This window comes from Hemibagrus wyckioides, unplaced genomic scaffold (genome assembly GCF_019097595.1).
Source record: "Hemibagrus wyckioides isolate EC202008001 unplaced genomic scaffold, SWU_Hwy_1.0 Contig24, whole genome shotgun sequence".
NCBI lineage: Eukaryota > Metazoa > Chordata > Actinopteri > Siluriformes > Bagridae > Hemibagrus > Hemibagrus wyckioides.
This window is the reverse complement of record NW_026690785.1, coordinates 156,749-228,837: the sequence shown is the minus strand read 5'-3', so window position 1 is coordinate 228,837 and position 72,089 is coordinate 156,749. Positions and strand designations below refer to the sequence as shown.

The 72,089-nt window shown below is 38.9% G+C and overlaps 12 non-coding genes across 12 annotated transcripts; 4 read left to right on the top strand and 8 right to left on the bottom strand.

The window, feature by feature from the left end:
- Positions 1-418: 418 nt before the first annotated feature.
- Positions 419-491, bottom strand: trnav-aac (transfer RNA valine (anticodon AAC)). The gene has a single exon. It is a non-coding gene; the product is annotated as a tRNA-Val (tRNA).
- A 254-nt stretch (positions 492-745) lies between these two features.
- On the bottom strand, positions 746-818 carry trnav-cac (transfer RNA valine (anticodon CAC)). Its single transcript has one exon. It is a non-coding gene; the product is annotated as a tRNA-Val (tRNA).
- Positions 819-939: 121 nt separating this feature from the next.
- Positions 940-1,011, top strand: trnag-ucc (transfer RNA glycine (anticodon UCC)). Its single transcript has one exon. It is a non-coding gene; the product is annotated as a tRNA-Gly (tRNA).
- Positions 1,012-1,667: 656 nt separating this feature from the next.
- On the bottom strand, positions 1,668-1,740 carry trnav-aac (transfer RNA valine (anticodon AAC)). The gene has a single exon. It is a non-coding gene; the product is annotated as a tRNA-Val (tRNA).
- A 741-nt stretch (positions 1,741-2,481) lies between these two features.
- trnal-caa (transfer RNA leucine (anticodon CAA)) lies at positions 2,482-2,595 on the bottom strand. The gene is made up of 2 exons: positions 2,558-2,595; positions 2,482-2,527 (listed from the first exon to the last, which is right to left on the bottom strand). It is a non-coding gene; the product is annotated as a tRNA-Leu (tRNA).
- A 31,735-nt stretch (positions 2,596-34,330) lies between these two features.
- On the top strand, positions 34,331-34,402 carry trnap-cgg (transfer RNA proline (anticodon CGG)). Its single transcript has one exon. It is a non-coding gene; the product is annotated as a tRNA-Pro (tRNA).
- Positions 34,403-37,744: 3,342 nt separating this feature from the next.
- trnas-gcu (transfer RNA serine (anticodon GCU)) lies at positions 37,745-37,826 on the bottom strand. The gene has a single exon. It is a non-coding gene; the product is annotated as a tRNA-Ser (tRNA).
- Positions 37,827-38,148: 322 nt separating this feature from the next.
- trnal-uag (transfer RNA leucine (anticodon UAG)) lies at positions 38,149-38,230 on the bottom strand. The gene has a single exon. It is a non-coding gene; the product is annotated as a tRNA-Leu (tRNA).
- Positions 38,231-50,820: 12,590 nt separating this feature from the next.
- Positions 50,821-50,892, top strand: trnap-ugg (transfer RNA proline (anticodon UGG)). Its single transcript has one exon. It is a non-coding gene; the product is annotated as a tRNA-Pro (tRNA).
- Positions 50,893-54,233: 3,341 nt separating this feature from the next.
- Positions 54,234-54,315, bottom strand: trnas-gcu (transfer RNA serine (anticodon GCU)). The gene has a single exon. It is a non-coding gene; the product is annotated as a tRNA-Ser (tRNA).
- A 606-nt stretch (positions 54,316-54,921) lies between these two features.
- trnal-uag (transfer RNA leucine (anticodon UAG)) lies at positions 54,922-55,003 on the bottom strand. The gene has a single exon. It is a non-coding gene; the product is annotated as a tRNA-Leu (tRNA).
- Positions 55,004-65,727: 10,724 nt separating this feature from the next.
- Positions 65,728-65,799, top strand: trnac-gca (transfer RNA cysteine (anticodon GCA)). The gene has a single exon. It is a non-coding gene; the product is annotated as a tRNA-Cys (tRNA).
- The last annotated feature ends 6,290 nt before the right edge of the window (positions 65,800-72,089 follow it).

The window sequence follows — 72,089 nt, the reverse complement described above, 5'->3', positions numbered from 1 at the left end:
CTTAGATATGAATGAACACATGTTTTTTAAAAAGTAGCAAATTGTGAGTATGTCACCTTCAGGGTCCTGATTAGGACAAGTGGGCTCTTACTGGAGCAAAGCTCAAGGCTTGTTTCTGCCCGGTCTCGAAAGTCTAAACGGAACAGCAATGTCCACCAGTTGCATTTGACAGGCTTTGGCCAGAGTTCTTTGGTGAGAGCTCTTTCCGATTTCCAATTGCGGTGTAAGTGATGGCTTGCGGCCTGCAGCAAAAGCCCCTAAGCCCTGCTTGATTTGAAGTATACACTTGTTCATTTTCTATGCACTAAAGCACATTTCAAACTAGGCATCACATTGTGGAGAAACTGCTCCAGTCGCCTTCAGGGTGCCGATTAGGACGAGTGGACGCATACTAAAGCAAAGCTCAAAAGCCTTGGGTTGTTTCTGCCCGGTTTCGAACCGGGGGCCTTTCGCGTGTTAGGCGAACGTGATAACCACTACACTACAGAAACTACAAAGAAACTGTTCGGGCTCTCATCTTCAAAATAAATCAATTAAACCAAAATAGAAAACAAAAAAAAGACAATATCAAGACTTTTGTTCGCCAGCGCAAATGAGCAGAAAACGTGAAAACAGTCACGCTACAGAAACTATGTGGGAGTGGGGCCGGATCTCAGTTTCTGCTTGTTCCCAAGGCACGGGTGCTACAGAGCGCAATACTCGAGTCTTATTCGACGCAAAGCACAAGCCCCTGACCACCAAAAGATGTTTCTGCCCAGTTTCGAACCGGGGACCTTTCGCGTGTGAGGCGAACGTGATAACCACTACACTACAGAAACAGAAGCGAAGGAACGCGTTTCCTTTCGGCGGGGGAACCGCAAAGTAAGTAAATAAATAAATAATCGATCAACGCAAAGGCGTAAGCGTTCCTTCAACCGAGTAATGAGTACGCAACCACAGGCGTTGGTGGTATAGTGGCGAGCATAGCTGCCTTCCAAGCAGTTGACCCGGGTTCGATTCCCGGCCAACGCACGACCTTTAAACCGCATGTTGGAGCGTGGCAAATGTACGAGGGCCGCCCTTAAAAAGGCGAACAGGACAGTCCTCCAGCTGAATTTAGCAGGCTTTGGCAAGAGTGTGACGAAGGCTTCTCTGCTTGTGAGAGGTCTTTCCACAAGTGATTTCCACTTTTGTTCTAAGTGGTTGCTTGCTGCCTGAGGCCAAAAAAAAAACAGCCCTACTTGTTGCTCGACTCGAACAAGCAAACACTTGTTCATGCACTAAAGCCCATTTGAAGCTAGGCACCACATAGTGGAGAAACTGCTCTAGTCTTGTCCTGATTAGGACAAGTGGGCTCTTACTGGAGCAAAGCTCAAGGCTTGTTTCTGCCTGGTCTCGAAAGTCAAAACGGAACGGCAAAGTCCACCAGTTGCATTTGACAGGCTTTGGCCAGAGTTCTTTGGTGAGAGCTCTTTCCGATTTCCAATTGCGGTGTAAGTGATGGCTTGCGGCCTGCAGCAAAAGCCCCTAAGCGCTGCTTGATTTGAAGTAGACACTTGTTCATTTTCTAAGCACTAAAGCGCATTTCAAACTAGGCATCACATTGTGGAGAAACTGCTCCAGTCACCTTCAGGGTGCCGATTAGGACGAGTGGACGCATACTGAAGCAAAGCTCAAAAGCCTTGGGTTGTTTCTGCCCGGTTTTGAACCGGGGGCCTTTCGCGTGTTAGGCAAACGTGATAACCACTACACTACAGAAAATATAAAGAAGCAGCTCGGGCTCTCATCTTCAAAATAAATCAATTATTACAGCTGGCATTATTGATATTAGAGAAATACGCTGACCAGCTGCTGTTCAGAGCAGTTCTGTATCTAAGCAGGTGTTCAGTGTAATCTATAGAGTGTACAGATTTGCTGGGTTTCCTTTATAATTGCTAAAATGGTCACTCTGACATCTCTTGGTGGGGACATGTTTTTTAAAATGGCAAGGTTATAGCTAGGTAGAACCTAGGGAAAGTTTAGTAGACTCAAGAATATAAAAAGCATAAATCCAGCTGCACTGTACAAAAATTTTGACAGTTCTGTTATATTGAAAGTTTTACTGAATTGAAGATACATGTTTTAAGGTTTTTCTTCTTGATAAAAAAACCTGAACAGACTGTGCTGGTTCAGCACCATCAATGTTTTGGATAGCAGAGGAGCACATGGCTGCCGTGTGGAGCAGCCATGTGAAGGAGTGAAGCGGTGTGAAGGAGTGAAGCATGGCAAAGCTGTTGGAGACCGAAGAAATGAAATGAAAATGCCTTTATTTGTCACATATACATTACAGCACAGTGAAATTCTTTCTTCGCATTTCCCATCCTTGGAGGCTGGGGTCAGAGCACAGGGCACCCCTGGAGCAGAGAGGGCCTTGCTCAAGGGCCCAACAGTGGCAACTTGGCAGTGCTGGTGCTTGAACCCCTGATCTTAACCACCTGAGCCACCACTGCCCCTAAAGGATCATGTCAGAAGTGGGATTCGAACCCACGCCTCCATTCGGAGACCAGAAGCCTCCTTACATCAGGGGGAAGGTTTGAACCTTGAGTCTGGCGCCTTAGACCGCTCGGCCATCCTGACACTTAGGCAAGACATCCCTAAGCCATTGCACTCGTCACTGCTCCACCGTACCTGGACCCCTTTCAGCCCCTTTCAGCCATCAACCATGGCTGTGTAACCATGTTTTCCCTATTTTGCTCCTTTTTCTATTTTCACTGAATTTTGTACTCAAAGATTCTTTTTTTCCCTATGTGCACCAAATAAATACACTGTGAATTTTAACCTTCGCTGTCTCATGTATGTCTGTTAAGCCCTCACTGCCTGAGTAGCTACAACCTGTATTCTCTAATGAGTTAAAGTCATAAAGTTTCTTCCTCATGTCATCTCAAAGGTTTCCTCCATGTAACTGTTTCCTTTCGGTTACTCATGATTGATTTAAATCTACAATTGCAAAGTATTTCATTAAATTAAAGTTTCTGACTCTGTTCACGTTCATTACATTAAAGTATCTATAATTATTTAATGAACCTGTTTACCCAAATAAGTAGCTAAAAAAATTTAACAACCATGAAACCAGGACAACAGAGAAACTAGTTTCACCAAGAAAAGATAACATGGGACATGCCAAAGAAATGAACAAGTGGGCCAGAAATAAAACCAGATTAGTGACCAAAAAACACATTTCCTCTTGAATCCGTTCATTTATCAGCATCTACATACTATATTCTGATTGTACACATGGATATATCGCCAACATACTGCATAATCTATTGAAAGACATACTGCAAAGAAATATACATTTTTAAGTGCTTATATATTTTTTTCACATTTTGTACTGTTACAACCTGGACCTGAAATGAACTTAACTGGGATTACACAGTATATCATGATTATATATATAATACTGTATATAAAAAAATGTTTGTTGACTTATTTTGCCACCTATTGGGATAATAGAGATAAGATAGTGTTTTTCCCCCTGAATGTTTTCATTCAATTACTTTCAGAAATGATCATGATTTATAACAAAATTAATTTTTGTGGGCCATATTAGCTAATATCAAGCTATGAACATGGACTTCGAGCAGTGACAGACTGTAAAATTAAATTCTAACAGCAACATACTGTTTTTCCAAACAGTACGATACAGTAACATACTTGTAAAATCTTAAGCAGGTTACCATAGAATTTAACAGTAATATACAGTATTTTCTTTTTGTGGTATAGACCAGTCAAACACATGCACTGTAAAAAGTAATTGTTGAATCTACTCAAGAAAAACTTGTAAATTTAACTGACTTTAGAAAATTTGTTGATTTAAATTGATTAGACTGTGTAGTGTGAACTAAACTTAAGAGTACTTAAGAGTATTTATTTATTTATTTATAGGTTCTGGGTCTTTTTCCCCTTTGCGCTATAAAATAACCTGGAAACCAGTAAGATTTAAGCTTATTGCCAATCAGCTGCTGCTACATCACAATCCACCATATTTGTATGAACAGAGCTTGATATATTTACTGGCCTTTGGTTAAGTTTCAGCATAGGACGAAACAATTACTATTACAATTATTATTACTATCACAATTAGAATTACTCTTCTAATTTCTTAAACACGCTTTTGTCTCATGCATGCGCAATGTGACAGAACACAGGTGTTTGGAGAAGACATTGACGAAGAAGAACTCAAAGAACAGCACGTTTTAGGGATGTAGTAGAATGACTAGGTATGCTCACAATGATCTGTTTATAAACATCAGTGTCTCTTACAACTTAAATACAATTTTATTTGCTAGTTGTGTGGAAAGAGGAAAAGACATAAAAAGGCACACTGAAGTAGTTTTATGTCAAATGCGACCAGTGCTACGTTGCAAAAATCGACTTTTACTGAACACTTGTTTTATTACATTTCTAAGCTATTTTAATCGGTTGTAAGTTCATGGTTTATCATTAATGATATGTAAAAACCTGTGCGGCCTTTATGAACATTCTTTCTAGAACGTTTGATCCGCACGTGTGGTTCACATGGAAATGAACAACATGATGCCTGAATTAAGATAGCTTAATTAACAAGCATGTACCATATTTTGTGTTTTTTATTTAGTGTGTGCTTATTTTGGGGACTTAAATTCATGCAGTGGAAGTGTAGGTTTTGCTTGTTTTCGTGTGAAAAGTGGGCTCAGCTGTTGAAACACTACAGAATAAAACATGGAAGCTACACTAGAAGTACTCCAATTCCATGTCTCTACACAGATTGTCTGTGCTCATTCAAATCATTTAATGCAATAAGTGTACACTTAACAAAACATCATTCACATCAGGCACATGGTAGCCTATCCAGTCCATGTGATAACATCCCTTTGATATTTCACTGCCCACTTTGCAGTTTTGAGGAGCCCTGCACAGAGTCTATTTTTTTTCTCATTTGCGGCAGCATCTCAAAAATCATAGAACTGTGCAGTTTCCCTACAACAATTGCAATTTTGAGAGCAATATCTACTCTACATTTAATTCCCATAAATGTAGAGAGCATGGAGCATTTGATCAGAGGCAGTTAAAATACGTTCTCTTGTATGTTGCTACACACAGTGTAGATAATGTGCAACAAGAATAGCCCTTGAGCGCTGATCCTGTAGATGAACTTTTGGAGATAAATGATATAGAGATTGAAAACTTTGATGAATTGCGTCCTCAGTTGGAGCCTCACTCTTTCTCAAATTATAGCCTCACTCTCTCAAAATGCAGGTGATTTTGCATGTTTCTGATTTGGCTGCACAGGAAATAATTCAACATATAAATCAAATTTTACTTCTTTCATCTTGACAATGAAAGATGGTGAGCCTCTTTCCACAATAAGCAGAGGAGCATCATATTTTCAGAGTGAATTTCTGATTGCCATGCCAGTTGAATACAAGCTTGATTCAGAGTCAGTCTCTTATGTGCCAGTTCTGCAAATGTTGCAGAAAATGCTAAACTGGGCTGACATTCTATATAGGGTTCTTTGCAATGATCGATTAGTTAATGAATTTAAGACTTACAGAGATGGCACTCAAGATTCAAGATTCAAGAAGCTTTATTGTCATTTCAACCACATATAGCTGACGCAGTACATAGTGAAATGAAATAACGTTTCACCAGGACCTGGTGCTACAGAAACATACAACATAAAGATCAAACACAAAAAAAACACAGAGCTAGGACAGAAGTTTGTCTTAGCCACATAAAGTGCACAGTGTGCAGCTAGGTGCAAACAGATCGAAGACAAGACAGTGCAAAAATAATAAATACAAACAAAAGGCAACACAAAAACACAGGACACTTAGTGCCGAAAAGAAAGAAAAGAACATGTGTAATGGAATATAAGTGAAATAAAATAAGATAAAAAGAAATGATGTAAAAAATATTGTGCAAAATAAATTCAACAGCAGCAGTTGAGGTAGTGCAAATAAACATAAGTATAACTATAGCAGCGTATGACAGGTAGTGGTAGTGCCACAAGTAATGAACAATTTAAATTATGTGTGTGTGTGTGTGTGTGTGTGAGTGTATCCATCCAGGTGAGAGAGAGAGAGAGAGAGAGAGAGAGAGAGAGAGAGTGTGTGTGTGTGTGTATGTGTGTGAGACAGACAGAGAGTTTTGTACAGTTCAGTCTTGAGTGTGTGTGTGTGTTTATGTGTGTGTGAGAGAGAGTTGTTCTACAGTTCAGTCCTGGGTGTTGAGGAGGCTGATGGCTTGAGGAAAGAAACTGTTCAACAGTCTGGTTGTGAGGGCCCGAATGCTCCGGTACCTCTTTCCAGATGGCAGGAGGGTGAAGAGTGTGTGTGAGGGGTGTGTGGGGTCATCCACAATGCAGTTAGCTTTGCAGATGCAGCGTGTGGTGTAAATGTCCGTGATAGAGGGGAGAGAGATTCCGATGATCTTCTCAGCTGTCCTTACTATCCGCTGAAGGGTCTTGTGATCCGAGACGGTGCAGTTCCCAAACCAGGCAGTGATGCAGCTGCTCAGGATGCTCTCGATGGTCCCTCTGTAGAACACAGTCAGGATGAGGGGAGGGAGATGGGCTTTCCTCAGCCTCCTCAGGAAGTAGAGGCGCTGCTGGGCTTTCTTGGTGATGGAGCTGGTGTTGAGTGACCAGGTGAAGTTCTCTGCCAGATGAACACCAAGGAATTTGGTGCTCTTGACGATCTCCACCGAGGATCCATCGATGAACAGCGAAGAATGGTCACTCTGTGCTCTCCTGAAGTCAACCACCATCTCTTTAGTCTTGTCAACGTTCAGGGAGAGGTTATTGGCTCTGCACCAGGCTGTTAGATGTTGCACCTCCTCTCTGTAAGCTGACTCATTGCTCTTACTGATGAGACCCACCACAGTTGTGTCATCGGCGAACTTGACAGTGTGGTTGGATCTGTGCATTGCTGCACAGTCGTGAGTCAGCAGAGTGAACAGCAGTGGACTGAGCACACAGCCCTGAGGAGCTCCAGTGCTCAGTGTGGTGGTGCTGGAGATGCTGTTCCTGATCCGGACAGACTGAGGTCTCCCAGTCAGGAAATCCAGGATCCAGTTGCAGAGAGAGGTGTTCAGGCCCAGCAGGCTCAGCTTCTCAATCAGCCACTGAGGGATGATTGTGTTGAATGCTGAACTGAAATCTATGAACAGCATTCGAACGTAGGAGTCTTTACAGTCCAGGTGTGTGAGGGCAAGATGGAGGGTTGTGGTGATGGTGTCATCCGTGGAGCGGTTAGGACGATACGCAAACTGCAAGGGGTCCAGTGAGGGTGGTAGCTGTGACTTGATGTGCCTCAGGACGAACCTCTCGAAGCATTTCATCACAATTGGTGTGAGTGCAACGGGATGATAGTCATTGAGGCAGGAAACCGTAGACTTCTTAGGCACAGGGACGATGGTCGTTGTCTTGAGGCACATTGGGATGATGGAGCTGCTCAGCAGGATGTTGAATATGTCAGTGAAGACATATGCCAGCTGCTCCTCACACTCCCTCAGCACTCTGCCAGGAATGTTGTCTGGTCCAGCAGACTTCCGTGGGTTAACTCTGCATAGAGTTCTCTTCACATCAGCTGTGGTGAGACAGAGCACCTGGTCGTTTGGAGAAGGGATGGTCTTCCTCGCTGTTGTGTTGTTCTGTGCCTCAAACCGTGCGTAGAAGTCGTTCAGCGCATCTGGAAGGGAGTCGTCACTGTCACAGGCAGGTGGTGATGTTCTGTAGTTGGTGATCGCCTGGATGCCCTGCCACATGTGCCGGGAGTCTCCGCTGTTCTGGAAGTGGCCATGGATTCTCTCAGTATCAAGAAAATGACTTTTTCAACACTGAGACCTTCAGGATTGTCCTAGGTCTTTATTTTGATGAATTTGAGCTTGCCAATCCCCTTGGCACTTCTCAAAAGAAACATAAAATATTTGCTCTCTATTGGGTTCTAGCCAACCTTTCCTCAAAAGATCTTTCATCACTTCAGTCAATTCAGCTAGCATTTTTATGCAGAGCTAGTGCAATTTAACATCATGGTTACAAAGACATCTTGCACCCACTTGTTAGGGACCTTGAAACTCTTGAAAAGCATGGTGTATATATTGAACAGTTAGGAGACTGTTTGAAAGGAAGTTTGCTTTTTGTTTCATCTGATAATCTGGGTGCACATTCTTTTGCAGGACTACAGGAGAGTTTCAGTGTTGAGCACCCATGTCGGTTCTGCTTTGCAAAGAGGAGTGAAATCCAGGAGAAGGAGGTCTGGTCGGGAACATGGTGTGAAAGGTGGCTGTGTGTTAAGTGAAAGGTTGGAACATTTTCACACAGTTGGTGGTTTTCCACCTGACATAATGCACAACCTTATGGAGGGTGTCATCCCTATTGAAATGTCCTTGTGCATTAATGGTTTTGTATCAAGGAAATTAATATCTCTTGAATCCCTGACTCAAGCTATCAAGCAGTTACCTTACAAATTCTCAGACAAAGTTTATCAGCCTCAGATCATCCCAGGCACATTTGCCTCATAAGGTACCACTGGGGGTAATGCCCATGAGAATTGGGCATTTATTAGACTTCTGCCCCTCATGGTGGCCCTTGATATCCTGTCCTCACAGCATCATCTGTGAGCATTGATGGAATCAAGTATAATCCAGATATGGTTGTATCTGTTGGTACTTTTCCAGGCCTGTCTGATTTCAGACAGTTTTTTCAAAATTCTTGTCATCAACAGTGCTGTTCTGTTTGTGTGTAAAGATCTGACATGTTGGTACATTCAGCACCTGCGTTCTTTTGAACTTTGCTGTCATGTGCTATCACTGACAATCACCAAACTCTCAGAACTCTTATAAACTTCGGGGAAGGACCTGTGTTACACTCAAACATTATATCATATGCTGAATGAATGATAATTCAAGCTTAAAGAGACTTGAAATTATTGAAAAATTATTTACTCTCATTCTTACTTGGAAGACAAAAAGGCTTATTTTTGAAATGATTTCTGATTGCTGATGTCTGACTACTATGTAAGAAGATAACAAGCATTGCTTCTCAAACTTCAGGAGGACACAAAAGCATCATATAATTTCATTCAACTTCAAGTGTTTGAATAGTATCAATGGGTTTATTAAGAAACAAACTGAAATGTAATTCATTTTCTTTAAATGGTCATATCCTGCATGCACTCCTGAGAGAGCAGCAGTTAAATGCTATTCTATGTGAAGGGTTGATCCAGTGAAATGGATTATATATTGAAGTTGATTTCTCAGCAAACCAATTTATTTGCCTTAAATGCTTGGACTGTATGGCAGATGTCACATTAAATTATTAATTATTTTGTGTACTTTTTAAAGTACATTTAAACAAGGATGAGTGAAACTTTTCAAATCATTTTTTTCAAAGGATGGGTTTAGAATTATGCAATTGGACAACTGTTTTTCGGTTGAAGCTATTACTTTAATTTAAGAAAACCAACCCAATTCTTTAACCTTTGTAGAGAGAATAAATATGGAGACAAGGACTGTACTCTGAGTTACAGTTTGTGAAAATGACATCAGAAAAATCATACTTCCTGCGAAACCACAGACAGTTGAATCCCTGATGGAGCAACTTGAAGAAAAGCTTCAGTATGAAGATCCAGAATTCAGCAATTCCCTTGTGAATCTTACCTACATTGCTGACTTGCCAGATAAGCCCACATGGAACTGTGATGACAACAACCCCTAACACAGCTGACACTGAAGTCCTGTCTGTGGCTTCTGATGATCATTCATCTCATAGTCTATGGACTGCATGGCCAGAATATTTTGAGATCCCTACTTTTCCTGTTGACGTTGAATACAGATTACATCAGGGAAATCTACAATACATGCGAGATAAAACATATCTACAAGTGTCAGGAGAGCTCATCTAAGGGGCGGAATAGGTGGTATGATAGCCTCAGATGGAAAATGGGTAACTACCACTCAAAACTGCATCAAGCTGGATGTTTGGAGATATCCATAAATGGTTGGAAAAGAAGGGGACAGCAGCCTCAGAGAAACATCAAAAGTCTCAAGAGGTTTGAAATCAACTTTCTACTGAACTTCCCTGATGGTGAAGATGAAGCCAGCATGGAGTCTAAAAGGAAGGAGATGGTGGAAGACATGAAGAAACGTCATGTTAATTCTGCACTAGCCCAGAACATGACTTCTACATTTGCCTTGTGTAGAAAGGAACTGATAGAGAAGGAACCTGCAGTGAAGAATACAGTGGAAAGGTGGCCAGCCCTTTTCACACAGAGTCAGGTGAATAAATATTCTTGGTTTTATGGATCATTAAAGAAATAGTTCACCCAAAATTAAAACTGTCATTTACTCAGATAGTTTCAAACCTGTATAAATGTTTTAGTTCTGCTGAACACAAAAGAACGTATTTGTAAGAATTTCAGTAACCAAACAGATCTCATCCCCCATTTACTTCCATAGTATTTATTTTTCCTATTATGGTAGTAAATGGGGGATGAGATCTGTTTGGTTACTGACATTCTCACAAACATCTTCCTTTGCGTTCGGCTGGACAAAGACATTTATACAGGTTTGGAAAAACCAGAGGGCAAGTGAATGATGACAGAATTTTATCCAAACTTAAGAAGATTTTGCACCAGATTAAAAATGATGTAAGCTCCTCACACACATCACAATTTTTTTTTATATTAAAACAACTGTTGCTTTTGCTGTTGTTCTTTGCTTTGTGTTGTGTTAGTGCCATGAGCGCTATTAAATAATAATTTTCATAACTTTGCAGAAATCCAACATCAACGTGAGACGAACAGCCGTTCTCTGTGGATTACCATTCCTTCTTGGAGAGGACCCCACCGATTTTTACAAGACCTGTTTTGTAAGTAGTTTCGACAGGCAAACTGCTCTTTAAACAGTTTTGAGATCTAAACAGTACGGAAACTGAAACACAGAAGGGGTAGAGCAGGGGTAGGTCCTAGAGAGCCGCAATCCTGCAGAGTTCAGCTCCAACCCTAATCAAACACATCTGAACAAGCTAATCAAGGTTTTCAGGATTACTAAGGCTACAGGCAAGCAAATCTTTTTTTCAGGGTTGGAGCTGAAATCTGCAGGACTGCTCTCTAGGACCGAACTTGCCTACACCTGGGGTAGAGAAAAGAAAGTAAAGATAAATTAAGAAAAAAAGACAGTAAGAAGACATTTTATAATACATAAAGAAAAGAAAGAAAAACAATAGTAAGAAGGACAATAAACAGGAGGTTGGAAATTTAGACAGGTAGGAAGAATAAAGGACAGATGCAACAGAGATGAAGTCAGTAAAAGAGGTAAGAAAGTACAGTAAAATAAATATAAAATACAGAAAGGAGATTAGATTGAAAGAAAGAAAAAAATTTTAAAAATTCAGTCAATTCTCCTCCATAATTATGTATTTTGATAACTTTTCAAATATCAAATTGTGAGTTTTAGAATAGGTTTTAGTTTATATAGCTGGCCTTCCGTTTGATTTATTGTCTTTTCATGCAGTGGTTTGAATGTCTGTATTCGTTCCTGCATCCACTGCTGTGTCCTGATTGAAAAGGCCTGTACATTTAGACATATTGTAGTGTTATTAATTTTGTTTCACATTTTACTGTGAGTATATGCTCTTAAAAGATGTTTTGTGTCTTACTTTGACCTTATTTTTGCTATATGCCCTGTTTTTAGGACTGTGATGACAATGAAGAAATGTCCGAAATTGCAATTGGAATTTTGACTGGTGATTCCCGAGCACTCTGCAACTGCAACACTACCCTACTCCCTGCATCTTGATGCCAAAACATCAGCTATCATTTTGGAAGGTACCATGGTTGTGGATGATGTGGAAAATCTTCCACAAGCAATGTGTCTGCTCTTTGGACTGATTTATGATCTAAACTTAGAGTATCCTGCAGCTCTGAAGAGCACATTTGATTTCATACAGAGAGTGATTTTGTCTCTTGGCCACAAGTCACTCAAACCTAAAATCCAATCACTAAAAAATCGCCTGATGCAGTAATAGTAAAATCATTGCTATGATGTGATTTTTCCCCCATGGTAAACCATTCCTGAGTTGAGCTAGAGTAAATAGAGCTGTCTTTAAGAGAACTCTAAAGGAAATTTTTCAGTACTACATTGATAGTTCAGTGATTTCCAATTGTTGAAAAAGAAAAATATCTATAAGGATGTTTTGAACAATGTCAAGTTTACCTAATGTTAAATTGGTCTTAGAATAGTTTTATTAGAAGACAATTTTAAAGAGAACTGAATTAGGAAAGCTGTACTAAACTTACAGACAATGTTCAGTGTTTGCAAGCTCTGCTTTTGACCACTTTGTAAAGAATTTTATTGTCCTTTATTTTATGAGTGCAGTATGTGCTTTTATTGTCTAAAATGTTTTAACTATGTGAGATATTAAACAATATAAAAACAAAAGGGAATGCTGTTATATCAGCACCCTGAGATCTGGTCGGAGGTAATCACAGCCGATATGTGTTTTGAGCAGAGTTGTGGTAAAAAAATCTTGGTTTTAAATGTTTGATTTTATAGTGGAAAATTTATGGGAAGTAGCTAAGTAGAGTTTGGTCACATTATACCATTATACTCCCAAAGCAACTGCACTGTAAAAAATACAACGTTGACTCAACTTAAAATTTTAAGGCAACTTGCTGCACAGCATTTTTGAGTTAACTCAACTTTTAACCCAAGTAGTTGACTTACTCAATTTACTAAGTAAGGTCACAGGTCTCCTAACTAATATTCTTTTGTTAAGTTGATAGAGTTTTGATAGTTTAAAAGGTTTAGTAATTTAATAAATGTGAACTTATGTTTTTTGACATCCCTGATTTAAAAAATGTATTTGGATTTACTGAAGCAGGTACTTTGTTTTTAATTAACATTTAACATAAGGTTATGAAAAAAGCTATAACTGCATGCTTGAAAATTTGAAAATTTCAGCTCAGTGGCTAGCTAAGACCTGAAGCAACAGATTTGATCAGATTCACCAGTTTTAGCATGATTAACTGTATACATTAAAAAATGCTGGGTTATTTTTTCTACCCAAATGCTGGGTTGCCTCTGTTGGGTCATTTTTCTGGGTTATTTACAGAGAATTGGGTACTTTTTGTGTAACCCAGCCGCTGGGTTTGGGTTGGGTTAGCTAGTGACTGCTGACACATCACAGACAAGACCGCCCCTCCCCCAAAGTTCAGCGGTGTATTCAACAGCTGTGTCAACTTCGTGTCTTCTCTTTTGGGCTCCAACACCGCTGACGGTTCATCTCCCTCATGCATTTAAGCGAAAATAACGCTAAATACAAGGTCTGTATACACATTTTCTCCCACTTAAGTCACATATGACAGAAAAAATTATCATTGTGTTTGTAACATTTATTACTGTTACCGTGTTAACGTTACACTCGAACTTTCAGCCTGGTCTGAGCTATATAGCTTGATAGTTTAGCTGACTCTAGCTGACAATAGCTATTAACGTTACCCTCTCCCCATTTACTCCGTGATCAAAATTCTCCCGCATTTCTCCCGAGTTATGACAATATTATTATAACTATTCTTCTTATTATTATTATAACTAGCTTCCATGATTTTAATGTTGACAAGATGTCTTTGTGTTCTGTGTCATTTTGTCTTTCAGATCAGGCAATAGATGAAGAAAGCTTTCTGCTTTTAGATGAGGGGACCATTAACTGCATAATCCCAAAAATTGGCCCAAGGCTAAAGTTCATGAAATACTTCAGAGAATTTGTAAGTAGTTACAGTCACTGCAGATGGAAAGGGCTTAATTTTCCCCACTTTTTGCACTATTATTTTAGCAGATCATTTTTTAAACGTTCCCAAGGCATATGTTTGCTTTTGGTGTAAAAGGCAAATTCCTGGGGATGTCAGGAGTATCTTTAAACATTTACAAGCAGTACACCATATAAACAGTTCATCAACATATTTCCAATGTAGTGAAAATGGTTGTGGCAGAACTTTTTCTTACATCAGGTCTTACAGAAGACACCTAGTGAGCAGCATGAAAACCAAGTTGAACAGATTCTTGATGAGTCTCTCGAACAGCTGGCCCAGCCTGATGATGAACTTAATGCCGAAGAGGAGTTAGGACAGGAAGTTGAGGATGAATGGGATGAACTACAGCAAGAGGACATTATCGAATGGGTGACCCTTTTTTTTTTTAGCAAATCTGAAGTCTAGATCTGCCCAGACATTTTCTAACTTAAACTTTGTGGTACAACAGACCTCTAGTTTAATCTTCGATATTGTGAGCAGACTACAATTGCAGACTATGTCGTTATTTAGTCAGTTTGGTCTTGATCAAAGCCCAAAAGTAGAAGAGCTCATGCTCTTGCAGCTGAGCCTTTCAGAGAACTGGAAACAGACTATAAACAGATGCAGTATTTTGCTAAATCAGGAAACTTTATTCAGCCAGTTGAGGAGTTTTTGCCTGGGGTTTCCTATGTACAGCAATGGGATTCCACCACTGGCACTGTCCGACAAGTTGCAGTTCCTGATTCCTATCAGCGTATTCCACTACAGTGCCTTCTTGTCAAGCTACTTGAAATTCCTGGTATTTTGAAGGCCATGATAGAATGGCAGCAGAGAGAGGGTGATGCACTTCAGGATGTCTTTGATGGGGAGTTTTGTAAAACGTATCCACTATTCTTGAGGTTTCAGTTCTGCTACTGCTGTATAGTGATGACTGTGAAACTGTCAATCCTCTTGGATCGAAGACTGGGATTCACAAGTTAGGATTTATATATTTCATCATGAAGAGCTTGCCACCAGACCTGCTATCAAGTTTACGGTCACACTTCCTTCTAGCAGTTTTCAAATCAGATAATGCAATTCAACCTATGGTCTTGATGCAGTGCTGTGCCCTATTGTTGAAGAGATCAGGTGTATTGAGAGGGATGGCATCACTGTTGATACCCCCGAATTTCATGGTGTTGTTAAGTTCACAGTTGTCCAGGTAGTGGGAGACAATCTGGGCTTGAATGCCATTCTTGGCTAAACTGAAAGCTTCCAGGTATGGGGGTGCAAATCACCTAGGATCTTTTCTGGGCCAGAAAATCCCAAAAGCGATTCAATTTCCTGCAGAGACAGAACAACAGACATCTCCCTCAGTCTCTGAGTCCCAGAGTCTCAGAGCACAAGTACCTACAGCAGAACAAAAAAAAAACACTAGAAACATCAGGGTCTCTCTGACGTTTAAGATAAATATCGTAATGAGTAAAGCAAACCTTTTAACCGGTAAACAAACCTTTCCTTTATTTTACTCAAGCTGTTTTTACTGTAAGGAACGTGACAGAATGTTAGATGTGTTATTATGAAACTGCGATGAGAAGAAGCACTTATGATGGGGCGGCAGGAGGAAATGTACAGTACATCATCTTTTTTGGAGAACAGGACATGTTTAGGCTTACATCCTGCTTCGTGTTAAGGTGTAAATTAAGTAGCCATCTAGAACACCATAAGTGAATTACAGAGATTTTTTTGTTTTCTTTACGTTTTAACAAGATGCAGTTGGCGTACAGCTGGCCTTCGTGGCTCCGATTCGGTTCCTTGAAAGATTCGTTCATTTTGAATGAATCCGTAATATGACTCGGTAGAGATTCATTTTTTATTGACCGCGCATGCGCAAGATCCTACCTGGTTCTGTGCGGGGAAACTTGCTCGTCACGTGACAGCCTCATAGACTTCGGCTCTGCAGTCAGTACCGTCTTCGGGTCTGGTTCGTTCGTTCGTTCATCACGTGACCACTTTTGGCTCAGTATCTGACAGTCAATATTACTAATGTAATGTTGAATGATATTTAGGAATGATCATAAAATTATCAAAACTTCCGCGGATTTCTGCAGGACTTGAAGAGCTGGACACTGGGTGAGATCGCCTGTGCTGCGGGTCTGTCAGTGTGTGTGTGTGTGTGTGTGTGTAAATAGTGCCCTTTGCACTTACCCATTTGTTTTGGGTTTTCTGTTTGTTAATGTATTAGTTATCACAGTATGCATTTGGGGCTGCTATTTTATTTTATTTTATTTTTAAATGGACGGGTTTTAAGCTGTAGCTGGGCTGGAAATCTTAGGTCCAATCCGGAAATCACTGGTTACTATGGTTACCGCGTCCTGCGGTCTTCACTGGTGTCCTCAACCGTTTAATAGCAAAGTAAAATAGAAATTAGGCTAGAGTATTTCACACCTCACAAGGAATAGTCAATTTTATTATAGTCTGCCTTGAAAATGCATGTGTAAGGATGTCTGCCACCAAATCGATTTCTTCTCCTCTGTCAGTCATTGTGAGTTAAAATAATTTTATTTAGTTTGTGTGGTTCTCTGCCTCTGACTACTCCAATTGTCCAATCAAAGGACGGGAAATTGCTGACGTAATCGTATGCCTGCTAGATGGCGCCAATGACGCCAACTCGAAATCTGATTGGTTAATGTAACAATTTTAATTGCCACTTATAATAAGCTACGGGCGCCTGCACTATTCATTCTGAAGGCCTTAAGACAGATTTCTTTCACTCTGGCAACACATGATGTCAGCCACTGGCTGAAATATGATTAGATAAATATTCTTATCATTACTGGAAGCAGCGCAACCAAGAGCAAAGCTAGGAAATGTAGAGAATAGACTACTGGGAATAATTTAATACACACGCATGGAAAAATATATTAAAATGCAAATCTGTGATTCAGATCACTGCTGTTTAGGCCAGCAGAGAAGGCCTTGCTGGCACTGATGGCCCACCACTGGTTTAGATACTTTAGAAACTATTTTGGATTGGAATATTCCAGATGTAGATGCAGACACCACTGATTACTTTTTAACATTTTATTTCTGTACCACTTATCTGATCTATTCTCAGGTCAAAGGGAGCCTGTGCCTATCTCAGGCATCATCGGGCATCAAGGCAGGATACACCCTGGACAGAGTGCCAATTCATCGCAGGGTGCACACACACACTCATTTACACACTACAGAACTCCAATCAGCCTAGAAGCATGTCTTTGGGAGGAAACTGTAGCACCCGCAGGAAACCCACCAAGCAACATGCAAACTCTACACACACACACACAGTGAGCAGGAGCAAGACTCGAACCCAGGACACATGGAGATGGACGCGTGGAAGTGTGAGGTGAACATGCTAACCACTAAGCTGCCTGATTGCAAACATATAATGTGTAATTAATTTAAAACTTGTTTAATTTTTATATTATGGTTTAACAATTGTATAATTATCATTAGAATAATTACATTTGTTTAATTATATTGTTGCTATTATCTGTATATTACAAATAGTTCCTGCTTTGGGTTTGCTTAAAATATATATAGGTCCTTTAACTACAGTTGAATGTAAATCCTGGATTTATCTGTAAGAATCAACAATCTGTCAGCAACATTGGTGACACTGTCATGTGATGCTGTGGGTGGAGCTTCATAAAATGAACATATTATAGTACAGAAAGAATATTTCCATTCAGCTAAGACCATTCATGGTATAAAAAACGCTAATAAACTAAGGTGCACAAAATCACAGAAAATAATGAATCTGATTATGATTTACTGATGTAAAGTTTTGTTATTTATTTTATATGGTGTTTATTTAGATTTTTTTGTTTGTTTATTTTAAATCCTAAACTTTTACACATGCAACCATCAATTGGCTTGCACTTCACCTAGCATTATCCTGTCATCATGCATTATCAGTGTCATCAGATTTTATAAACACTACAGTTGACTAGAACTGGATCATTCATTACTGCATTGGTTTGTTTTGTTATTCAGTGTGAGAACATTTGAAGAAAAGACTAAGAATCATTTCATAAAAGTATGTTGGTTTAAAATATTATGTTGAGATTCATAATCAAGCATCTAAGTAAATTTATCTAAAGGCAGTTGTGTGTGTTTAATCCCCTGATAGGACAGAAAGTATATCATGTGAATATAAAGCATTTCTCAGTGGCCAATTTAGTTTAGTTGTTGAGTTTTACAACCGTGTTCAACATCTGTTTCCTTTTAGTTTTCCCTTATTATTTATTTTTTCTGCTTTGTATTAAGTAATGTAAAGAAAATATAAAAAAACAAAGATACAGTGACAAACCCAGCAGTATTTGAGAGAGAAATTGATGACACCCCAAACTGTAAATACAATTTAAATATAAGGTCTAATAAAAATTAAAAATCCAATATATGTGTGGCTGTATGACCTTTTTGCAGGGCTTTATTTATTAGTGTGTTAAGGTTTTTCTCTTCAGTGAACACAAGATGGCGCAGTCACTTATCTTATTGTGGGTTAAGTACTAGAGACACTACCACACAACCTGCTCACATTCTCTGAGATGATGGAAGCTACTTTTCACAGTAAAACCTTTGTGACATAGAGTATACTTGTTCTTCTATCATACATACTGCTGATATAATATCCTAACCCCTGTCCTGGTTACTCTTAGTGCCTAAGATAATTTCAGAGATACCATTCTGATTAAACAACACAACTGTCCACTTAACACTAAACTGTCATAAGAATAAATACTCATCTAATGTCATTTCTGTGACAAGCAAAAGCACCTGCTGTGTCAGAAACACTGAAAACTGGAAACTTATCTGTAAATCTGCATTTATTCTTCTTTCTTTTCTTCTGATGCTATCATGAGTACAGGAAAGTTTTATTTTTCAGATTTACAACAAAAACTTGGTTTCCTGCTTTCAGTATGTGTTTACTTAAATGTCCTCTGGACAGGTTTCCCATATGAGGCTGAATGTAAAGCCAGGATGTTTCAGTACGAATCAACAATCTGACAACAACATTGGTGACACTGTCATGTGATGCTGTGGGGTGGAGCAATTTTGAAGCTTTATGGTGTTAACATATTAGATTACAGAAAGATCTCCACTATTTTCACTGAGCTAAGACCAGTCATCATGTTCACTGTTATATTCATGTATCTGTGGCTTTCACTAGGTGAGTTAACATTGACTTTTTGTTATTGCAGAAATATTAACTATATTATATTAAATATTAGTCTGTGTGGTGATGCAGTGTGAAAATGCAGAGTGTGGGTCTGACTTAAGTATTTCCTGTTGATTATTTAAAGGTTAAAAGCATTATGTTCTCTTCTCTATGACAGGTGACTCCATGGCAGATTCAATAGAGCCACTTCTCCCTCATAAACCTGTAGATGTAGGTGATGATGTTACTCTGTCCTGCAAATATGAAACAAGTGTTACAGCCTTCTACCTGCACTGGTACAGACAATATCCAAAATCTAAACCTGAGTTCCTTCTTATTGTTAACCAAAAAGGAAATCTAATTTCCAACACTGACCCAAGAATGACTGCTAACGTTAAAGATAAACAAGTGGATCTGATCATCTCCTCTGCTGCTGTATCAGACTCTGCTCTATACTACTGTGCTCTGGCGCCCACAGTGACAGGAAATCCAGCTGCACTGTACAAAAACTTTCACACAGTTTTGTTATATTGAAAGCAGTTCTGCTGATGATGTTGAGCTGCTATTTACATGCTATTTTTGGCAAATTCTGTCTCTCTTGCAATTTATAAAGGGTTCATAAATATATTATAGTTTGACAAATGTTGGATTATTAGGAGATAGCTAATGGTTTTTTTAAGCTTCATTAACCACTTTATCCTGTTCAGAGATCTATAGCTTTTCTTGGCAACACTGGAAATGAGGGAAACCTGAGCTCAATCTCGAACTGGGGACCATGGAACTGTGAGGCAGCAATACTATCTGATGTCTTTGTCTGACAGTTCATCAGTGCCTGAAAAGTAAAGATTAGTTAAATATTTTGCATTCATTAATGGTATAATATTTGGTTTAGAGAGGGATTATTAATATAACTTTTAAAAGTAGCTTTTCCTTATTTTGGTATTCAATCTTCTTGGGGATTTCTTTAGATGCTCTGATGAGTCTACATGCAGAAAGATGAAGAAGAGGCTTAAAGCCATGTAAAAGCAACAATCCACAGGTTAAAAAATACATGACTGTTGGCATCACAGTGATGACAGTTTTTATGGTGCATCACATAGAATCTTATCTGAGCCAGAAAATCCCAGAAGTGTCTCAATTTCATGTAGAGATAGGAGAGCAGACCCCTCTCTCCCATCCTCATCATTACATTCAGGGAAATATTGATAGCATCATGTGAAACTATTCAGCTGTTTAATATTAAACTGCACTCCGTGTCAGAGCAGAAGACTCTATGGAAGATAATGAAAACCACTAGAAAGATGATTAGGGTCTATCTATCCACCATTGAGGATCCTTACCAGAAAATATATACAACTTTGGGATGTTGCCTCCAAGCCTCTTCCAGACACTTTACTCAGATAGTCAGGTATACATCTTTATACACTGATGATACTATTCCATATTCCTTGATAACCTGGAAATAAAAAGTAAAAGCTTGGTTCAATCATCACAGCAGAATTTTACAATATACAATATACCAACACTATATCATGGAAGGCAGCACTGAATCTTTTGAGTTTGTTGCAGTGAACAACAGCAAGTTCACCACCACTGCCTTGAAGAGGCAAAAACTAACACATAATGTATTAAAGTATTACAGAGAAAAAATCCTTTATAAATAACTGCTTTTTTCTACTGTTTTACACAGTGTTCAGTGTGGGAAAGATAAAAAAAACAACAACTAAGAATTATTTCTTAAATGTATTTTGGTTTCAAATATTATCTTGTGATTAATAATCAAGTATTTAAGTAAATTTAAGGTAATTTTGTGTCTTTACTTCCCTGTTAGGACATGATGTAGGACAGGACTTTCTTAATGGCCAATTCAGTGGAGTTGAGTTTTATAGCTGCTTTCAAACATGAAAATGACAAATTCAGCAGTATTTAAAGAGAAATATATGGGGGTTATGAAGACATACACTATATTGCCAAAAGTATTCGCTCACCCATCCAAATAATCAGAATCAGGTGTTCCAATCACTTCCATGGCAACACGTGTATAAAATCAAGCACCTAGGCATGCAGACTGCTTTTACAAACATTTGTGAAAGAATGGGTCGCTCTCAGGAGCTCAGTGAATTCCAGTGTGAAACTGTGATAGGATGCCACCTGTGCAACAAATCCAGTCGTGAAATTTCCTCACTCCTAAATATTCCACAGTCAACTGTCAGCTGTATTATAAGAACGTGGAAGTGTTTGGGAACGACAGCAACTCAGCTACGAAGTGGTAGGCCACGTAAACTGACGGAGCGGGGTCAGCGGATGCTGAGGCACATAGTGCGAAGAGGTCGCCAACTTTCTGCAGAGTCAATCGTTACAGACCTCCAAACTTCATGTGGCCTTCAGATTAGCTCAAGAACAGTGCGCAGAGAGCTTCATGGAATGGGTTTCCATGGCCGAGCAGCTGCATCCAAGCCATACATCACCAAGTGCAATGCAAAGCGTTGGATGCAGTGGTGTAAAGCATGCCGCCACTGGACTCTAGAGCAGTGGAGACGCGTTCTCTGGAGTGACGAATCGAGCTTCTCCATCTGGCAATCTGATGGACGAGTCTGGGTTTGGCGGTTGCCAGGAGAACGGTACTTGTCTGACTGCATTGTGCCAAGTGTAAAGTTTGGTGGAGGGGGGATTATGGTGTGGGGTTGTTTTTCAGGAGCTGGGCTTGGGCCCTTAGTCCCAGTGAAAGGAACTCTGAATGCTTCAGCATACCAAGACATTTTGGACAATTCCATGCTCCCAACTTTGTGGGAACAGTTTGGAGCTGGCCCCTTCCTCTTCCAACATGACTGTGCACCAGTGCACAAAGCAAGGTCCATAAAGACATGGATGACAGAGTCTGGTGTGGATGAACTTGACTGGCCTGCACAGAGTCCTGACCTCAACCCGATAGAACACCTTTGGGATGAATTAGAGCGGAGACTGAGAGCCAGGCCTTCTCGTCCAACATCAGTGTGTGACCTCACAAATGCGCTTCTGGAAGAATGGTCAAAAATTCCCATAAACACACTCCTAAACCTTGTGGACAGCCTTCCCAGAAGAGTTGAAGCTGTTATAGCTGCAAAGGGTGGACCGACGTCATATTGAACCCTATGGATTAGGAATGGGATGTCACTTAAGTTCATATGCGAGTCAAGGCAGGTGAGTGAATACTTTTGGCAATATAGTGTACTTTTGTATGAATATTTCTTCTGTATTCTCAAATAAACCTTATTCTTTTAATGGTTCTAACAATAAGCCACCTTCTGCTGCACAAATGACACACAGAGGAAGGTAAATAAACAAAACAGATTTCTACACACAAAACCAATAAATACCACTGCTAAGTAGATTTAATCCAGTAAAACTGTCTTAGATAGAATTTCACAGAACAATGAGGCAATAGAACAATCTGTAAAATTACAAATGGAACACTATGCCAAAGACACTGTGATAACCGTGTGACCCAGTGATGGGTTTAGTTTACACACCAACAAAATCAGTGTCACACAGTGCAGTCACAAACACCAACTACTAAAGAAAGGACTTTATTACATATTATAACAATTCCTGAATGTCCATCCATTAAAAGATTCTTATTTTATTTATTAGAGAGAGAGAGAGACCAAAAAACAAGTGATGTAACTAACAATGTCAAAATATCACAGGAGTAAATGAGTAAATGGTACGAGTGAATCCATGGCTTAGGACCACATTGTTTATTAATACAAAAACATTTCTATAGATTTATATAAACAGTATACAGCATAGTACAGTTATCATGAATATACATAAATACAAGTAGGTGGAGCTAGAGGTGGAGATGTACATCAAATAGTAACACTGACATTCATTTCTAAAGCTAGAGGTTTGAACTAAACACTCAGGAAAACAATGTTGTTCCTCTTCGTGGTGTTTTTCACTCTTGCTGATGTTGGTAAGTCATATACACTGCACACAAAATATTATTTTTTCTAATTAAGAAGACACAATTTTCCATGTGAAATGTGTCATTTATGATTAAAATATCACAATATTGTTGTAATGTTTTTATAGCAGAGGCTGCTGACAATAACATTAAACCAGATCAAACCAATGTATTTTCAATGGAAGGCAGCAACATCTCACTGTCCTGCACATATACTGGATCAGTTTACAGTCTCCACTGGTATCGACAAAAACCTGGATCAAGACCTGAGTTTCTGCTGCTAATTAGTGAAAGCACTGAAACTGTCATTGAGGCTCAACCACCTCATCCAGGATTGTCCATAAAACTTAAAAAAGAGCAAGATAAAACGAATAAGAAAGTGGATCTGATCATCTCCTCTGCTGCTGTATCAGACTCTGCACTATACTACTGTGCTCTGGAGCCCACAGTGACAGGAAATCCAGCTGCACTGTACAAAAACCTTCACACAGTTTTGTTATATTGAAAGCAGCTCTTCCAATGCTTTGGAGAAAGTTACATGTCCTTTTGGGGGATTCTATCTTTTTCTCTATTGGTCAGGGTCATAGTAGATACAGAGTCTGTCCCAGACATGAGGTGGGAAAACACCCTGAATGGGATGTCAGTCCTTTGCACTCCACAAACCCTTTCACACACTCATTCACACAGAAGTGCAATTTCTCCTAGCACATTTTCCTACTGTCATATTTTTTTGGAACTGACACTAACCTAAACTCCTGCTAAAATCCTTCCCAAGAAAAGTATTTTCTTGCAGTATGGAGTAATTTTTATAATAAAGAAAGATTTCTACCCTCATGGTACAATTCCATATTGACTGATAACAAGTGCACTAAAGACAAGGCTCAGGTCAATCCTCATAGCAGAATTCCACAATGCCAGTGGACTCATGATCCTCTCTGTTCTGTCTGGAGTAATTACACTGCAGATGAAGGGCATTTTATTGTCTAAGTGTCGTAACTTCACATATATAATAGTCAAACTAATCAGTTATAGCCCAATGTTCAACAAGTTCAACCTCAACAGAAGGAGATCATCTTCAAAACTAAGGATTATCTTATTATCAGCAAACCATAATAAGATGTGTGTGTGTGTGTGTGTGTGTGTATGTGTTTAATCCCCTGATAGGAAAGGAAGTATGTCATGTGAACATAAAGTATTTCTCAATGGCCAGTTCAGTTTAGTTGTTGAGATTTACAACTGTTTTCAACATCTGTTTCTTTTTAGTTTTCTATTATTATTTCTTTTTGTGCTTTACATTAAATAACGTAACCTGGTGTTGTAAATACAATTTAATTGTAAGTTCTAATATATAATTACTAATCCACAGTATGAATATATATGTATGGCTGTATGAACTGTTTACAGGTTTTTATTTTGTCCAAGTTAAGGTTTTTCTCTTCAGTGAACACAAGATGGCGCAGTCACTTATCTTATTGTGGGTTAAGTTCTAGAGACACTACCACACAACCTGCTCACATTCTCTGAGATGATGGAAGTTACTTTTCACAGTAAAACCTTTGTGACATAGAGTATACTTGTTCTTCTATCATACATACTGCTGATATAATATCCTAACCCCTGCCCTGGTTACTCTTAGTGCCTAAGATAATTTCAGAGATATCATTCTGATTAAACAACACAACTGTCCACTTAACACTAAACTGTCATAAGAATAAATAATCATCTAATGTCATTTCTCTGACAAGCAAAAGCACCTTCTGTGTCAGAAACACTGAAAACTGGAAACTTATCTGTAAATCTGCCTTTACTCTTCTTTCTCTTCTTCTGATGCTATTGTGAGTTTAAACCTTAATTATCAAGTAAAAAAATATTCCTTATTCTCAATTAAACCTTATTCTCTTCCACTTAGTGTTTCTAACATTAATCTGCCTGCTGGTGTTTATACAATAATTCTCTAATTTAGAGACATCACTAACATATATAATTAAAATACTGACAATGTAATTATTAGATTAGATTTTTACTAGATTAAATTGATCATTTTTACATAAATACATTAATTTCCTGCTTTCATAGTGAACTATGCAGTTCACTTCCTGCATAGTTTTATGATTGAGTAAAAAATAAATAAATAACTAAGTTCAAACAGAAAAGACCTTGGTGTGTTAAAGTCTCTTTCCTTTCACCACAAGATGGTGGAGGCTGTTATCTTATTGTTGGACAAGTACTAGGATTCTGCTTACATCCCCCAGAGATGCTGACATTATGATTATGAATACTTTACACAATTATAAAGACTACAGCTATTCTTCAGCCTTACATAGATAATACTTTTATATATAAAAAAGTCTAGAACCAATCAGAATGTTTTAATAATCTCTGCTTGTACAATCAAGCTAATTAGTGTCATTTTCAACACATCATCAAGCCTTGGAAGGAGTTTGCTTGAATCCAGAAAGGAAACTGTACTTGTAGTAGGGCTATACATGCAATTTCTGTAAAAATGAAATGTACATGTTCACTTGCAATGGGATGTTTGTCATGAGATAATATAAATACTACACTCTTTATTTGTACACAGTTTCATGCTTAAATGAAAAATAATGATATAAAAATCCATCAATACAGATGATATTGATAAAAAATGATAGATTAGAGAAAGAAAAGAGGCTGGTTTGTTCCTCACCACAGTAAAATACTCCTCAACTGTTTGTAATCCTATTTAATAAACAGGTCATTAGGTCTACACACACCTAAATTTCCATTTCCCATCCTGCATTGTACCAGACTCCACTTCCCACAATGCACACTCACTTCCACATTCATTAGTTCATTTATTTTATTGAAGTATTTTTCATGCTATCAGTTTGTGTTTGTTTACCATGTGCTCAGGAAAATTTATCCATGTGGTGCTGAATGTAAAGCCAGAAAGCTTCAGTAAGAATCAACAATCTGTCAGTAACATTAGTGACACTGTCATGTGATGCTGGGGGGTGGAGCTTCATGAATGTTTATAATGTTAATACATCAGACTGCAGAAATTTTATTTTCATTTATAAGCTCATCCATCATGTTCACTGTTATATTCATGTGTCTGTGGCTTTCACTCGGTGAGTTAACATTGATTTTTGTAGATTCAGAAATTGTTTTTAATTAGATTTAATTAGTCTTATTAGTTATGTAGTATATCTGCGTAATTTAACACTGCAATGTGTGTACTTTCATTCGTTTGTGTTAAAGCTTGACACAGGAAACCTGCTCTCCACATAGCAATATCTCTACAGATGGTATAACCACTACAGAACAATTCTGGGGTTTTTAAGCAGTGACTATAACTGCCTTATTTATTAGTGCATCATTTGTTTTCTGCTCTTGTGCACAGTATTCACAGTAAAATAAAGTCAATTCAGTTTAAGTTTAACAATGGATACTGCTACAAACAAGGAGACCACTCGCGTGCGGTGCTGCGTGTGCCGCTGTCAAACCTTTATATCCTTTTATTTAGGAATAAATATTTTACAATGATAAAATAGCATGTCTGATGCAATGGTTTGTGAAGTAACAGTGTTTTTGTTCTGTGTTGTACTGGTTACTCAGTTCACTCTCACTGATATTGTTAAGTAATAATCTGTAAAAAGTTATACTACAACTGCATCACTTCCTGGGTGTGGCCTTCTAGAGACGTGTAAAGTTCAGCACATACAGCACTATTATACAGAATCCTCACAGAGCTGTGTTCAGAAATGGATCAACTATACAACTTACTGTACATAGTGAGATACATACCACTGATTCTCACTCTAGTTACAGGTAAATTTCAATCAGTTATTAATTATTACAATGATATTTAATCAGTTAAATAATTGCATTAATTAATAAGCATGTTTGTATTAATCTAGTAATTTCTTGATTCCTTAAGTCAATATTGGAATTACAAAAAATACTTCACTGACATGTTTCTTTATATTTTTGTCACACCAGGAAGCTTTGCAGATAAAATTTGGCCAACAGATGCAAACATTGTCAGGAAAGAAGCAGAGACTGTTATTCTGAAATGTTCATATGAATCAAGCAGTGATCGTATTTATCTTTACTGGTACAAACAATATCCTAACAGTGTACCACAGTTTTTACTGTATAAAGGCGCAAGGTCATATGCAGGTGATGATAGCACTCCTGATGATCGTCGACTAGAGTCGAAAACAAGCAGAGACTCTACTGAACTTACTATCAGAGGTCTAAAGCTCTCAGATTCTGCACTCTATCATTGTGCTCTAAGAGTAACAGCACAGTGATACAGAGTCACTGAAAGGCTTTACAAAAACATCAACATGGTATATTAAGTTTCTAAAACCACAGAAGATGAAAGAGACTCACTTTACCAACTTATCAGTTAACCACAGACACAAACAACATTTGTGTAAACATTTGCAGCTGGAGCTAAATTTCCCCTAAGTCTGAATGAGTGTGTGAATGTGTCTGTGCATTTTGTCCTGCATTAGACTGCTGTATCATCCAGGGTGTATTCCTGCATCATCCCTAGTGTTGCTGGGAGAAGCTCCAGATTCACCTGCCCAGGACAAAGCATGAATGAATGAATGAAGGTGTGTATATATAATGTATATAGACAGTTGTGGAAGTGTGACCAGGATAAAGTAGGTACTAAAAATAAACTCTGATTGAATGACCATTCATTAGGTTGCAGCTGCAGCTTATGGATCTGGGGCTTGGTTTTACTGTAGTTTTAGCATACTAAGATTTGTTAATTGTTTAGTAGATGAGAAAGAGTTGCTGTGTGAGGTAAAGCAGAGTTGTCATGAATATGAATAAATATGATGTTTATTTCAAAAGATAAACACAAACTAACTAAACACTCAGGATAACAATGTTATTATGCCCACTTGGTTTTCTTCACTATTGCTGATATTGCTAAGTCCTTTGGTTTGCAAGTTACAAACCAAAAGAACAAGTATTTTAAAAAGTTGCTTAATAATAAATTGTTGAACACAATTGTTAAACAGACGTGTTCTTGAACATTAATGAGGAAAGGCTCAGGTGCACAGTTTATTCTCCTCTTGATCAATAGATGAAGAAAATTGTTGGAGGAAAAGTTCCTGTTCCTCTGCAGCTCTTTTTCTCTATAGACAATATTCTGTTTGTGAGACCTGTATGATTGTAATTAACACCAGTGCAATCATAGCTCCAGTTTTGTTCTTTGGTCACTACACTTAATTAACCCTACTGAATAAAATCAGATGGAAAAATATTTGAAGTGAAACAGCGATTTAGTCCAGGAACTCTATGGAACTCTGTATGGGAAGGCTATACAAAGAAATGCACAAAATACTAAATATATACATTATATAATATTAATTATAGTTCAGAAGTTTATTTATTAATGTCATTAATAAATAAATTACCTTCAATTACCTTAAAAATGAAAAAGAAGAGCAAAAAGATGGTTTAGTGAGTTATCTTATTGTGGGTCAGGTGCTAGGACTCTGTTCACACTTGTAGATGAAGGTGATGATGTTAATCTGATAAAATCGGTCCGTAGGATGAAGATGATAACATTGTCAGTAAGGAAACAGACACTTTCTTATGAGTCAAGCAGTCATTATGTTTGGCTTTAATTGTACAAACAATATCCTAACATTTTATTTCGGGGGCCCCTCTGTGCCACCAATATGACTAATTATAACAAATTATTGTCATTTTGTATAATAATCATTGTCCATTGACAGATATCAAAAAAAAGACGGTCATTTCATGTACTCTTGGGGGCCCCCTGGTGGCTACGGGGCCCTAAGCAGCCGCTTAGTTCGCTAATGCCTTGGGCATAACCACTTCCTGACTCAGTATCTGACAGTCAATATTACTAATGTAATGTTGTATAATATTTAGGAATGATCATAAAATTATCAAAACTTCCGCGGATTTCTGCAGGACTTGAAGAGCTGGACACTGGGTGAGATCGCCTGTGCTGCGGGTCTGTCAGTGTGTGTGTGTGTGTGTGTGTGTGTGTCTAAATAGTGCCCTTTGCACTTACCCATTTGTTTTGGGTTTTCTGTTTGTTAATGTATTAGTTATCACAGTATGCATTTGGGACTGCTATTTTATTTTATTTCATTTTTAAATGGACGGGTTTTAAACTGTAGCTGGGCTGTAGCTTAGGTCCAATCCGGAAATCACTGGTTACTATGGTTACCGCGTCCTGCGGGGAGAAAGAGCTCCTTCTGACAACACTCAGCCCCTCACGGTAGGACGATCTTTATCCTTTAATGTCACACTGATTTTACAATAAATATACAATAAACAATAAATATACAATATAATATAACATAATATACAATACAATGTAATATTTACCCCAGTAGTAGGACACCTTTAAGAACCCTGGCTACTGTTTAAAACTTAAACATGCTAAGTCTTGTGATTGGGCAGCTTGCTAGCTAGTGTAAATAATAAATTATAGATTAATGTTATCTACTGAGAGAGCTTGTCTGTTTGTTGTAATTATTACACAATTGTTTGGGTCAGTTGATGTAAATATAATATTTAGTTAGCCTGCTAGCAAACTTGCCTACTGGTGCTAATGCTAAACTCCTGAACCAAGCTGATGAGCTCAGCTAACGAGAATTTATTTCCACATTATAATATTTACCCCATCAAACAGATCACTTTTCCCAACCCTGAGTACTGGTTTCACACTAAATCATGATTAGACTAGTGATTATCCAGTTAGCGCCCCAAAGGACTTGGTTACAGATGTATGTTATCTAGCTAGCGAACCTCGCTAATCATTTCATTTACACAATATCATATAGAGTGTAAAGCTTGCTGAACTCGGGTGAAGGTTTTAATAATTATTCCGTATAATATTTAGATAGATTTCGGATGATGGACTGGGACAGGAGGTTTTTGAGACTTTAATCAGTCACCATGTACGGTGAATTACCCCAAGCTAATGCTAATGCGAGATAATGCTAACTAATGCTAATATTTGTCTGTTTATTCTCAGCTTAACTAGTTTACAAACTCACAGGTTCATTAACTTTTCGGCGTTAAAAAAGAAATTTTTGTATTTTTACGTCTCCCTTTTTTTAAAATATCAAAATCCTCTATTTCTGGGTGTGGGTGAAAAAAACACTGGTTTATCTACACTGTTAGCAAGCCTGGATAATTAACTTGGTAGCATCATGAAGATAAATATCGTAATGAGTAATGCAAACCTTTTAACCGGTAAACAAACCTTTCCTTTATTTTACTCAAGCTGTTTTTACTGTAAGGAACGTGACAGAATGTTAGATGTGTTATTATGAAACTGTGATGAGAAGAAGCACTTATGATGGGGCGACGGGAGGAAATGTACAGTACGTCATCTTTTTTGGAGAACAGGACATGTTTAGTCTTACATCCTGCTTCGTGTTAAGGTGTAAATTAAGTAGCCATCTAGAACACCATAAGTGAATTACAGAGATTTTTTTGTTTTTTACGTTTTAACAGGATGCAGTTGGCGTACAGCTGGCCTCCGTGGCTCCGATTCGGTTCCGTGAAAGATTCGTTCATTTTGAATGAATCCGTAATATGACTCGGGAGAGATTCGTTCATTTCGTATTGACCGCGCATGCGCAAGATCCTATCTGGTTCTGTGATTCATTCAAGTTAATTCATGATAAAGGCACATGGTTACTTTTTGTTTATTCAGTACACTGTTACTCTGAAATGTTCATATAAGTGATGCAGAGATAACATTCTGCTTTATTGGTACAAACAATATCCTATAATTATATATCCTGTAATTTTTTTCCATTCATACATTTATTTATTCTTTCATGTGTTTATTATACCTGTGTGTATAAATGTATGTTACTTTACCAAATGTGAACTAAGATCCAGAACAAAATGTGAGCACTCCAGACCATAATTCCATTGTATAGTTACAAGAAGTTAAAATGGATGAATAAGGAAAGTGTTAGTCAAATTTGCTTTCCTTTTATTGATCATAATGAAATTCATCAAGATTGAGTGAAAATGAAATGAAAATGGAAATTGTGTATTAACATTTGTATTTTCAGTTAAATGGATGTACAATGTCTGCCAAATTTTAAATGGATCAGCAAAAATCCATTCACAGTTGCATTTCCCAGGTCTTAAGTGTTATGACCCTGACCTGTGGAAACAGCACTTACTCTTCCCTGCACCACCTTCCATTCACAAACCTGTGCTCCACCTCAGTCCTGCCTCCACATATGGCTTTCATGGAGGAGGTGAGAGGAAGAAGCCCTTTCTCTCCAAAAAAACATGGCAGCATCTTAAGAAATTCAGGAACAATATTTTTTTGGACTGATGGTTAATCATTATTCATAGTTTCATGTTTGGTGAAGGTCAAACAGAGTTTATCACAACAAACACCTCATACCAAGTGTCATGGTGGTGGAGGGGTGAGGATTCGGTTGTTTTGCAGCCACAGGCTCTAGAAAACTTTTAATCATTTGGACATTGATGATCTCCACTTTATATTAGAATATTCTTAAGACAAATGTAAGACTGTCAATGAGCTTATGTTGTGCTGAAACTGGGTCATATTAAAGGACAATAATCACAAGCACACCAGCAAATTTGTCTCTTTAAGGATGCTGAATCTGAGGACTTGTTTTTGTCTAGGTTAATGTCAGAAATACAGATAAAAAAGAAAAAGACGGGTTATTCTTGTGTTCTGATATGCTGAAATGCTGTAATGATTCCAAATGAATCTGTGAATTGAAACTGTGAACTATTCCCAGCGTGGTGAGCAATACTTTTGTTTTAAAATATATTGATGGTTCTTGATGTAAACAATGTATATGTCTATTTAAATTCAGCTCCTGCAGATGGCAGTACATGACATGAAAATACTCTAGAACTGAACCTGATTGGACCTGGACACAACAGAACCATGTGGAGTGTTAAAGTAGCCATGAACATTAAACCTGAACAAAGCTTCAGCACAGATACATGGTGTGTGGAGTGCAGTCCGACTGAAACACTTGAATTACTGCAGAATCTTGAGCTTAATACAAGATGCTTATGTATTTGTGCACATGCTCTCAAACACCACCTTGTTAGGGGTTTTATATTGTTATAATTTTATGGGGAATTTTTTAAAATCCTATCAATCACTACAGTACCTCTGGTGTTTTGTTTAGACTTTAAGGGTGTACTATAAATCTGCTGACGAATTTAATTTCACAATAAGAATTGTTTGTAATTGCAACAATATATTTTGTAGATTAGAAAAGGTTTAAGTTCATATAAATAGGAAATACAGGAACTAAATATATGAATCTTTTGCTCATTAAATTCTTTTAGAACATGTGTATTTTACATAATGTGGCAAATCCTGCACTCTGATTGGTTAAAACAGAGGGAAGCTACTGTTGAGGCTTTGTACACAAGAAATGCTTAGATGCTTCACTGAAGACAGAGTAGAAGGAAACTTGACATTTACAGTAACATAAAAAGGAAACTTTCAGAAGAACAGAGGAAATTAAAACATGATGGTTTTCTGTATGTTTCTGTTTTTTACCATGTTCATAGGTAAGCTTATATTTTATATATCCCCATATATCATGTTTAAATGTTTTATAACTAGTAAAGAAATGTTTCCATGTGTGAGTGTTTTAGATTGTAAGCATGTACTGTATGTATACTGTATAATATAAAATGATAATATTCTGAAATAAATGTCCTCTTCAGGTGAGAGCACACAGGACAGCATTACTCCAACATCTTCTGCTGTCTATGGTAAAGAGGAGCAAGCAGTTACACTCTCCTGTGATTATAAATACACTGTTTCTATGAACAATCTACAGTGGTATGGACAATATTCCAATGCAGCACCAGAATTCCTCGTTCTGTTGACGGAATCGGGAGGGAATCAGACAGGTGATACTCCTCATCCTCATTTGCCTGCTAAAGTTCATAAGAGTCTGAAGCGTGTGGATTTGGAGATCTCGCCTGCTTCAGTATCAGACTCTGCACTGTACTACTGCGCCTTACAGCCCACAGTGACAGGAAAGTCAACTTCACTGTCCAAAAACCTACAGAGACCTCAAACATGAAAGTGTTAAAGAATCACAATAAGAAGAAAAGACTGGAAGCTATGCATAACATCAGCATTCTGATTATTGATCCAATAGAAATGTATGTATATAACCATATATGAATACTTTATTTGAACTGAATAGACAAAACATTCTAAGTGAATCCAAATACAGATAGAAAAGTTAGGTGTGTGTTTGAAGAAGCCACATGTTCACTCCCTCTGCAGTATTAAGTGCAGTTCTCATAAACAATAGTGGCAGGTTTGATGGTTTATTTACTTAATGACAGTGTAAAGATCACATGCTGGAATTTGATTATGTTCTAGGAATAAAAATGTGGATATTGTACAACTCTTTTGACAAGCAGCTGATCTGATTTATTTTTATTTTATTTTATGTTTGTTTGTTTGTTTGTTTCTCAGCATGAGATTTAATGTGTTCATCATGTGTGTCTTTGCAGGATCTTTAATATATTTTTTTATATTACAGGAATATAAAAAGGGAAATTACAGGATACCTGAAAGTATGTATAACTAAGAATAAGAATTGTGGAAAATAAAAACACAGTCTCCATCACACAATCAGGAAATAAATAAGCTCCACTGAAATAGTGCCCCATAATCAATTCTTGAGGTAGATGAGCTACAACAGCTAAAGACCACATCGGGTTTCATTCCTGTTCACCAAGAACAGAAATCTAAGACTACAGTAACAACCATGTAAATGACATAAATCATACTAAAATATTTTTTAAAATCCATAGCAACCACATGGGACTCCATTACAGCTTCCTAGTGTCACCCTATCGAACAGATGAGACCTTGTCACAGTTACCAAACCATACCCCACCAGCCACCTGAGTTTCATTAGCAACCAGCTAATTCAATTTTATTACCAACTGGAATCATTTTTAAACTTACTGCAAATGTCACAGAAACTACTTGAAGCCTCATAATATTCACCAAGCTATACTGGAGCAACAGTACAGTTTCCAGCAAAGAAGCTACAATCCTGTAAACTTGACCTATACTGAAACCTCCACCTGACACTAAAGCAAGCTTGTTCTACAAGAATTGATTTTGATCTTCATGTCCACCGAGGTTAATGATATATTTGGCCCAATGGCAAGAGCTGCTTACTTGGTTCACACTTAGCGTCTCGATTCCAAAAATGTTCAAATCCCACAGGAGCCCTCGCTTTATTGTTAACTTGACTTTGTGTAACTGAGTTCCTTTTACTCGGACCCCAGTCCATATGAACAGGAAGGTCATACAGTTACAGAGTACAGTGAACCTCCATTGGCGCACAGCAAGCTCAACAGGGACGACCTGGCTCGTTGGTCTAGGGGTATGATTCTCGCTTCGGGTGCGAGAGGTCCCGGGTTCAAATCCCGGATGAGCTCTGGTTTTAAATGGAATAGAGTGGTTGGGATAAAACTCATGGAAACTTGCACTGCCGGCTTGGTTCTTGCTTGGAAGCTTGTTTCTCCAGAGGTCCAAGAAGGTTCAAATCCCACTGTAATTACCTCTGAAAATTAAAGCTCCAACCTGGAGCCTATCTCTGGAATACAGGGAGCGGGATGGAGAATGTCACACTTTGTGGAGACATGAACCTCTGAAATATTAATATAATAGAGTACAGAAAGACCTCAGAATATCGTCATTTTACTAACACCATTCATCATGTTCACTGTTATATTCATGTGTCTGTGGCTTTCATTAGGTAAGTTAACATTGATCTTTTCAGAAAGGAGATAATAAATTAATGATTAATTAGCCTGTGTGATGTTAAGAAAAAATAGAATATGAGTTATATAACTCAAAACTAAAAAATTATTATGTTCTCTTCTCTATAACAGGTGACTCCATGGCAGATTTATTAGAACCACTTTTCACTCATAAAGTTGTAGATGAAGGTGATGATGTTACTCTGTCCTGCAGCAACAAAGACAGTGGTTCAGTAAACAACCTACAATGGTACAAACAACATCCAAAATCTAAACCTGAGTTCCTTTTTTTCATCACTCCATGTGGAGGTAAATCCCTATGCCACCACGTCTGTCTGCTAAAGTTGATGATAAAACTAAACAAGTGGATCTGATCATCTCCTCTGCTGCTTTTAATGTTTGATAATATACAATTAGAAGGTAATTTATTCATAATCACACTCTCTGGTATCACCCAGATGAGGATGGGTTCACATTTGAGTCTTCCTCATATCGTCTCACAGAATTTTTTCTTGCTGCTGTTGCCTCAGAGTTGCTCATTAGGGGTAAAGTTAATTTTCAGCTTTGTAATTTCTATTGTGAATTTCTGTATTTCTGTAAAGCTGCTTTGAGACAATGTCCATTGTTAAAAGTGATGTACAAATAAAATTGAAGTGAACTGAATTGAATTGAACTGAATTTAATTACCTTTTGGTTATAGACACAGCAAATTTACTTATGAGAGATTTTGTTTAAATCTGGATCAGTTTCCTATGATTTTCCACAGCAAATTATCATAATTATTTATAAATGTACAAATAACTTAAAAACCACACAAACAGATAAAGGGTTATAGTATTGTATAGATGATGAATCTTGAAATACAACACCAGCCATAATGACTCTAGATTTCTGTCACTGACACTGTGTGAAGTGATCTGTACAAAATGACTCTAAAACTGCATCACTTCCTGGGTGTGTCCTTCTAGAGACGTGTAAAGTTCAGCACATACAGCACTATTATACAGAATCCTCACAGAGCTGTGTTCAGAAATGGATCAACTATACAACTTACTGTACATAGTGAGATACATACCACTGATTCTCACTCTAGTTACAGGTAATTCATTTTCATCAGTTTATCAATAGTTTTAACTATCACAATCATATTTAATCAGTTAATTAATTACATTAATTAATAACTATGTTTTTTTTGGCGACGCTACCCATGCACTTGGAGGGTTGTGGGGCTGTGGTCAAGGGAGGCCTGCCAGGTCGGGAAGGAGAGGCACTCTGGCAGGCGGTCACAATGGTTGTACCACGCATGCTTCCATTACCAGACGTGATTCAAGATCCAAACCCAGGAAAGGTTTGAAAGGCTTAAGCTCTTGTTGACAAGGTTTGCTGATATGAACTTGCATCCCAGTCTGTTGCAATAAATTCAATTCAATTCAATTTTATTTGTATAGCGCTTTTAACAAAGAGCATTGTCTCAAAGCAGCTTTACATGAGAAACCACATAAGAAAACAACAAACATATGAACAGACAAACAGACAAACAGTCCTAGATGTTATCCCAAGTGAGCAAGCCTGAGGTGACTGAGGCGACTGTGGCAAGGAAAAACTCCCTTAGATGGTATGAGGAAGAAACCTTGAGGGGAACCAGACTCAAAAGGGAACCCATCCTCATTTGGGTGACAATTGTGTGATGTAGATACAGCATGTGTATAGTGTTATGTGAATCAATAAGGAGGTTGTTGTCCATGGCGCTGCTTGAATATCCCAATCCTCACAAGCAGAACCCGGCTGGAGCTGGTGCATCTCCGGATGCCACTGGAGCCGGCACAGTCTCTGTATGCCTCGGGATGGGTAGAAGAAAGGAAACAATGGAACAGCATTAGCGTAGCTGCTGTTCATAATATTAGCAGTACTAGCTGAATGTGCATTTAATCAGATGTACTGGAGTGCAAGGTTATGGGAAGTGTTAGATGTATGCCTGGCTAAAGAGATAAGTCTTTAGTCTACATTTAAACTGGGAGACTGTGTCTGAGCCCCGAACACAGTCAGGAAGACTATTCCAGAGTTTTGGAGCTAAATACGAAAACGCTCTACCTCCTTTTGTGGACTTTGATATTCTGGGAACTACTAGCAGTCCAGAATTTTGTGATCTTAAAGAGCGTGGTGGATTGTAACGTGTTAGAAGACTGGATAGATAGGTGGGAGCTAAACCATTTAGAGCCTTGTATGTGAGTAGAGCTAGTTTATAGTCAATTCTAAACTTAACAGGTAGCCAGTGCAGGGATGATAATATTGGGGTTATATGATCATATTTTCTTGATCTGGTAAGAACTCTGGCGGCTGCATTCTGGACTAACTGTAGCTTGTTTATTGAAGATGCAGGACAACCACCTAGTAATGCATTACAATAGTCCAGTCTGGAGGTCATGAATGCATGAACTAGCTTTTCTGCATCAGATACAGATAAAATGTTCCTAAGCTTGGCAATATTTCTAAGATGGAAGAAGGCTGTTTTTGTGATATTGTAAATATGGTTTTCAAAGGATAAGTTGCTGTCTAATATTACACCCAGGTCTTTCACTGTTGAGCTAGTAGTAACAGTGCATCCTTCTAGGTGCAAGCTGAATTGTGAGAGCTTCTGTGTACTAGTTTTTGGGCCAATAAGTAATATCTCCGTTTTGTCAGAGTTTAATAATAGGAAATTTTCGGCCATCCAATTTCTAATATCTTTAACACACTCAGTTAATCTAGACCAATTAGATATTTCATCTGGTTTTGATGAGATATATAAAGGCGCACAATCCGGGCCGCTGTCTTCGGGACTGTGCACTGCATTGATCTGCATGGATCTCCAGTGGCGACCCGTCAGCCTTACAGCATCTGTGTCCAACCAACATGGAAATACAGCCCACGGTTGCGAAACACCTAGACCCAGGGCTAGCTTTTCTTGATCCCCTCTAGCACTCCGATGCATTGCGCGTGCAAGAGTTGTGGTAAAGAGGAGGTTAAAGGGCACACAAGCGACGAGGATGGGATTCGAACCCACGCGTGCAGAGCACAATGGATTAGCAGTCCATCACCTTAACCTCTCGGCCACCTCGTCAGGTGCAGTTGTGGCACCCACGACCAAATGTCCACAGAGACCGCAACAATTCCGTAGAGGAGTGGTTGTTTGGACTTGCTGTTTGAAAAAGCAAGGTGTGAAACGGAGCAGCCGGCATTGACACCAGTTGCCAAACCCTGGGAGCTATTTCAGCACCTGGGTCTGGGGGCTCCAGTAGCGTGTGAGCTCATTTTTTTTTTTGCAGCCAGACAGCCAGCTAACGGCAACTCTTAAGCACATTTGCAGAAGGCACAGGAGCCACAACCCCTGTAAAGCCTTTGTGGTGCCAGAGCCCACAACCACTGCCTTGAAAAGGCTCAGCTGGCAGCGGTGGGATTTGAACCCACGCCTCCGAAGAGACTGGAGCCTAAATCCAGCGCCTTAGACCACTCGGCCACACTACCCGAGGGCTCAGTACTTATAGACCTCTGTGGAGAGCACACTGACATACTGTCTGGGTGTGTGGTACACAGGCTGCACAGATGAGGACAGACAAACTGTGCAGAGGGTGAAAAACAGCTCAAAAAATCATCGGCTGCCCTCTGCCCTCCCTGGATGACATGTCCAGGTCCTGCTGCCTCAGCAAAATCAAGGCCATCACAGGAGACTCCTCACATCCTGCTCATCACTTGTTTGACCTGTTGCCATCTGGGGGGCGCTTCAGGTCAACAAAGTCTCACACCACCAGACTTACAAACAGCTTCTTCCCCTGGGCCATTCAGACTGCAAACAATCACTGAACACACACACACACACATTCTACCTAATAAAATGTGCAATTCTACTGTGCACTTTAATCTGTCTGTGAATTGAGTACAAGTTATAACTTAATATTGGCTTTGCACAAATTAGATTTCAAGCAAATATATAATTGGGAACATTTTTTTGCAGCTTTATGAATGTTCTGCTTATATTACAGTAGCCCTTTAAAAAAGGGTACAAGTATGCATATGTATGAAAGGAGAGTCCATAACCTGAGGTACTGAGATATTGAGAAGGGTTCAGTATTTATATTAACATATTTTTACATATGTTTCTTTATTGACATGCACAACCAGTTATTACAACATTATTACAACAATACTAATTCTAAGTCCTGAATATGTACAATATGGCTATATTTGTGGACACCTAACCATCACACCAGTATGTGGGCATTCTCCAAACTGCTGCACAATTGTATAGGATGTTTTTATATTCTTACAAAAACATGTTCCAGCTCAATGAAGATGTTTATTACAAGTTTGGTGTGGAATAAAATGAGTTACCTGCACACAGCCCTGAACTCAAACCCACTCAACACTTTTGGGATGAATTAGAATTCTGACTGCACCCCAAGCCACACATGCCTGATGTTTTAGGGCTGTATGGACACATGGACATACAGTATCTCACAAAAGTATGTACACCCCTCACGGTTTTGTAAATATTTTATTATATCATTTCATGTGACAACACTGAAGAAACGACACTCTGCTCCAATGTAAAGTAGTGAGTGTACAGCCTGTATAACAGTGTAAATTTGCTGTCCCCTCAAAATAACTCAACACACAGCCATTAATGTCTAAACCGTTGGCAACAAAAGTGACTACACCCCTAAGTGGAAATGTCCAAATTGGGCCCAAAGTGTCAATATTTTGTGTGGCCATCATTATTTTCCAGCACTGCCTTAACCCTCTTGGGTATGGAGTTCACCAGAGCTACAGGTTGCCATATATTTACAAAAATGTGAGGGGTGTACTCACTTTTGTGAGATACTGTATACTGCCACTTACTGAACAATCATCTAATTTTTAATATTATTAGTGTATATTTTGCAACAAGTTTGAAGTAATATCTAAATAAAGCTAGTCTAAGTAGATTGATTGATAATGTTAAATTGCCCCTAGGTGTGAATGGGTGAGCAAATGGCTGTGTGTGTGTGTGTGAAAGAGAGAGAGAGAGAGAAAGAGAGAGAGAGAGAGAGAAACAATTATTTTTTTCAATGATATTTCTGCACATATATAAATTTGGTAAGTTATAAAACAATTTTTTTGGTGTTAAGGTTTTTCTCTTCAGTGAACACAAGATGGCGCAGTCACTTATCTTAATGTTGGTCAAGAACCAGAGCACCACACAACCTGCTCACATTCTCTGAGACATAGAGTATACTTGTTCTTCTATCATACATACTGCTGATATAATATCCTAACCCCTGCCCTGGTTACTCTTAGTGCCTAAGCTAATTTCAGAGATACCATTCTGATTAAACAACACAACTGTCCACTTAACACTAAACTGTCATAAGAATAAATTCTCATCTAATGTCATTTCTTTGGCACCTGCTGTGTCAGAAACATTAAAAACTAGAAACTTATATGTGAATGTGCCTTTATTCTTCTTTCTCTTCTTCTGATGCTATTGTGAGTACAGGAAAGTTTTATTTTTCAGATTTAACTGTTAGAGCTGAGAAATAAGGGATTAATTCAACCTTAATTACCAAGGGAAAATACTCATTTCTTCCTCATTCTTAAATAAATCATATTCTCTTCCACTTAGTGATTCTAACATTAATCTGCCTGCTGGTGTTTACACAAACTTTCTCTAATTTAGAGATATCACTAACATATGTAAAATAACATGAATACATTATTTTCCTACTTTCAGTATGTGTTTACTTAAATGTGCTCTGGACAGGTTCCCCATATGAGGCTGAATGTAAAGCCAGGATGTTTCAGTAAGAATCAACAATCTGTCTGTGATAGTGGTGGCTCAAGTGGTTAAGGCTCTGGGTCGTTGACTGGAAGATCAGGGATTCAAGCCCCAACACTGCCAAGTTGCCCCTGTTGGGCCCTTAACCCTCTCTGCTCCAGGGGCGCTGTATCATGGCTGACCCTGTGCTCTGACCCCAACCTCCAAGGATGGGATGTGCGAAGAAAGAATTTCACTGTGCTGTAATGTATATGTGACAAATAAAGGCTGTTTTGTTTCGTTTTCGTTTCGTGACAACAACATTGGTGACACTGTCATGTGATGCTGTGAGGTGGAGCAATTTTGAAGCTTTATGGTGTTAACATATTAGATTACAGAAAGATCTCCACTATTTTCACTGAGCTAAGACCAGTCATCATGTTCACTGTTATATTCATGTATCTGTGCCTTTCACTAGGTGAGTTAACATTGACTTTTTGTTATTACAGAAATATTAACTATATTATATTAAATATTAGTCTGTGTGGTGATGCAGTGTGAAAATGCAGAGTGTGGGTCTGACTTAAGTATTTCCTGTTGATTATTTAAAGTTTAAGAACATTATGTTCTCTTCTCTATGACAGGTGACTCCATGGCAGATTCAATAGAGTCAGATTTCCCTCATAAAGCTGTAGATGAAGGTGATGATGTTACTCTGTCCTGCAAATACAAATCAAGCTATACTACACAAAACTACCTGCACTGGTTCAAGCAATATCCAAAATCTAAACCTGAGTTCCTTCTTATTGTTAACCAAAAAGGAGATCTAATTTCCAACACTGACCCAAGAATGTCTGCTAAAGTTGATGATAAAACTAAACAAGTGGATCTGATCATCTCCTCTGCTGCTGTATCAGACTCTGCTCTATACTACTGTGCTCTGGAGCCCACAGTGACAGGAAATCCAGCTGCACTGTACAAAAACTTTCACACAGTTTTGTTATATTGAAAGCAGTTCTGCTGATGATGTTGAGCTGCTATTTACATGCTATTTTCGGCGAATTCTGTCTCTCTTGCAATTTATAAAGGGTTCATAAATATGTTATAGTTTGACAAATGTTGGATTATTAGGATATAGCTAATTTTTTAGCTATAATTTTTTTAATTTTTTAAGCTTCATTAACCACTTGATCCTGTTCAGAGATCTATAGCTTTTCTTGGCAACACTGGAAATGAGGGAAACCTGAGCTCAATCTCAAACTGGGGACCATGGAACTGTGAGGCCGCAATACTATCTGATGTCTTTGTCTGACAGTTCATCAGTGGCTGAAAAGTAAAGATTAGTTAAATATTTTGCATTCATTAATGGTATAATATTTGGTTTAGAGAGGGATTATTAATATAACTTTTAAAAGTAGCTTTTCCTTATTTTGGTATTCAATCTTCTTGGGGATTTCTTTAGATGCTCTGATGAGTCTACATGCAGAAAGAAGAAGAAGAGGCTTAAAGCCATGTAAAAGCAACAATCCACAGGTTAAAAAATACATGACTGTTGGCATCACAGTGATGACAGTTTTTATGGTGCATCACATAGAATCTTATCTGAGCCAGAAAATCCCAGAAGTGTCTCAATTTCATGTAGAGATAGGAGAGCAGACCCCTCTCTCCCATCCTCATCATTACATTCAGGGAAATATTGATAGCATCATGTGAAACTATTCAGCTGTTTAATATTAAACTGCACTCAGTGTCAGAGCAGAAGACTCTATGGAAGATAATGAAAACCACTAGAAAGATGATTAGAGTCTATCTATCCACCATTGAGGATCCTTACAAGAAAATATATACAACTTTGTGGATGTTGCCTCCGAGCCTCTTCCAGACACTTTACTCAGATAGTCAGGTATACATCTTTATACACTGATGATACTATTCCATATTCCTTGATAACCTGGAAATAAAAAGTAAAAGCTTGGTTCAATCATCACAGCAGAATTTTACAATATACAATATACCAACACTATATCATGGAAGGCAGCACTGAATCTTTTGAGTTTGTTGCAGTGAACAACAGCAAGTTCACAACCACTGCCTTGAAGAGGCAAAAACTAACACATAATGTATTAAAGTATTACAGAGAAAAAATCCTTTATACATAACTGCTTTTTTCTACTGTTTTACACAGTGTTCAGTGTGGGAAAGATAAAAACACAACAACTAAGAATCATTTCTTAAATGTATTTTGGTTTCAAATATTATCTTGTGATTAATAATCAAGTATTTAAGTAAATTTGAGGTAATTTTGTGTCTTTACTTCCCTGTTAGGACAAGATGTAGGACAGGACTTTCTTAATGGCCAATTCAGTGGAGTTGAGTTTTATAGTTGCTTTCAAACATGAAAAAGACAAATTCAGCAGTATTTGAAGAGAAATATATGGGGGTTATGAAGACATACTTTTGTGTGACTATTTCTTCTGTATTCTCAAATAAACCTTATTCTTTTAATGGTTCTAACAATAAGCCACCTTCTGCTGCACAAATGACACACAGAGGAAGGTAAATAAACAAAACAAATTTCTACACACAAAACCAATAAATACCACTGCTAAGTAGGTTTAATCCAGTAAAACTGTCTTAGATAGAATTTCACAGAACAATGAGGCAATAGAACAATCTATAAAATTACAAATGGAAAGTAGCACTATGCCAAAGACACTGTGAGAACCGTGTGACCCAGTGATGGGTTTAGTTTACACACCAACAAAACCAGTGTCACACAGTGCAGTCACAAACACCAACTACTAAGGAAAGGACTTCATTACATATTATAACAATTCCTGAATGTCCATCCATTAAAAGATTCTTATTTTATTAATGAGAGAGAGAGAGAGAGAGAGAGAGAGTCCCAAAAACAAGTGATGTAACTAACAATGTCAAAATATCACAGGAGTAAATGAGTAAATGGTACGAGTGAATCCATGGCTTAGGACCACATTGTTTATTAATACAAAAACATTTCTATAGATTTATATAAACAGTATATAGTATAGAACAGTTATCATGAATATGCATAAATACAAGTAGGTGGAGCTAGAGGTGGAGATGTACATCAAATAGTAACACTGACATTCATTTCTAAAGCTAGAGGTTTGAACTGAACACTCAGGAAAACAATGTTGTTCCTCTTCGTGGTGTTTTTCACTCTTGCTGATGTTGGTAAGTCATATACACTGCACAAAAAATATTATTCTTACTAATTAAGAAGACACAATTTTCCATGTGAAATGTGTCATTTATGATTAAAATATCACAATATTGTTGTAATGTTTTTATAGCAGAGGCTGCTGACAATAACATTAAACCAGATCAAACCAATGTATTTTCAATGGAAGGCAGCAACATCTCACTGTCCTGCACATATACTGGATCAGTTGACAGTCTCCACTGGTATCGACAAAAACCTGGATCAAGACCCGAGTTTCTGCTGCTGATTGATGAAAGCAGTGAACATGTCACTGAGGCTCAACCACCTCATCCACGATTGTCCATAAAACTTAAAAAAGAGCAAGATAAAACGAATAAGAAAGTGGATCTGATCATCTCTTCTGCTGCTGTATCAGACTCTGCTCTATACTACTGTGCTCTGCAGCCCACAGTGACAGGAAATCCAGCTGCACTGTACAAAAACTTTCACACAGTTTTGTTATATTGAAAGCAGCTCTTCCAATGCTTTAGTGAAAGTTACATGTCCTTTTGGGGGATTCTGTCAGGGTCATGGTTGATATGGTATGAACTTTGTTCACATGAGGTAGGAAAACACCCTTTGCAGAGCTCCATATACAAACCATATAGTTACCATTTCACACACTCATTCACACAAAAGCATTATTTCTCCTAGAAAAATGTCCTACTGTCATGTTTTTGGAGGTGATGTAAAACTGCACACAAACTGACAGTAACCTGAACTCCTGCTTTCAGTATGTGTTTACTTAAATGTCCTCTGGACAGGTTCCCCATATGAGGCTGAATGTAAAGCCAGGATGTTTCAGTAAGAATCAACAATCTGACAACAACATTGGTGACACTGTCATGTGATGCTGTGGGGTGGAGCAATTTTGAAGCTTTATGGTGTTAACATATTAGATTACAGAAAGATCTCCACTATTTTCACTGAGCTAAGACCAGTCATCATGTCTGTGTGGTGATGCAGTGTGAAAATGCAGAGGAGTTCAGACTAAAGTATTTCCTGTTGATTATTTAAAGGTTAAAAACATTATGTTCTCTTCTCTATGACAGGTGACAGATTCAATAGCCTTCTGCAGGACTTGAAGAGCTGGACACTGGGTGAGATCGCCTGTGCTGCGGGTCTGTCAGTGTGTGTGTGTGTGTGTAAATAGTGCCCTTTGCACTTACCCATTTGTTTTGGGTTTTCTGTTTGTTAATGTATTAGTTATCACAGTATGCATTTGGGGCTGCTATTTTATTTTATTTCATTTTTAAATGGACGGGTTTTAAGCTGTAGCTGGGCTGGAAATCTTAGGTCCAATCCGGAAATCACTGGTTACTATGGTTACCGCGTCCTGCGGGGAGAAAGAGCTCCTTCTGACAACACTCAGCCCCTCACAGTAGGACGATCTTTATCCTTTAATGTCACACTGATTTTACAATAAATATACAATAAACAATACATATACAATATAATATAACATAATATACAATACAATGTAATATTTACCCCAGTAGTAGGACACCTTTAAGAACCCTGGCTACTGTTTAAAACTTAAACATGCTAAGTCTTGTGATTGGGCAGCTTGCTAGCTAGTGTAAATAATAAATTATAGATTAATGTTATCTACTGAGAGAGCTTGTCTGTTTGTTGTAATTATTACACAATTGTTTGGGTCAGTTGATGTAAATATAATATTTAGTTAGCCTGCTAGCAAACTTGCCTACTGGTGCTAATGCTAAACTCCTGAACCAAGCTATGTTATCTAGCTAGCGAACCTCGCTAATCATTTCATTTACACAATATCATATAGAGTGTAAAGCTTGCTGAACTCGGGTGAAGGTTTTAATAATTATCCCGTATAATATTTAGATAGATTTCGGATGATGGACTGGGACAGGAGGTTTTTGAGACTTTAATCAGTCACCATGTACGGTGAATTTACACAAGCTAATGCTAATTAATGCTAATATTTGTCTGTTTATTCTCAGCTTAACTAGCTTACAAACTCACAGGTTTATTAACATTTCAGCGTTAAAAAGGAAATTTTGTTTTTTTACTTCTCCCTTTTTAAAAAAAAAATAAAAAATCAAAATCCTCTATTTCTGGGTGTGGGTGAAAAAAACACTGGTTTATCTACACTGTTAGCAAGCCTGGATAATTAACTTGGTAGCATCATTAAGATAACTATCGTAATGAGTAATGCAAACCTTTTAACCGGTAAACAAACCTTTCCTTTATTTTACTCAAGCTGTTTTTACTGTAAGGAACGTGACAGAATGTTAGATGTGTTATTATGAAACTGCGATGAGAAGAAGCACTTATGATGGGGCGGCGGGAGGAAATGTACAGTACGTCATCTTTTTTGGAGAACAGGACATGTTTAGGCTTACATCCTGCTTCGTGTTAAGGTGTAAATTAAGTCGCCATCTAGAACACCATAAGTGAATTATAGAGATTTTTTTGTTTTTTACGTTTTAACAGGATGCAGTTGGTGTACAGCTGGCCTCCGTGGCTCCGATTCTGTTCCTGAGGACTCCTTCTCATCGGGACTCCATCAAAGCAGAGCTCTCCGGGTCCTGTGTAAGCTTTTGAATGCCTGTGTAACATGACAGCTGTTTAAATCTGAAAGACTTTGATAATAGAGAACTCCATTAGGACTCCATTATGTAAAGTTAATTTCTTTTTGTAACTTTTCTGCTCTCTGCAGGCCTACCAGTACAACCTCGTGGACGTGTTTTACGAGCTGCTTCTCTGCGGATACTTCACGAAGGGCTTAACGCCTCAGCCAGTAAGCGTCTTATCGGGAGATAAAAAAGCGATGCTTGAATGTAGTTTGAGAACAGGATCTATTTTATTTCATTTTGTTTTCCCATATTTTAAACCCTGGCATTAACGGAGCTTGTCGTCTCCCTTTCCTAAAGCTTCAGGGAGGACTCTCGGAGCGCCTGCTTGCGCTCATCAAGTGGGATGTAGACGTTTGGGAGCCTGGAGCAAAGATCTACTTCACAGTGCTTATTGTAAGTGTTCAAATATCTTCTGATGCCACGATACACAAATGGTCAGCATTGTATCTCTAAGACAGTGACATTACACTGGATTTGTGTTTGTGTCATTTGTTGATAGGATCAGCTTACAGGCCTTTTTGTGGTACTGTTCTCTCAGCCCCTGGAGCTCTACACCGACCCGCCAGCTTTAGCCAGCACAGTTAGGCATCTCCTCGGGCAGCATGTCGAGAAGAAGATGGTGAAGACTTTGGAGAGGCTCTTGGCAATGTCCTTCCCTTACTTCTACACCTTCCCAGTACCCACCAACACAACACACACACACAAACACACAATTTATTGCACAAGTTCCCATTCCATACTTTGTTACAGTTCATATTTTGTCCCTACATTGCTCAAGCGCTCCACAGATGAGTATAAATTGATTTTGTAACATTTCAATTGTCACATTTTAAAATATCTCTCTTCTTTTTCCCCTTGACAGGTCTGCACAACGATCCCAGGACTTTAGGACCAGAATTGCACATTCTGCTTTATTGGTACAAACAATATCCTTTAATTATATATCCTGTAATTTATTTTCCATTCATTCATTTATTTATTCTTTCATGTGTTTATTATACCTGTGTGTATAAATGTATGTTACTTTACCAAATGTGAACTAAGATCCAGAACAAAATGTGAGCACTCCAGACCATAATTCCATTGTATAGTTACAAGTTAAAATGGATGAATAAGGAAAGTGTTAGTCAAATTTGCTTTCCTTTTATTGATCATAATGAAATTCATCAAGATTGAGTGAAAATGAAATGAAAATGGAAATTGTGTATTAACATTTGTATTTTCAGTTAAATGGATGTACAATGTCTGCCAAATTTTAAATGGATCAGCAAAAATCCATTCACAGTTGCATTTCCCAGGTCTTAAGTGTTACGACCCTGACCTGTGGAAACAGCACTTACTCTTCCCTGCACCACCTTCCATTCACAAACCTGTGCTCCACCTCAGTCCTGCCTCCACATATGGCTTTCATGGAGGAGGTGAGAGGAAGAAACCCTTTCTCTCCAAAAAAACATGGGAGCATCTTAACAAATTTGGGAACAATATTTTTTTGGAATGATGGTTAATCATTATTCATAGTTTCATGTTTGGTGAAGGTCAAACAGAGTTTATCACAACAAACACCTCATACCAAGTGTCATGTTGGTGGAGGGGTGAGGATTCGTTGTTTTGCAGCCACAGGCTCTAGAAAACTTTTAATCATTTGGATATTGATGATCTCCACTTTATATTAGAATATTCTTGAGACAAATGTAAGACTGTCCATGAGCTTATGTTGTGCTGAAACTGGGTCATATTAAAGGACAATAATCACAAGCACACCAGCAAATTTGTCTCTTTAAGGATGCTGAATCTGAGGACTTGTTTTTGTCTAGGTTAATGTCAGAAATACAGATAAAAAAGAAAAAGACGGGTTATTCTTGTGTTCTGATATGCTGAAATGCTGTAATGATTCCAAATGAATCTGTGAATTGAAACTGTGAACTATTCCCAGCGTGGTGAGGAATACTTTTGTTTTAAATATATTGATGGTTCTTGAGGTAAATAATGTATATGTCTATTTAAATTCAGCTCCTGCAGATGGCAGTACATGACATGAAAATACTCTAGAACTGAACCTGATTGGACCTGGACACAACAGAACCATGTGGAGTGTTAAATTAGCCATGAACATTAAACCTGAACAAAGCTTCAGCACAGATACATGGTGTGTGGAGTGCAGTCCGACTGAAACACTTGAATTACTGCAGAATCTTGAGCTTAATACAAGATGCTTATGTATTTGTGCACATGCTCTCAAACACCACCTTGTTAGGGGTTTTATATTATTATAATTTTATGGGGAATTTTTTCAAATCCTATCAATCACTACAGTACCTCTGGTGTTTTGTTTAGACTTTAAGGGTGTACTATAAATCTGCTGAAGAATTTAATTTCACAATAAGAATTGTTTGTAATTGCAACAATATATTTTGTAGATTAGAAAAGGTTTAAGTTCATAGAAATAGGAAATACAGGAACTAAATATATGAATCTTTTGCTCATTAAATTCTTTTAGAAAATGTGTGTATTTTACATAATGTGGCACATCCTGCACTCTGATTGGTTAAAACAGAGGGAAGCTACAGTTGAGGCTTTGTACACAAGAAATGCTTAGATGCTTCACTGAAGACAGAGTAGAAGGAAACTTGACATTTACTGTAACATAAAAAGGAAACTTTCAGAAGAACAGAGGAAATTAAAACATGATGGTTTTCTGTATGTTTCTGTTTTTTTACCATGTTCATAGGTAAGCTTATATTTTATATATCCCCATATATCATGTTTAAATGTTTTATAACTAGTAAAGAAATGTTTCCATGTGTGAGTGTTTTAGATTGTAAGCATGTACTGTATGTATACTGTATAATATAAAATGATAATATTCTGAAATAAATGTCCTCTTCAGGTGAGAGCACACAGGACAGCATTACTCCAACATCTTCTGCTGTCTATGGTAAAGAGGAGCAAGCAGTTACACTCTCCTGTGATTATAAATACACTGTTTCTATGAACAATCTACAGTGGTATCGACAATATTCCAATGCAGCACCAGAATTCCTCGTTCTGTTGACGGAATCGGGAGGGAATCAGACAGGTGATACTCCTCATCCTCATTTGTCTGCTAAAGTTCATAAGAGTCTGAAGCGTGTGGATTTGGAGATCTCGCCTGCTTCAGACTCTGCACTGTACTACTGCGCCTTGCAGCCCACAGTGACAGGAAAGTCAACTTCACTGTCCAAAAATCTACAGAGACCTCAAACATGAAAGAGTTATTGATCCAGTAGAAATATATGTATATAACCATATATGAATACTTTATTTGAAGTGAATAGACAAAACATTCTAAGTGAATCCAAATACAGATAGAAAAGTTAGGTGTGTGTTTGAAGAAGCCACATGTTCACTCCCTCTGCAGTATTAAGTGCAGTTCTCATAAACAATAGTGGCAGGTGTGATGGTTTATTTACTTAATGACAGTGTAAAGATCACATGCTGGAAAATTTGGATATTGTAAACTTTTTTGACAAGCAGCTGATTTGACTTTTTTTTTTTTAAATTTATTTGTTTGTTTGTTTGCTTGTTTGTTTGTTTGTTTTACTGAGCATGAGATTTAATGTGTTCATCATGTGTGTCTTTGCAGGGTCTTTAATATATTTTTGAGAATTACTGGATACCTGAAAGTATGTATAACTAAGAATAAGAATTGTGGAAAATAAAAACACAGTTTCCATCACACAATCAGGAAATAAATAAGCTCTACTGAAATAGTGCTCCATAATCCATTCTTGAGGTGGATGAGCTACAACAGCTAAAGACCACATGGGGTTTCATTCCTGTTCACCAAGAACAGAAATCTAAGACTACAGTAACAACCCTGTAAATGACATAAATCATACTAAAATATTTTTTAAAATCCATAGCTACCACATGGGACTCCATTACAGCTTCCTAGTGTCACCCTATCGAACAGATGAGACCTTGTAACAGTTACCAAACCATACCCCACCAGCCACCTGAGTTTCTTTAGCAACCAGCTAATTCAATTTTATTACCAACTGGAATCATTTTTAAACTTACTGCAAATATCACAGAAACTACTTGAAGCCTCATAATATTCACCAAGCTATACTGGAGCAACAGTACAGTTTCCAGCAAAGAAGCTACAATCCTGTAAACTTGACCTATACTGAAACCTCCACCTGACACTAAAGCAAGCTTGTTCTACAAGAATTGATTTTGATCTTCATGTCCACCGAGATTAATGACATATTTGGCCCAATGGCAAGAGCTGCTTGCTTGGTTCACACTTAGCGTCTGCATTCCAAAAAGGTTCGAATCCCACAGGAGCCCTCACTTTATTGTTAACTTGACTTTGTGTAACCGAGTTCCTTTTACTCGGACCCCAGTCCATATGAACTTGAAGGTCACAGAGAGTTACAGAGTACAGTGAACCTCCATTGGCACACAGCAAGCGGAACAGGGACGACCTGGCTCGTTGGTCTAGGGGTATGATTCTCGCTTTGGGTGCGAGAGGTCCCGGGTTCAAATCCCGGACGAGCCCCGGTTTTACATGGAATAGAGTGGTTGGGACAAAACTAATGGAAACTTGCCCTGCCGGCTTGGTTCTTGCTTGGAAGCTTGTTTCTCCAGAGGTCCAAGGAGGTTCAAATCCCACTGTAATTACCTCTGAAAATTAAAGCTCCAACCTGGAGCCTATCTCTGGAATACAGGGAGCGGGATGGAGAATGTCACACTTTGTGGAGACATGAACCTCTGAAATATTAATATAATAGAGTACAGAAAGACCTCAGAATATTGTCATTTTACTAACACCATTCATCATGTTCACTGTTATATTCATGTGTCTGTGGCTTTCATTAGGTAAGTTAACATTGATCTTTTCAGAAAGGAGATAATAAATTAATGATTAATTAGCCTGTGTGATGTTAAGAAAAAATAGAATATGACTTATATAACTAAAAACTAAAAAATTATTTTGTTCTCTTCTCTATAACAGGTGACTCCATGGCAGATTTATTAGAACCACTTTTCACTCATAAAGTTGTAGATGAAGGTGATGATGTTACTCTGTCCTGCAGCAACAAAGACAGTGGTTCAGTAAACAGTCTACAATGGTACAAACAACATCCAAAATCTAAACCTGAGTTCCTTTTTTTCATCACTCCATGTGGAGGTAAATCCCTATGCCACCATGTCTGTCTGCTAAAGTTGATGATAAAACTAAACAAGTGGATCTGATCATCTCCTCTGCTGCTTTTAATGTTTGATAATATACAATTAGAAGGTAATTTATTCATAATCACACTCTCTGGTATCACCCAGATGAGGATGGGTTCACATTTGAGTCTTCCTCATATCGTCTCACAGAGTTTTTTCTTGCCGCTGTTGCCTCAGAGTTGCTCATTAGGGGTAAAGTTAATTTTCAACTTTGAAATTTCTATTCTGAATTTCTGTATTTCTGTAAAGCTGCTTTGAGACAATGTCCATTGTTAAAAGTGCTGTACAAATAAAAATGAAGTGAACTGAATTGAATTGAACTGAATTTAATTACCTTTTGGTTATAGACACAGCAAATTTACTTATGAGAGATTTTGTTTAAATCTGGATCAGTTTCCTATGATTTTCCACAGCAAATTATCATAATTATTTATAAATGTACAAATAATTTAAAAACCACACAAACAGATAAAGGCTTATAGTATTGTATAGATGATGAATCTTGAAATACAACACCAGCCATAATGACTCTAGATTTCTGTCACTGACACTGTGTGAAGTGATCTGTACAAAATAACACTAAAACAGCATCACTTCCTGGGTGTGTCCTTCTAGAGACGTGTAAAGTTCAGCACATACAGCACTATTATACAGAATCCTCACAGAGCTGTGTTCAGAAATGGATCAACTATACAACTTACTGTACATAGTGAGATACATACCACTGATTCACACTCTAGTTACAGGTCATTCATTTTCATCAGTTTATCAATAGTTTTAACTATCACAATCATATTTAATCAGTTAATTAATTACATTAATTAATAACCATGTTTTTTTGGCGACGCTACCCATGCACTTGGAGGGTTGTGGGGCTGTGGTCAAGGGAGGCCTGCCAGGTCTGGAAAGAGAGGCACTCTGGCAGGCGGTCGCAATGGTTGTACCACGCATGCTTCCATTACCAGACGTGATTCAAAATCCAAACCCAGGAAAGGTTTGAAAGGCTTAAGCTCTTGTTGACAAGGTTTGCTGATATGAACTTGCATCCCAGTCTGTTGCAATCAATTCAATTCAATTCAATTTTATTTGTATAGCGCTTTTAACAAAGAGCATTGTCTCAAAGCAGCTTTACATGAGAAACCACATAAGAAAACAACAAACATATGAACAGACAAACAGACAAACAGTCCTAGATGTTATCCCAAGTGAGCAAGCCTGAGGTGACTGAGGCAACTGTGGCAAGGAAAAACTCCCTTAGATGGTATGAGGAAGAAACCTTGAGAGGAACCAGACTCAAAAGGGAACCCATCCTCATTTGGGTGACAATTGTGTGATGTAGATACAGCATGTGTATAGTGTTATGTGAATCAATAAGGAGGTTGTTGTCCATGGCGCTGCTTGAATATCCCAATCCTCACAAGCAGAACCCGGCTGGAGCTGGTCCATCTCCGGATGCCACTGGAGCCGGCACAGTCTCTGTATGCCTCGGGATGGGTAGAAGAAAGGAAACAATGGAACAGCATTAGCGTAGCTGCTATTCATAATATTAGCAGTACTAGCTGAATGTGCATTTAATCAGATGTACTGGAGTGCAAGGTTATGGGAAGTGTTAGATGTATGCCTGACTAAAGAGATAAGTCTTTAGTCTACATTTAAACTGGGAGACTGTGTCTGAGCCCCGAACACAGTCAGGAAGACTATTCCAGAGTTTTGGAGCTAAATACGAAAACGCTCTACCTCCTTTTGTGGACTTTGATATTCTGGGAACTACTAGAAGTCCAGAATTTTGTGATCTTAAAGAGCGTGGTGGATTGTAATGTGTTAGAAGACTGGATAGATAGGTGGGAGCTAAACCATTTAGAGCCTTGTATGTGAGTAGAGCTAGTTTATAGTCAATTCTAAACTTAACAGGCAGCCAGTGCAGGGATGATAATATTGGGGTTATATGATCATATTTTCTTGATCTGTTAAGAACTCTGGCGGCTGCATTCTGGACTAACTGTAGCTTGTTTATTGAAGATGCAGGACAACCACCTAGTAATGCATTACAGTAGTCCAGTCTGGAGGTCATGAATGCATGAACTAGCTTTTCTGCATCAGTTACAGATAAAATGTTCCTAAGCTTGGCAATACTTCTAAGATGGAAGAAGGCTGTTTTTGTGATATTGTAAATATGGTTTTCAAAGGATAAGTTGCTGTCTAATATTACACCCAGGTCTTTCACTGTTGAGCTAGTAGTAACAGTGCATCCTTCTAGGTGCAAGCTGAATTGTGAGAGCTTCTGTGTACTAGTTTTTGGGCCAATAAGTAATATCTCCGTTTTTTCAGAATTTAATAATAGGAAATTATTGGTCATCCGATCTCTAATATCTTTAACACACTCAGTTAATCTAGACCAATTAGATATTTCACCTGGTTTTGATGAGATATATAAAGGTGCACGATCCGGGCCGCTGTCTTCGGGACTGTGCACTGCATTGATCTGCATGGATCTCCAGTGGCAACCCGTCAGCCTTACAGCCTCTGTGTCCAACCAACATGGAAATACAGCCCACGGTTGCGAAACACCTAGACCCAGGGCTAGCTTTTCTCGATCCCCTCTAGCACTCCGAAGCATTCCGTACGCATGAGTTGTGGAAAAGACAAGGTTAAAGGGCACACAAGCGACGAGGATGGGATTCGAACCCACGCGTGCAAAGCACAATGGATTAGCAGTCCATCGCCTTAACCTCTCGGCCACCTCGTCAGACACAGGTGTGGCACCCACGACCAAATGTCCACAGAGGCCGCAACAATTCCGTAGCAGCGCGCCATAACTCAACGCGTTTAAACAAGCCTGTTCCCAAAGCAACTGGAGCCCATCCCACGTGCATTAGCAGTCTGTTTCCTTAACCTCTTGGCATCCTAGGTCACCCACATGACCTTACACCTCAGTGCACCTGGCACTTGCACTCCATTGCCCAAACCTCTTGGCCACCACTTCTTATGTCGATTTTTTATTCTTGGTTGAATTGTTGTTTTGTTGGTAGCTCGTAACCATGGTAAGGGCACGACTGATGCGGCTCACACACGCGGAAACCGTGATTTGCGTACCGTTCTGTGGTTGTTTGGACTTGCTGTTTGAAAAAGCGAGGTGTGAAACGAAGCAGCCAGCATTGACACCAGTTGCCGAAACCTGGGAGCTATTTCAGCACCTGGGTCTGGGGGCTCCGGTACCATGTGAGCTCGTTTTTTTTTTTGCAGCCAGCTAACAGCAACTCTTAAGCACATTTGCAGAAGGCACAGGAGCCAACACCCCTGTAAAGCCTTTGGGGTGCCAGAGCCCACAACCACTGCCTTGAAAAGGCTCAGCTGGCAGCGGTGGGATTTGAACCCACGCCTCCGAAGAGACTGGAGCCTAAATCCAGCGCCTTAGACCACGCGGCCACGCTACCCGAGGGCTCAGTACTTATAGACCTCTGTGGAGAGCACACTGACATACTGTCTGGGTGTGTGGTACACAGGCTGCACAGATGAGGACAGACAAACTGTGCAGAGGGTGAAAAACAGCTCAAAAAATCATCGGCTGCCCTCTGCCCTCCTTGGATGACATGTCCAGGTCCTGCTGCCTCAGCAAAATCAAGGCCATCACAGGAGACTCCTCACATCCTGCTCATCACTTGTTTGACCTGTTGCCATCTGGGTGGCGCTTCAGGTCAACAAAGTCTCACACCACCAGACTTACAAACAGCTTCTTCCCCTGGGCCATTCGGACTGCAAACAATCACTGAACACACACACACACATTCTACCTAATAAAATGTGCAATTCTACTGTGCACTTTAATCTGTCTGTGAATTGAGTACAAGTTATAACTTAATATTGGCTTTGCACAAATTAGATTTCAAGCAAATATATAATTGGGAACATTTTGTTGCAGCTTTATGAATGTTCTGCTTATATTGCAGTAGCCCTTTAAAAAAGGGTACAAGTATGCATATGTATGAAAGGAGAGTCCATAACCTGAGGTACTGAGATATTGAGAAGGGTTCAGTGAATTAATTCTATTTTTACATATGTTTCTTTATTGACATGCACAGCCAATTATTACAACATTATTACAACAATACTAATTCTAACAAAGTCCTGAATATGTACAATATGGCTATATTTGTGGACACCTAACCATCACACCAGTATGTGGGCATTCTCCAACCTGCTGCACAATTGTATAGGATGTTTTTATATTCTTACAAAAACATGTTCCAGCTCAATGAAGATGTTTATTACAAGTTTGGTGTGGAATAAATTGAGTGACCTGCACACAGCCCTGACCTCAAACCCACTCAACACTTTGGGATGAATTAGAATTCTGACTGCACCCCAAGCCACACATGCCTGATGTTTTAGGGCTGTATGGACACATGGACATACAGTATCTCACAAAATTGAGTACACCCCTCACAGTTTTGTAAATATTTTATTATATCTTTTCATGTGACAACACTGAAGAAACGACACTCTGCTACAATGTAAAGTAGTGAGTGTACAGCCTGTATAACAGTGTAAATTTGCTGTCCCCTCAAAATAACTCAACACACAGCCATTAACGTCTAAACCATTAGCAACAAAAGTGACTACACCCCTAAGTGGAAATGTCCAAATTGGGCCCAAAGTGTCAATATTTTGTGTGGCCACCATTATTTTCCAGCATTGCCTTAACCCTCTTGGGCATGGAGTTCACCAGAGCTACAGGTTGCCATATATTTACAAAAATGTGAGGGGGGTACTCACTTTTGTGAGATACTGTATATTGCCACCTACTGAACAATCATCTAATTTTTAATATTATTAGTGTATATTTTGCAACAAGTTTGAAGTAATATCTAAATAATGCTAGTCTAAGTAGATTGATTGATAATGTTAAATTGCCCCTAGGTGTGAATGGGTGAGCAAATGGCTGTGTGTGTGTGTGTGTGAGAGAGAGAGAGAGAGAGAGAGAGAATTATTTTTTTCAATTATATTTCTGCACATATATAAATTTGGTAAGTTAAAAAACAATTTTTTTGGTGTTAAGGTTTTTCTCTTCAGTGAACACAAGATGGCGCAGTCACTTATCTTAATGTTGGTCTAGAACTAGAGCACAACACAACCTGCTCACATTCTCTGAGACATAGAGTATACTTGTTCTTCTATCATACATACTGCTGATATAATATCCTAACCCCTGCCCTGGTTACTCTTAGTGCCTAAGCTAATTTCAGAGATATCATTCTGAATAAACAACACAACTGTCCACTTAACACTAAACTGTCATAAGAATAAATAATCATCTAATGTCATTTCTTTGGCACCTGCTGTGTCAGAAACATTAAAAACTAGAAACTTATATGTGAATGTGCCTTTATTCTTCTTTCTCTTCTTCTGATGCTACTGTGAGTACAGGAAAGTTTTATTTTTCAGATTTAACTGTTAGAGCTGAGAAATAAGGGATTAATTCAACCTTAATTACCAAGGGAAAATACTCATTTCTTCCTCATTCTTAAATAAATCATATTCTCTTCCACTTAGTGTTTCTAACATTTATCTGCTGCTGGTGTTTACACAAACTTTCTCTAATTTAGAGATATCACTAACATATGTAAAATAACATAAATACATTAATTTCCTACTTTCAGTATGTGTTTACTTAAATGTCCTCTGGACAGGTTCCCCATATGAGGCTGAATGTAAAGCCAGGATGTTTCAGTAAGAATCAACAATCTGACAACATTGGTGACACTGTCATGTGATGCTGTGGGGTGGAGCAATTTTGAAGCTTTATGGTGTTAACATATTAGATTACAGAAAGATCTCCACTATTTTCACTGAGCTAAGACCAGTCATCATGTTCACTGTTATATTCATGTATCTGTGGCTTTCACTAGGTGAGTTAACATTGACTTTTTGTCATTGCAGAAATATTAACTATATTATATTAAATATTAGTCTGTGTGGTGATGCAGTGTGAAAATGCAGAGTGTGGGTCTGACTTAAGTATTTCCTGTTGATTATTTAAAGTTTAAGAACATTATGATCTCTTCTCTATGACAGGTGACTCCATGGCAGATTCAATAGAGTCAGATTTCCCTCATAAAGCTGTAGATGAAGGTGATGATGTTACTCTGTCCTGCAAATACAAACCAAGCTTTACAGGAAACAACCTGCACTGGTACAGGCAATATCCAAAATCTAAACCAGAGTTCCTTCTTATTGTTGACCAAAAAGGAAATTTAATTTCCAACACTGTCCCAAGAATGTCTGCTAAAGTTGATGATAAAACTAAACAAGTGGATCTGATCATCTCCTCTGCTGCTGTATCAGACTCTGCTCTATACTACTGTGCGCTGAGGCCCACAGTGACAGGAAATCCAGCTGCACTGTACAAAAACTTTCACACAGTTTTGTTATATTGAAAGCAGTTCTGCTGATGACGTTGAGCTGCTATTTACATGCTATTTTTGGCGAATTCTGTCTCTCTTGCAATTTATAAAGGGTTCATTAATATATTATAGTTTGACAAATGTTGGATTATTAGGAGATAGCTAATTGTTTAAGCTTCATTAACCACTTTATCCTGTTCAGAGATCTATAGCTTTTCTTGGCAACACTGGAAATGAGAGAAACCTGAGCTCAATCTCGAACTGGGGACCATGGAACTGTGAGGCAGCAATACTATCTGATGTCTTTGTCTGACAGTTCATCAGTGCCTGAAAAGTAAAGATTAGTTAAATATTTTGCATTCATTAATGGTATAATTTTTGGTTTAGAGAGGGATTATTAATATAACTTTTAAAAGTAGCTTTTCCTTATTTTGGTATTCAATCTTCTTGGGGATTTCTTTAGATGCTCTGATGAGTCTACATGCAGAAAGAAGAAGAAGAGGCTTAAAGCCATGTAAAAGCAACAATCCACAGGTTAAAAAATACATGACTGTTGGCATCACAGTGATGACAGTTTTTATGGTGCATCACATAGGATCTTATCTGAGCCAGAAAATCCCAGAAGTGTCTCAATTTCATGTAGAGATAGGAGAGCAGACCCCTCTCTCCCATCCTCATCATTACATTCAGGGAAATATTGATAGCATCATGTGAAACTATTCAGCTGTTTAATATTAAACTGCACTCCGTGTCAGAGCAGAAGACTCTATGGAAGATAATGAAAACCACTAGAAAGATGATTAGGGTCTATCTATCCACCATTGAGGATCCTTACCAGAAAATATATACAACTTTGTGGATGTTGCCTCCGAGCCTCTTCCAGACACTTTACTCTGATAGTCAGGTATACATCTTTATACACTGATGATACTATTCCATATTCCTTGATAACCTGGAAATAAAAAGTAAAAGCTTGGTTCAATCATCACAGCAGAATTTTACAATATACAATATACCAACACTATATCATGGAAGGCAGCACTGAATCTTTTGAGTTTGTTGCAGTGAACAACAGCAAGTTCACCACCACTGCCTTGAAGAGGCAAAAACTAACACATAATGTATTACAGTGTTACAGAGAAAAAATCCTTTATAAATATATGAAGTGCAAAGTTTAAATACTCTTTCTGATGACTCAAGCCTCTTTTTGTCTGTGAACATTTCTTTGTGTCTTAAGGTTTTTCTCCTTGATGAACACAAAGATGGTGAACTCAGTTATCTTATGATGGGCCGAATACTAGAGCAGCATATAAACCTGCACATTCTTTTCACATACTTTTCACAATAAACCCTCTGTGATATAGGCTCTACCTCTACTTCTATCATACATACTGCACAAATATTATCTTAACCCCTGCCATGGTTCATCTCAGTAGTAGATAATTTCAGATATACCAGCTCACATAAAACAACTGTCCACTTTAGACTAAACTGTGTTTTTAAATCTCTAGTGCAGTTGTACAAATGCTGTATTTTTCATATGTAACTACCTTTAACCTTGTGTTGTTAGAGTCTTCCAGTCCACCTCACTCCTGAATGTAAAGCCACACTGCTGACACTGTCATGTGATGCTGTGGGGTGGAGCTTCATGAACCTTTATGATGTTAACATTTGCAAGAAATTTGACAAAAAAAATTTTTCATTCAAAAAATGAATTCAATAAATCCTGGATTCAAATGTAAGAATCAACAATCAGCCCTGTCATGTGATACTGCAGGGTGGAGCTTCAAGAAGCTTTATGAAGATCCAGAGAGCAAAAGGAAAACAAAACCTCCTAAAAAGCTAAACAAAATAACACAAAAAAGAGAAAGAAAAGATAACAAATCCATAAAGTGATATAATACACAAAATAAAAAACTTTTAAAAAAGAATAAAATGGTGTGAGCTAACACAGGCTCCCGTGTTCCATACACAACAAAAGACAAGACATTAGGGAATTTAATTTCTTTACTGAAGCAGAGTGATGTCTAGATCAATAACAAAAAGAACTGTACATGTTACATGCATACTTTTATAAGGTTTTATGAAGTAACTGAAGTTGATTTTAAATAGTCAGAATGTAATGAATGAATATTAGCTATACAAAATTTAGCAATTACCATTTATCCATTTATCCAGTGGTATCCTGGCTAATCTGTCCTACTGAATAAATTTAGAAATTAACTTTATTCTACATTAAAATCATCTATTGAAAGTAACTGAATGAAAATATCCAGAAAACAGCGCCAGTTTCTGTTGTTCCACAAGGAGGCAGAATAAAACAATAAACCCAGCCACTAATAAACATGTGCTGCTGTCACTCTGTAACCATGTCTCTATCAGGAAATGTTCAAGAAACTCAACATTGTAGATTTTGTACCTATGATGTGGATTTTTATTTTTTACCTAATGAAATCATCACATTAAAGATAAAGCTTTCAGATAAAAGCTGATAAATGAACACATTTAAGTGTAATGTTGTTAGTCACATAAATACACAAACAAGTAATTAATTGATTAATTGATTTATTGATTGTCTAAACCACTTGATATTTGACTAAGAGTCCAATAAAGAGTTAGAGACCCCTGGTATAATATGTAAAACCTTAATTATTAGATGAATGATAAATGTCTTGTTCCACATGTGAGACTGAATGTAATGTCAGGATGCAGTAAAGAATCTGTCAGTAAAACTGGTGACACTGTCATATGATGCTGAGGGGTGGAGCTTCATGAACCTCAGAAATGTTAATATAATAAAGTACAGAAAGACCTCAGAATATTGTCATTTTGCTAACACCATTCATCATGATCACTGTTATATTCATGTGTCTGTGGCTTTCATTAGGTAAGTTATCATTGACCTTCTCAGAAAGGAAGTGTTACATTAATGATTAATTAGCCTTTATGATGTTAAGAAAAAGTATAATATGAGTTATATAACTGAAAAATAAAAATTATTATGTTCTCTTCTCTATGACAGGTGACTCCATGGCAGATCCAATAGAGCCACGTTTCCCTCATGAAGTTGTAGATGAAGGTGATGATGTTACTCTGTCCTGCAGCTACAAAGACTTCAGTGGTGCAGTAAATAACTTGCAATGGTACAAACAACATCCAAAATCTAAACCTGAGTTCCTTTTTTACATCTTACCGAGTGGAGATAAAACTGACCCTATGCCACCACGTCTGTCTGCTGAAGTTGATGATAAAACTAAACAAGTGGATCTGATCATCTCCTCTGCTGCTGTATCAGACTCTGCTCTATACGACTGTGCTCTGGTGCCCACAGTGACAGGAAATCCAGCTGCACTGTACAAAAACACTGACACAGTTTTGTTATACTGAAGGTAGATAAACTGCTTAAACTCAATAATTTACATTCCTTTAAATCAGGAACTCTGCTAGTTTTTGACTCTCACAATTTTCAAGTGAAATAAACTCACACAGCAGAATAAACTCATGAACAGGATATTATTGTACATCTCTCCACTATAGATAGTCTTTTTGGAGTCCTAATTTACTAAAAAAAATCAAATGTACATTAAATAATTGCTTAAATTGACTGTTGTTAGTTTTTAAATGCATTATCATACTAAATATTTTACAGTAATTCATTACATACAACAGTCTGACATAAGATCAGCAAACTTCCATGTATTTATTTTATTTTGCTCTCTTTTGGTCATCATCATGAGGAGACTCTTGCAGAAGACTGAACAGGAGTTGTTTGTTCTCTGATATAACTGAGGATAGCTAGCTAGCAAGCTAACATTAGCTATATCTGTTTATAACAGTAGCTTGCAGAGTCAAATGCTGCACTCATACAGTAGTTCAGAATTATCAGCTAACAAAAACACAAAACCTCTTGTTACCTATACAGCCTGAATACAAGTATAGCTTTTCTATTCCACTTTCTACTCAAAATAAAATAGAAAAAACTTGGAAATGTATTTAGTTTAAAAAGTTAGTATCAAAGGATAAAGTACTGTGAGTTATTGTGTCTTTTTGGTGTTAGAGTCATGAGTCAGATGCAGTGGGTTGATCAGCAACAGTGGAATAGTTCTGTGTTGTATTAGTGACTCAGTTCACTGTCACTGATACTGTGAAGTGATGATCTGTGTAAAATTATGCTCCAACAGCATCACTTCCTGGGTGTGTCCTTCTAGAGACGTGTAAAGTTCAGCACATACAGCACTATTATACAGAATCCTCACAGAGCTGTGTTCAGAAATGGATCAACTATACAACTTACTGTACATAGTGAGATACATACCACTGATTCTCACTCTAGTTACAGGTCATTTATTTTTATCAATTTATTAACAGAACTCATTATTACAATAATATTTAATCAATTAATTCAGTGCATTAATTAATGACCATGTTTTCTATTATTCATCTAGTCATTTATTGAATTTTAAGTCAATATTTGGTTTAAAAAAACTATTCCACTTACATATTTTTTTATATTCTTTTCACACCAGGCAGTTTTGCAAATAAAATTGGACCAACAGATGAAGATGCCAACATTGTCAGGAAAGAAACAGAGACTGTTACTCTGAAATGTTCATATGAGTCAAGCAGTGAAGACATTCATCTTTACTGGTACAAACAATATCCTAACAGCGCACCACAGTATTTACTGTATAAAGGCGCAAGGTCAAGATCTGACCAGAGCACTCCTGATGATCGTCGATTAGAGAAAAAACCAGCAGAGACTCTACTGAACTCACTATCAGAGGTCTAAAGCTCTCAGATTCTGCACTCTATCTTTGTGCTCTTTGTGGTCATTTTGAATGAATCCGTAATATGATTCGGGAGTGATTCGTTCATTTTGTATTGACCGCGCATGCGCAAGATCCTATCTGGGTCTGTGCTGGGAAACTTGTTCGTCACGTGACAGCCTCATAGGCTACGGCTCTGCAGTCACTACCGTCTTCGGGTCGGATTCGTTCGTTCCTTCATCACACTTCCCGGCTCAGTATCTTACAGTCCATAATACTAATGTAATGTTGTATAATATTTAGGAATGATCATAAAATTATCAAAACTTCCGCGGATTTCTGCAGGACTTGAAGAGCTGGACACTGGGTGAGATCGCCTGTGCTGCAGGTCTGTCAGTGTGTGTGTGTGTGTGTGTGTCTAAATAGTGCCCTTTGCACAAACCCATTTGTTTTGGGTTTTCTGTTTGTTAATGTATTAGTTATCACACTATGCATTTTGGGCTGGTATTTTATTTTATTTCATTTTTAAATGGACGGGTTTTAAGCTGTAGCTGGGCTGGAAATCTTAGGTCCAATCCGGAAATCACTGGTTACTATGGTTACCGCGTCCTGCGGGGAGAAAGAGCTCCTTCTGACAACACTCAGCCCCTCACGGTAGGACGATCTTTATCCTTTAATGTCACACTGATTTTACAATAAATGTACAATAAATATATAATATAATATAACATAATATACAATACAATGTAATATTTACCCCAGTAGTAGGACACTTTCAAGAACCCTGTGTTACTTCCTCCTCTCCAATAACTCACAGTGGCAGGGTAGCAGTTCGGTAGTTCAGTGTTCGAAAAAAAGGATGAGACGGACAAAGTTAGCCGATGCATGCCATTTTACTTCCCTCAAAATTTACTCCCGGATGGAATAACTGACATGAACTCTAACATAAATAGCAAATAAGCTTTTATTTCTCTGCTTTCCAAACTAGATGAACCGCGAGCGCACACACACTTCTGAGCACATTGTTCCGCACTACTCTACCCATAATGCATTTCACTCAGGACTACAACCTCCCTGTAGACAGTGGTCTTAAAGCAACAGCTCTTACTTTACCCCACTCCCGCAACACTACCCCCACTCTGGATGGTGATTAAACCCTTAACACCACTCCAGCAACATAGTATGACGGATACACGGCACATCAACACACACATTAGCCATGATATTATCATAGATCTACGGTGTAAATGAAAGGCAGAAATACATTCAACACAATGTCCAACCATTGGCCTACCCCCCATTTGGTTGTTAACAGTCCCTGTCGAATCCTGTTGCAGCATGCTACCCCCACTCGACTGAACATTCTCTGTGTGTCCTGCTCTGTCATCGGTTCAGCGGGATTATCCATGAGAGGCGTGCTGTTCGTGCCACTGGAATTTTCAGTTTCCTCTGCTAAGAGACAAGACAGATTCAGGTGAAGTCCAGTTCCATCAGCTTCCAGGCTTAGGGCAGGAACTTCCTGAGGTTGCCAACCGTCCGAGTCTTTAAATACCCAGCTGTTCTCCAAGGGTTGCAGAGAATGGTAGGGTTTGGGCTTGTCATGATGAACGACCTTTACTTTGGTCCTAGGATTTCTTTGGATTCAGTACACTAGGTTGTCAAGATGTCCCAAGATAAAGTAAGGGCCATCGTAGTTGGGGAGAAACTTCCTGATCTTGTTTTTCACTTGCTTGGTTCTTTTGACAAGATACCACACTGCATCACCGACCTTGTAGCATGTTCTGGTCACTCGCTTATCATACTGTTTAGCACGCTCCACAGATTGGCCTTGTGCATTCCTCGCCACCTGATTTGCAAACTCCAAACTTTCTCTCATCTGAATCACATATTGTGGGACTGATTCAGTCACTGTGTTGCTTAGGGGCTTCCCTGTGATGAGGTCGATGGGCTCCATTATCTCCTGGCTGAAAAGCATCATGTTTGGGGTAAGCCCAGTCGAGCTGTGTTTGGTCACTCTGTAAGCCATTACAGCATAAGGAACCATAAGGTCCCACTCCCAATGACATCGCACGGAGGTCGTGGCTAGGATTTTCTGTAGAGTGGCATTAAGCGCTCTGCGCTCTAGACTGTTGAGTCGTCCGTGGGCATAACCAAAAAGATTAAGCATATCGCCTATAGACTCAATGAATTTGTGTTAAGGTGCCCATTGATGGCCAAGAACATATTCCAAACACCTCCACCATCTACAAGGACTGTCTCCACATTTAAAAAATTCCCTTGATCATTATACCAGCTCTACTCACAGGGACTCACTAAATAAAAGTATTAGCAACGACAACAATGTAATCCAGGGTAAGACCTACCTTTGTCCTCCGACAGCCTCACTTATCTGTGGAATGGATTAAACAACGTGGTGAATTTACAAAGATGGGTAAATTGTGGCCTTGAAGGGATGCTCTTGGATAGCAAAGATGCTCAAATAGGCTTTGGCTTTCAAGGGGCGACTGATTTGTGTTAAGGTGCCCAGAGTCTGCTATGAACAAATTCCACACACCCTGCACCAACAAGGACTGTCTTCACAGTAATATGTTACCCTGATCATTATGCCACGTCTACCAGCAGGGACTGTTTTCATTGTAACAAATAATTCCCACACCAGTAGACCACCTAGACCAGTTGACACTCTTTTCATTGGGACCAAGCAGAGTGCGTTAGAGAATTTTATTGCGGATCAGACGGCCCCCTGGACGAATCCGCATACCGCTGCCTGAATCCGCTGATTCAGGTATCCTTAACTGGTTAACAGTTTACAACATTAAAAGTTGTCTGGAAATGACCAAGCCTACAAACGATATCATGTGTAGATAATCCCATCGCAGTAGGAAACTGCAGATTGACTTTTAATCTATGCACCCTTGGTCCAATATTAAAATGACAGGTTTAAAATGCTTTGAAAGGGCAACCTGTTGTCAGTTGCTAGTTCTTACCTGTGGGGGTATAGCTCAGTGGTAGAGCATTTGACTGCAGATCAAGAGGTCCCTGGTTCAAATCCAGGTGCCCCCTGATGGATTTGCTTTGCAGTACCTTTAAATTGCTCGACCTGTCCATCTGACTGAGGTCAGAAAGGTGTTGTGTTTTGTTTTTAGGTTTTGTCAATGTCTAGCAACTCACACATGCTCTGGAAGACCTCTGATTCAAAATTGGTGCCTTGGTCACTATGGAGTGTAAGTGGTGCCCCATAATGTGCGTGTGCGACACCAAAGTGAAACATCTTCTCACATTTGGTACCAACAATACCTGGTCCACAACCAAGACAATGTTCACTCCACACCGAAATGTCCACCCACTGGCTCCTCGTGCATCTGGCGCATTACATCTTCCTGGAAAACTCGCGGCAGGATTATCTGGGGATAAAACTCAGGGCCCTCATTCAGGTACAGTCTTTGCCACTGGCTTCAGTAGGCTTTTGTTGCTGGGCCATAGGGGGACACATTCTCCCAGGAAGGTCATTCATTGGCTTCCTCCATACACCTCTTGATGGGAGCAATTTCCGGATCGGCTGTCTGAGCAGAACGCAGTTCCCTTGTTGTACTTGAGAAAGCACAGGTCTGATTCCGAAATTGCTAGCATCTGTGTCCAGAACAAGATCACCAATGTCCATAGGGTAGCCAAGGATGGGGGTGGTAGTGAGCAGCTTCTTTAACTCATCAAATGCCTGTTGGCTCTCAGGGGTCCAGTGAAATTGGGCATGTTTCCTCAACAGGTTGTGAAGGGGCTTTGCAACTGCAGCAAAATCTTTGACAAACCGCCTGTAGTAGCATGCAAGACCCACAAACTGTTGAACTTCGTGAACACTCACAGGCTGTGGCCATTCTTGAATTTCCTGCACCTTCTCTGGGTCGGCGGCTATACCATGCTCTGAGACGACGTGGCCAAGGTAGACTACCTGGCAGCAGAAGAGACAACATTTTGCAGGTTTCAGCTTCAGGTTCGCTTGGCGCAGCCTTTTGAACACCTGTCTATCTTACATTAGAGCGAGCAGAAAATAAAACAGGATGGCAAGAGAACATGTTACCGCTGCAGAAAGAGTGGTCATCCGGCACAAGAATGCTGGTTCAAAGACAAAGACTGCAGAAACTGTGGAAGAAAGGGACACGTTGAGAGTGCATGTCAAAGCAAAAAGCTGACCATAAATGAGAAAGTAAAGCCAACTAAACAGGTGGAACAAAAAGAAGGATATGTCAGGAAATTTAACCTCAATCAAGTAGAAAATACGGGGAAACAAGAGGATGAATCTGAAGAAAATGACTTCTCACACATAATGTCTGTGTCTTCAAATTCTGATGGCTACTGGGTGACGCCACTGTTAAATGGGGAGGCCGTCCCTATGCAGGTGGATACAGGAGCAGCTGTATCACTCGTGACTGAGTCAACTTACAGAGAGAAGTGGCCATACCTCCATCCCAAGGAAGCAAAGCTGACTCTGAAATCATACACAGGAGAGCTTGTGCCTCTTTTAGGGGTGGTGGATGTAACTGTGAAGCTGAACAGCCAGAAGGTAAAATTACCACTATATATTGTGAAAGGTAGTAGTCACATTTGATGGGCCGAGCATGGCTAGAGAAAATAAAGTTAAATTGGCAAGAAGTGCACTTAGTAGCGAAAGAGTCTACCAGCTTACAAAACATCCTGAGGAAGCATGCAGAGGTGTTCGGAGATGAGCTGGGGAACATGAAAGACATCATTGTAAAGCTGGCCATTAAACCCGACAGTAAACCTAAGTGCCTTAAAGCCCGCCCTGTTCCCTATGCAACTAAGCCTAAGGTGGAAACAGAACTGGACCGCCTGGAGAACACTGGAGTACTGAAGAAAGTGGGCATCAGTGAGTGGGCCACACCTATTGTTCCTGCATTAAAAAAGGATGGAACGGTCAGAATTTTTGGCAATTTCAAGGTTACGATAAACCCTGTTTTAACTGTGGAACAGTACCCCTTGCCGTTAATTGAAGATCTTTTTGCTGGATTAGCGGGCGGCCAGAAATTCAGCAAAATAGACTTGTGTCATGCTTACCTTCAAATGCAGGTTGATCCTGCTTCCCAAGAGCTGTTGACCATCGTGACACACAAGGGCCTATATAGATATCAGTGGCTACCTTTTGGAATAACTTCGGCTCCAGCATTGTTTCAACATGCCATGGACCAGATCCTGAGTGGCCTAAATGGAGTATAGTGTTATCTGGATGACCTGTTAATCAAGGGAAAGATGATGAGGATCATCTCCATAACCTAAATACAACGCTACAGCGGCTAAAAGAGCATGGTCTCCGGGTAAAGAAAGACAAATGTGAATTTTTCAAACCCACCGAATGTCTTGGACACGTAATTGACAGCACTGGTCTCCATAAAGCTCCATCTAAGGTAAAAGCTATTATGGATGCACCGTCCCCAAAGAATGTGTGCCAGCTGAGCTCATTCCTGGGACTACTGACATACTACGCAAAGTTCATGCCAAACCTGGCCAGCAGGCTTCGTCCCCTACACGAACTGTTGAACTAGTCCCAACAATGGAAATGGTCCGACAGATGTGAGAAGGCATTCAGGGATGTGAAATGTGTATTAACACAGTCCAAGGCCCTCACACATTATAACCCTTCTATACCAATACAGCTGGCATGTGATGTTTCACCATACGGTGTCAGGGCGGTACTTTCACGTTATGCCATCCGGTGAAGAAAGACCAGTTGCTTTTGCGTCAAGGACCCTGAACTCAGCAGAGAGCAATTATGCCCAAATTGAATGAGAAGCTTTAGCGATCATATTTGGTGTCAAGAAATTTCATCAATACTTGTTCTGGCGCAGATTCACTCTACTTGCTGACCACTGACCACTTACCTCTATCTTTGGCCCTCAAACTGTCATTCCCTCACTGGCGGCAAATCGCGTGCAGCGCTGGGTTCTGTTCCTGTCGGCACATCAATACGACATCAAATACAGGAGATCTGAGCAGCACTGCAACACAGATGGACTGTCCAGGCTGCCCCTGCCGGAAACACCATCAGAAGGTGGTCAAGCTGACATCTTTTACTTCAAAGAAGTTCAAAGTGCACCTGTCACGGCGGCTCAAGTGAAACGATTCACCAGAACTGACCCAGTTTTGTCAGAAGTTTTGACCTGGATCTCTCAAGGCAAGAGAGGAGAGATGACAGAAAAATTAAAACCTTATCTGGTTCGGCAAAATGAACTAACTGTACAGTCTGGCTGCTTACTATGGGGTTATCGTGTCGTTATACCCCTGACTTTGAGGAACTTTTTGCTGAAGGAACTTCATGCAGGACATGCGGGAGTAGTGAGGATGAAAGAGATGGCACACAGCTACTTCTGGTGGCCTGGGATAGATGCAGAGATTGAAGAGGAAGCAAAGGGATGTCCAGATTGCCAAAATGTAAGAAACATGCCACAGATGGCCCCATTGTACCCATGGGACTTCCCAGAGGAGCCATGGCAAAGAAAACATATAGACTTTGCAGGTCCAATAGAGAGTCACATGTTTCTAGTGATTGTCGATCCTCACAGCAAATGGCCGGAGGTAGCAGTTATGAACAGCACATCCTCTGAGAAAACCACTGAAGAGCTTAGATCCACATTCAGTCATTTCGGACTACCTCAGCAGCTTGTAAGTGATAATGGCCCTCAACTGGTGTCAGAAGAGTTTCAGTCCTTCCTGTGTGTGAATGGGATTCAACACATAAGATCTGCACCGTATCATCCATCCACCAATGGCCTGGCAGAATGTTTTGTCCAGATTCTGAAGAAGGCCCTAAAGACATTTCAGGGTAAGGGTTCCCTAAATCAGCACTTGAACACTTTTCTGTTCTCTTACAGGAACACTCCCCATGCAGTCACGAAAGTCTCCCCAGCTACAGCACTGTTGAAATGACAACTGCGCAACAGACTGGATCTGTTGAGACCAAAAGGAACCAAACAGGTGGTCCTGTTACAGCAGCGTAGGCAGCTGGAGAGACGACGTAAGGCAAAATTTAGGAGTTTCAGCAGAGGTGACAGCATACTTGCTCTTAATTACGGGAAGGGAGAAAAGTGGGTACCTGCAACCATTCTTGCACAGACTGGCCCTGTTTCATACATTGTTGAAACTAAGGACAATCAGACATGGAGGAGACACGTTGACCAGTTATTGTCTTCAGCAATCTCCAGTGATAATCCCAGTGAATGGGAAGTTCAACAACAACACACGTCTCACATTGACTCTGGTAGGGATGTAGTACTAGAAATCTTGCCTGCACCACTTTCCAATAAAAGTCAGATAACTGTTCCCTCCGAGAATATATCTCCTACACCAGTGACTATTACAGACACTGTTGTAACAACACCTCCCGTGTCTGATCTTCATGGTTATCCGACCAGAGTGCGGAAACCACCACAAAGATTAGATCTCTAGTTAGTGGTTGACCCACAATGTTGGGGCAGAATAATCCCCAGGGTTCAATCAGGGAAACAAGGCAGTCTACCCTCTTTCCCCTAGTGTTAGAAGTTTTATATATATATGTTTAAAAAAAATGTATTTGTTGAGGTTGATGTTGAAAGTAAAAGGGGAGGAGTATGTTGTGTATTGCTATCAAAATTTCGCACAGTTTGGCCTTACGGCACTCCGTATTGATTCTCTGTTTTATTACATATGCGCAGTAGGTGTAAACAATGTTTTCCCCTCTTGTATCCGGTGCATAAGCAGTAAAGTTGTGTTATAGAAAAACTCCTGTCAGTCTCATCATTAAAAACAGTACATGGTCACTTTGTGCAGATGCAACAATTTACATGTATAAAAACAAACTAAGATTTGTCGTCAACAATTCACAACATTCAGAAGTGTCTAAATCAAGAGGTGTAGTATAATCTAGTGAAGAATATTTTCTAAGTTATCATAAAATAACATTGTCAATCATTCAGTGTGATGCAGTAATTACAACGAAAACATTACATCTAAAAAACCCAGGAATCACTCTGCCCCCTGGTGAGACATATTCTGATCAACAGTGTCAGCTGCAGGAAGTGTGGAGCTCCACAGGCTATGACAGTAAACTCCTTCAGCTTTATCTTTCAGCAGATTACCATCTCTATCATGCTGCTCTTTAATCTTTTACTGTTAATGCTTCTTCTAGGTATGTTCATCTTAATATTAGTTCTTATGACCAAGCTGGGACATGAAGTGTGAGAAATAGCACAGGGTTATATATATAGGAGGTAGAACAGAACAGTTGACATGACTCTGACTAAGTAAAAGTGGGTGGAGCTAGATGTGGTAAGATACAGTTTAGAAAGGAGTAAGAGCAAGAATCAAGGGGAAGGTGTACAGGACATTGGTGAGACCGGCCATGCTGTATGTTTTAGAGGCAGTGTCACTGAGGAAGAGACAGGAGTCAGAGCTGGAAGTAGCAGAGCTGAAGATGTTGAGGTTCTCTTTGGCAGTGACACGGTTGGACAGGATTAGGAACGAGTACATCAGAGGGACAGCTCATGTTGGATATTTGGGGGACAAAGTTAGGGAGGCCAGATTAAGATGGTTTGGACATGTCCAGAGGAGGGAGAGTGAGTATACTGGTAGGAGAATGTTGGACATGGAGCTGCCAGGCAGGAGGCAAAGAGGAAGGCCAAAGAGGAGGTATATGGATGTAATAAAGGAGGATATGAAGCTAGTAGGTGCAAGTGTTGAGGATGTAGAAGATAGGGATAGGTGGAGAGAGATGATTCGCTGTGGAGTCCCCTGAAGGGAAAAGCCGAAAGAAGAAGAAGAGGTTTCAAATATTATCTTCTGATTAATAATCAAGTATTTAAGTAAATCTAAAGTAATTTTGTGTGTTTACTTCCCTGTTAGGACAGGATGTACAACAAGACTTTCTTAATGGCCAATTCAGTGGAGTTGTTAAGTTTTACAGCTACTATCAACATCTGTTTTCTTGTGAGGAAAAAAAACATGGAAATGACAAATTCAACAGTATTTGAAAGAGAAATATATGGGGCCTATGAAGACATAGGTATTTGTATAAATATTTCTTCCATATTCCAAAATCAGTGTCACACAGTGCAATCCCAAAAACCACCTACTAAAGAAAGGAGAGAGAGAGAGAGAGACAGAGAGAGAGAGAGACCCCAAAACAAGTGTTGTAACTTTTAATGTCAAAATATCACAGAAAAATTGAGTAAATGGGATTAACGAATCCATTGCTTCTCAGGACCACATTGTTTTATTAATACAAAAATATTTCTACAAGCTTGATGTAAACAGTATTCAGAACAGCAGATCTGTCATGAATATACATAAATACAAGTAGGTGGAGCTAG